Raw genomic sequence first — 72,089 nt, forward strand, 5'->3', positions numbered from 1 at the left:
GAAATATGGGGTGGCCATTTTCTCATGCATGTTGTGGGGTGATGTGGCCTGCTTGCATTTTGAAAGAAATAGTTAGTGGGGGCTAGCTATTTAGATATAGAATATATACCCCCGTAAAAAAACTTCCATGCCAATGAGTTAGGCCCTTAGGAAAGATGTTTTCGTAGCATTAAGCACTGGTGAGGATCGCGTGGCCTTGTGTAAGTTCGGACGTCTGTTACAAAAGCTGTTTCTGTAGTTATTTTTCTGAAACCAGTATATCAATACATATACAATGGGTGTTTTGCAGCGTCTAACATAAAAACAATCCAGGACTTGTTTTTCATAAAACATGGGTTACTTTGATATTGTGAATATGCTTATTTAGCAAACTTTCCTGTCTATTAAAACCAAATACGTAAGAAACCGTGGTCGAAAACTATGGTGTCTAACACCTTCTACAACAATGTTGAACAAGTGATAAACTACTATGCTGCCAAATCCATCCAAAACCAGCAACATTTTTAATGCAGGTCCATGTACTAATATGCAGACACTGCAATCTGTTAAGTTTTTGTCCGTGCATAATTTAAAAATACTTAACTTTGTAGAGATTACAATCTTTTTTAGGTCATTTGATGTGAGATATACTATTGTTAAATTATTCATATGTTATAGACACCAACACAGTCGGATCGTTTGAATTTACGTTTACTTAAACCCATGATTGTTATGAACCTTTTTCTTCCTTTTTACAGCACAATCTGGGTTAAGAGCTCCTGCCCATTCCCTATCGAGATTAGCCTACGGATCATCCGAGACACCATCTGAGGAGATGGGGTTGTCCATCCGTTATGCTTCAATCTTGCTGTGCGTAAGATTACTACCGACGCAGCCGAGAGGAGCGCAGGCACCAACTCTGTTGGAAAGACACATTTTTTCAATTTGGGATTCCATGAGCAAGCACGGGCGCTAAGGCAGACCTGGTTAAGCGAAGAACAGCGCACCAATGCGCTGATTAACAATGTCGTGCGTGAGCCTTTTCCAAGATACCACGTGTTTCACACCCCTACAATTGTAAGTGTTCTCATTTTTATAAATTAGTTTGGTTACTTTGTTTGCCATTTACCTTTGTCTACCAAATGCAGTATCTTCTCCCACTGGCACTCGTGGATTCGTCCTACGGTCTTATTGAATATTCGAACCAGGCTTTATTTCAGTTTGAGGACTTCCATGACACTGAACTTCAGAGGGAAGCCCTTTTAGTGAAGCAAGAATTCAGCTTTGTCTTGCAACAGGAGGCCCCTGATAGGAGCAGCCAACTTGTGGAATGGCTCGACAAGAGAACATTCATCTTCACTATGCATCCATCGGCCGATACATCTTGTACGTCATCGACAAAGAGGCACGTCGTCTGTATATTATGGATCCTATTCAAACATCACAATCGTCGGAGGATAAAAAATTGAGGCATGCACTGAAATTAAAAAGTTTTGCAAGGGATTTCAAAGAAGCACTCGAAATAAAGCTGCCTGGTTGGAATTCTGATATATCTAAATGGCAACGTTTATTTCCGTTCGGTGTTCCTACGAGTATAGACAGGTAATGAATTCATAAAAAAACATTTACTTTTGTTATCACTATATTCTTTATATTATTAATTTAAAGTTTTGCAGGAATGTGTCTGGCTATTTTGTTTTACATTTTGTGCTCTGGAGGAACGGTAAAGAATTGGTCAAGCCGGTTTGCGCGGTGAGTATTGTGCGTTACCCGGCGTGAAATTTTCATACTAACTACATGTATTATTTGTGCAGGATGGGTATGAATTGAGGAAGCATTTTTTATTATACTTGCTAAAACATCGTGGGAATGAAGCTAGAGGAAACTTTCCTGATATTGTGAAAGAATTTCTTAAGGGCATCATCTAGATATTAATAGTTTTGTAATAGATGTTCAGTTGGAACATCGCTCAGTTTGTTATATGGACATGTCGTTAATTTTTCTTTATGTTATCAAATTACATTGCAACAATGGACTTCAGTTATTAAATAATTGTGTTTGTGTTATATTGTTTGTATGTGTGGAATTTAACATGTAACTCTGGTAAACTATTTCAAGAGCCCGTGGCAACGCACGGACACTCTACTAGTGGTTGTAGTATATCTGTATATGTGTATTGATCGAGATAAGTGGTTGGTGTGGCAATGTTCATGCTGCCTCCGAAGAAACAAACGTGAAACTGGTTTGTATTTTTTTAGAACAAGAAACTGATTTGATTTGACCTCTGTTTCTGACCCTATATGCATCAGCACTGACGTACGTAGTCACACGAGCCCTGCCCAGCCAAACTAGCTTAAATCTGGTCCACGTGATTAGCCAACAAAATCGGCAACCTAAATGAGTGCATATATCAACTCCACGTAAGTGTCACCCTTTTCGTCGGTCCTACATTGGTATACAGGGAGTTACTTTCAAGGAAGGATTATTTAGACTAACCTGGTTGAAAGCTGATGATTATTAGTTAAAAAAAGGTGTGGCTAGGTCTTAACCAAGTCTCAGTCAAGTGAAATAACATATAAAGAAGAAGAAAATAGTTAAAAAGAAATTTTTGCACGGACCTTCACGTACAATATTATGAACAGTCGACTGAGATTAGCAATCCGTTAAAAAAACTTCACACCCAGTAAGACTGTCAAAACGAAAATACGTATATGTGACAACACAGTGACAAGCAACGCATATATCGCTCAACTGAAAATTTACTCTCTCTGCGCCTCTCTTGCACTACTGACTGCATGCTATATATATTACAAGAATTCCATTTTCGTAATGTCACTTTTTGACCCCTGCCTCGATCGATCTATCGATCGTTTCCCTCGTGTGTCAGCCTGAGACCGACAGGCAGCGCGCTGAGAACAAATCTCACCTCACCAAAAAGCGGCAAACTTTTTGCTGCCCATGGCGACAGAGACGCAGTGCACTGCACAGGCATTGCACGGCTTGGCTTAGCTTACCTACCTATATAAACACCACAACATAGTGTCATGTACTCTGAAGCTACTGTCTGTCAGTGCAGTTAGTTAACTAGTTATTTAGCACCATCTAGCAATGGGCGACACGACCAGGAACCGGCACGGGAACGACAATGACGACGCGAAGGCGCCATCCTCGTCGCCGGAGACGGTGTACTACGAGGGGTGCCCCGGCTGCGCCATGGAGCGCAAGAAGGAGAACAGCACGGGCACGCCCTATAAGGAGTTCTTCTACGTCGGGGTCACCACCCTCGCCTCCGGTGCGTCACTTCTCTACATCTAGACTAGATAGTGTCGTCGCTCTACCCAAGTACTCTTAGAACGACTTCTTTTATGTTTAATGAGTACTATTAATTTATGTTTGTTGTATATATCTCACGATGCAGACACCAGGATATGTACATAGTATATATTTTAGCCATAGTCATGTTTCTGGCAATTGACAATATCTCATTTTAAAATTGCAGCTCTGCCAATATCAGCACTGTTCCCCTTCTTGTACTTCATGGTACGTATGTTAAACATCTTACTTTGATCAGTTTAATTGGTACCGCCATATCTTCTTCGCATACCCGACTAACTAAACACTTCTTCTTCGGTACAACCCCCCTGAACACATCAACGGACAAGATCTGTCCATACCCCTTCATAATAAAGCGTAGGATGGTCTTTCTAGAAAATACCACGCGGAGATCTGTCACGTTTTGAGTCCATCTTGGGCCAGCCCATTATGAGTATGTACGGTAGCACTGATCGAAAATCCAAAAAAATAGTGAGCCTGCTAGGCATTGAACACAGGACCTCCAGGGATTGTGAAACAGCTGATAACCACCAGAACCACAATAATTACATGATACTTAAGGAGCGCACATGTTTATCACCAGAATGGATGTACTGTAGGTGTTTTTTTAAATTAGAAATACAGTAGCAGATCAAAATTGGTATTGTACAACTGGGCCGGAGATTCTATCTAAAGCGTATTTTATAGCTAAAAAAATAATGTATTTTTCATCTGTTGGAATATTTTTTGAAAACATGAATATTTTTAAAGATACAAAAAAACTTCAAATATTGAACTTCTTTTGGAAACGCGCATTTTCTTCAAATTTCCGATCCTATTTTATGAAAAATACTTTGATTTTGTGAATATTTTTCAAATTTTATGAACAGTTTTTCAGATTTGTCAACATTTTTTGAAACAGAAAACATTTTTTTCGAAAAGATGAATAATTTATAAAATTTGTGTACATTTTGTTGAAAACATGAGCAATTTTTAAATTTCTGAAAATTTAAAAAATGTAAACAGTTTTATAAATTGGTGAGCATTATTCTAAAACACAATCAATTTTTCAAATTTACAAATATTTTTCAAATATACTAACATTTTCAGAAAACATTTCTTATTTTCTAGGGCTTAAGCATTTTTTTGTTGCAATTATTTTCGTTTTTCTTCTCTTTTTGTTAATCCATTTTGCTAATTTTGAACTTTATTCGAACACTCTCCATTGAACATGGTATTCTTTGGAAATATCAAACCTGCCCCCAAATTTTGGAAGCAAGTGGGCATGCCCATGTTAGGCATCCATGCCTGGTCTGAATGACTTGAAATGATCCCAACTTTTTCCACTAGGTGGGCATGCCCTCATAGGCATCCATGCCAGGTTTGAACAATTTCCGACACCGTATGCAAGTTGCAACACATCGAGCCTTTTTTCTGCATTTTCTTATCAAGAAAACTCTAGAAAAAAATACAAAAATTGTCGGAAACCAAAACAACTTGTCATGGTGTCTTGAATTTGTCATACGAGGCAATGAAAAAAATTAGGTCCATTTCAAGGATGTCGAAAAACAACGTGCTCTCTGACATACCCTTCTGGCCAACCTGAACACCTTCCGTTGAACATGGTGTTTTCGTGGACATCCTTGAAATTACCACAACTTTTGCCACTAGGTGGAGATGCCCATGGTAGGCATCCATGGCGGGTTTGAACTATTTCCGACACCATATGCAAGTTGCGACTCATCTAGCCATTTATCGACCTTTTTGACAGAGAAAACTTTAGAAATGCAAATCTTGTCGAAAACCCAAGCAACTTGGATTGGTGTCTTTAATTTGTCATACAAGCCCATTGAAAAGAAATATTAGGGGCATGGATGCCTACTATGGGCATGCCACCTGCTGGCAAATGTTGGGGTCATTTCAAGAATGTCTAGAAAACACCATATTCAACGTAGCGTGTCCGAGTAGTCATCCAGGCCAGGTTTGAAGGAAAAATGTATTTAAATCATAATTTATATAGATACTTAAAACTGTCATTTTAAGTTTCTAACATAACTAACAAATACAAAATGATAGAATTGAAAACAACAAATGCTTTTTTAAAGCATTTAATAAATATTTAAATAAAAATTATTAAAATCATAATTTAAAATAGTTACTTAAAACTGTTATTTTGGCATTTCAATATTTTGAATAGGTTTCGAAAAATAATAATGTTTAAAAAGGAGAAATGAAAATAAAAAAAAGATAGAAAGACGAAAAAAAATAGAAAAGTAAAAAAGAAAATCTTAGGCCTTTCCCAACTAAGCGACGGCATTTGTCCTGTTGGGCGACTATTGGAATTTGTTCGGAATTTAAAAAATGTTCTCATTTAAAAAAAAATCACAAATTGGAAAAATGTTCGGGCAAATTTAGAACACTTTTTTTATATCATTTATTTAGTCTCATTTCTGAAAAATGTTTTGGAATCTAATTTTTTGTCCATGCTCTTAGAAAGTTTTTCGCATTTTTGACATTCTGAACAATTTTTTAAAGACACAAACATTTTTGAAATTAGCTTACAATTTTCGAAAATGCAAATATTTATTAATTTATGAACAAAATTTCGAACAAACCTTTTCAAAGTTTGAACAACATTTTGAAAGCGTGAGCATTTTGAAAAATAAATAAGAAACATAACAGGAAAAAGGAAAATAAATAAATAAAAATAAATTATGGAAAAAAGACCAGTTCACAAAGTGTTTCTAAAATCTTTTTAAAATTTCCAGCCCATCCATTACTTAATGTGTCTAGCTTTATATTGGTCACGAAAGATATCCTGTCGCAGCGGTTCTGGACGCACGTAATGTTTTAAGAGCAACTCCAATGGGCCGACTCAAACGGACGGCGTTTTTGTCCGCTTTTGTCCGTTTGGGTCGGCCATCCGTCCGCCGTCCGCCCTCTTTGAAAAGGTTCGCGCGCGCGGGGGAAAGCGGCCTAGCGCGCGCTGGTTTTGGCGCTCCAGCGCGCGGGAAAGGTTCGCGCGCGCGCCGCGGCCGGCGCTCGCTATAAAGAAGGCGCTCCCTCCATACTCTGTCTGCCGCCCACTCTCGCCGCATCTGCGCCACCATGTCGATCCGCCGTCTGGGCGCTTCGGATTTTCGCAGAGTCCGCGAGCGCCGCTCCGGCTCCTTCTCCGCCGAGATCTGGTTTCGCGAGAAACGTCTCGTCCTCGGCACCTTCGACACCGCAGAGGAGGCGGCCCGCGCGCACGACGCGACGGCGTGGCGCCTCCTGAGGCCTCATCGGGATATGAATTTTCCCGACGTGTCGAGCCAGCGGGCGCAGGAACTGGCGCCTCTCCCGCGGCTTTTCACCGACGAGGATCGTCGTGTCCACCGGAGGCGGCAGCGTCGCGTCGCCATCGCAGAGAAGGACGTGGAAGCCTTGGTGGTGTGGCGCGGAGGCTTCCCACAGGACATCGTCGACGAGCGCCAGTTCTACAAGCAATTGAGATCGGAGAGGGACGCGAGGAGGAGGGAGCGAGCTGCCTATCGGGAGGACAAGCGTTCGCGGAAGCAGGCAGCTCAATTAAAACTGAAGCTACGAGAAACGTCGGGTTGGGACTTTGAAGACGAGCAGCTTGCTGACGCCTACCTTCAGACGTCGGAGGAGGACATTACCGAGTCGGAGTCTGAAAGCGGCGACTAGTGGTCTTTTTCTTTTATCTGTGTACGCTAGAACTATCTATGTATCCATTTTAATCTGAAAAAATGGCCGGCGACGTAGCAGGCGGGCGAGGGTGTGAATCCACTGTGCCACCGACCAGCGGGCCTGGTGAGGAAAGATGGCGAGCGCGCGCGTCCGTCTTGTGTCCGCGCTGACGCAAATCAGGCTAAAAAATGGGCCAGGAATGGGTCGGCAGGCGGATGAAAGCGGACGCGCGTCCGTTTGGGTCGGCGCGTTGGGCCGGCTTTTTCGCGCCGACCGAAACGGACGCCCGCGGACGAAATGGGTCGCCCCATTGGAGTTGCTCGATCGTGGGTTCGATTCCCAGCTCGTCGCTATTTTTGATCGTATGCCATCCCAAATGGGCCGGCCCAAGTAAGCTGCTTTGGGTATACGTTTCTACAAAAGTAGATATAGATTGTGAAAAGTCCATACTATCCTTTATACATATTGCGAGGGGGGTTGTACCGAAGCGGGACTCCTAACTAAATTGCGATCTCAGTTTGCTGAACTTGACTGCTTCTAATATATTTCTTCATACAGAATTTAGCAGATGGCAATCGATATATCTCACATATGCAGATATATCTTGGCATCAACATTTCGCACTCTTGCCACCATAGTTGTAACCATTATTAGTCACCGCGGCAATGACCAATTCACTCTCATAGGTCTCACTCTGAAACATGGAACCTACTCATTAACACTAATTCTCATTATCTATTCGATGCATGGCTTATCGGTAATACTATTGTCGAACATAAAAACTCCATGGGAACATCATAAACATTAAAAAAACACAAAGGATGGGTTTTCTTTAGCTCTCAGTGAAAAAAGTCTGGGCAAACACCAATAAATCGTCACTCATTTTTGTTTATGTGTATGCAAACTAAGTTTGACCTTTCTTGACAATAGATACAAGATATGCATGTGGCAAAGAACGAAGAAGACATTGGTGTGTATGCCGGTCTTCTTGGTAAGAAAGTAAAACTCATTGAATTGACGACATGTAAAAAGTTCCAACATTTTCCTATGGCTCTTCTTTCAAATATACACATATATGTTGATGTCTATGTGCATCACAATGATGCAGAGTACGTTCTAACCTCCTTTCTGAAAAAATGGTATGCTGATCGATGTCCATGTCGTATAGGTGCATCATACATGATCGGCAGATGTTTTGCCTCGCTGTTTTGGGGTGTGGTGGCAGATCGTATTGGGAGAAAACCTATCATTGCATTCTCCATGTTCTCAGTGTAAGCAAACTTTTCTGCTGTAATAAATATGCTCAGTAGCTTCTACATGGCTGCTTTATAAGCTTGGTAATTCTCCTTCAGGGTCATCTTTAACACTCTATTTGGACTGAGTGAAAAGTATTGGATGGCGATTGCCACAAGAATGCTCCTTGGCTCTCTAAATGGCATGCTTGCCCCAATAAAGGTATCCGAGTTTGCCCAATCAGCATCAATTATGTCATAGAAGAACCAAAATCACCCATAGAAAATATTTATGTGTGCATGCATGATGACTAATTGTTGACTTTTGCAGGCTTATTCAGTTGAAGTTTGTCGACCAGAACATCATGCTCTAGGATTATCAGTTGTAAATGAACATAGAACCCTACTGTTTTACATGCATCATCATTGCTATTTACTACTACCTCCGATTCATAATAAGTACCGCAGTTTTGAACCAACCTCATGTCAAAACTGCGACACTTATTTTGAATATGAGGGAGTAGTATTTTTGACAGGGCTATTTACCAATACTTTAGTTACAGTTGCTCTAGTTGACTTTATTCATTGGCTATAGGTAAGCACAGGTTGGGGCATAGGTCTTGTTGTCGGTCCAGCCATTGGAGGCTACTTAGCGCAGGTACCTAATTGTTTAGAATTGCCCATTACCAAAAAGTACTAAATATATTTATATGCTATTCTAACACGTTTATATTCTCATTTGCCTGTCAGCCTGCAAAGCAATATCCAAACCTATTTTCCGAGAAGTCAGTTTTTGGAAGGTATACATGTTGTGTAAATAAGATTTATTTAGTGATAATGTGTCAACTTCACGGAACTAACACTACAGGTATTTTTTCAGGTTTCCGTATTTGCTGCCATGCCTTTTTATTTCATTGATCGCCTTTGCTGTTCTAATCAGCTGCATATGGCTACCGGTATGTCACATCCCCACTAATACTACGCCCTATGATTTTCCTTGTTCTAATAATAACTTTGCCAGTGTAATCTACAATAATTTCTCTTATTTTTCAATTTGGAGACATCCGTGTATAGTTTCCAACTCTTAGAAGGTCCATTCATGTCTTAGTTATAAGGTTTGACACATTTTAAGCCTGAAAATATATCACTACTTACATTACTATCCAGATCTGAGCCAACAACAGATAGGCCACATGTATTTCTTAATCCCATGCAGTCGCCTGTAATTGAAAAGGCAGCATTTGTACTTCTGATCATACTGAAAAACTGAGAACTGCTGAAGTGTTAGATGGTCTAATCGGGGTCTGACATCATGAGGGGCACAAAAACAATTCACACACACACACAGGTTTTCCCACTAGGCATGCATTTCGTTTTATTTTTGTAGAGAAAGAGGATAAAATAAAATGAAGACAAGTCAAAGGGCAAACTATGTGTCAATGTTGAATTCCTCTAGTCCATTTGCAACTGGTCTCTGATAAATTATTGCATGGTTATCCAGATCTATTTACTTAATGAGGGTATAGCATTTATATGTGACTGAAAATATATCATGTTCCCAATATTTGCTACCAGGAGACACTTCATATGCATAAAAACTTAGAAAGGGAAGTAGAAATGTATTGTGATTCAGAAGTTGCTCCCCATAGAGAAGTTCCGCATTCAGAGAAGAAGAGTCTATACAAGAACTGGCCATTGATGTCTTCTATAATTGCATATTGTGTTTTCACCCTTCATGATACGGCATACAGTGAGGTAACTAGTATTCACATTCCCCTTAAAACATAAAAACTAATGAATAAATAAGTAACACATGTTTTGTATCAGATATTTTCCTTGTGGGCGGTTAGTGACAAGAAGTATGGCGGACTAAGCTTTTCATCTAAAGATGTCGGCCAAGTTCTTGCGGCTTCAGGTATAAGTTATAACTCTACCAGTGTACTTTATCTTATTCAACATCTCTTACATATTAACTATTTAATTTATGCAGTTGAGTTCAACTACAACTACTGTTAAATGTGCACCAAAATATTACGATTGCCTCGAGGATGTTCATAATTATGGAACATTCTGCCATGTATCACTTTGAAACTAGATATTATAATCAATGGAAAAGAAAAAAAGATTACTTTTGACCCTAAAACTTTCAAACAATCCAAAGGGAGACCTAAGTTCATAGAACAATTCACTTTTGGACCTACATTGACTTCAATGTGGTTTTCGCTGATGCGGTGTCCATGTAAGCCGGTTATACTGAAGTGGCTGCCACATAGAGACGACAAGCAAGTTCGATAATAGTATGAGGTGAGGGTGAAAGGATGACATAGAGGGGAGAAGAGAGAAGAAAAATTGTTGGTAGGAAATATAGGCCCAAGCCCATTTTCTTTTTAATTTAATTTTCTTATTTTAGAACTTGAATGCGACAGAGCCATATATGGCATGTAGGAAAAAAATGTGCATAAGATCCGTTTTGGTAACTAGAACCACTCGGAAACCAGACAAGGTTTCATAAGTGAACTAGTATTTTGTAACTTCAGGATTTGTTTTCGACTGTTTAAAAGTTGCAGGACCAAAATGCACTTGGGGCAAAGTTAAGGGTCCAAAATGCAGACTTCCTTCTAATGTAAACTAGTTCTACTACTACACGCTACACATTTTGGACCATCCTGTCTTATTGTTGTACTGGTTAAATTCTTGTGGTGTATTATGATTATACAAACATTGAATATTAATATCACATTTGATGTCAGGTGCTGGACTTCTTTTGTATCAAATATTTGTGTATAGACATGTCCACAAATATCTTGGGTCTATCATTTCATCCCGTATTGCAGCTGTGAGTAGTTCAGCTATTTCCTATGGATCTCACATTTATTATACGTATCCTTTTATTCTAACAATTCCACATGCACATTACAGGTTCTATCAATACCACTTCTTGCTACTTACCCATTCATGACACACCTATCAGGGACCAAACTCGGACTAGCTATTTATTGTGCTGCCGTTATGAAGGGTGCTTTTGCTGTAAGTGCCAACAATTCCATCTCATCTCAAACATGACTTTATTTCTTTCAAACATAACACCATACATGTTGTACTCCCTCCGTTCCATAATGTAATGCATATAGATTTTTTTGAAAAGTCAGGCCTCACAAACTTTTACCAAATTTGTGGATAAGATGTAGTTTCATATTTTATATATTCGTTATTGTAGATATAAATAGTTTTCTCTATAAACTTGGTCAAAGTTTGACTTAACAAAAAAATTTTACGCACTACATTATGGAATGGAGGGAGTATTGATTTTGAGCAGTGGGATTATACAGATTGAGAAATTCCATAAGGTTTAGATTATGGTCCAGGATATATATATATAATTGGCCTAATAAAACAAATACCAACATAGAAGTTATTTTCTCGCATTTTTATACAACAATAACATTGTTTCTAACATTACAACTTTGAAATTTTTGATCAGACGACTATCTTAACGGGCACTTGTATTTTGCAAAACAGTGCTGTGGTAAGTATCAAGTCAACTTGTGTGACATTTGTATTCTCAATTGGCTCCGAAGATAGCTAACTCAGTATACTGCAACGGCAGCCACAAAATCAAAGAGGTGCCGCAAATGGAATATCTACGACTGCAATGTCCCTCTTCAAGGCCATTGCTCCAGCAGGAGCAGGTGTTCTGTGAGTATCGTTGTGAACCGTCCAAATATCTTTTGAACATAATCAATGTGGTAACATGTAAAAAACATATAGCATGTGAAACCCACTTAGTCAGAAGCTTATCAAAGAACTAGTTCCTTGATAAGACCGAACACAGTAGTCCACTCTAAAATATATTAACACGTGCGCAATTAATACTAAGAATGATAAAGTCTAGAGCTATTTCTGGTAAAAATAAACAAAGCCCAAAGCTAAATTATAAAAATATGGTCACTAATACGCCTACCAGCACCTTCTTTTATACCATTACTTGGTATTAGGTTCATATGCACGTAATGTATGCATATATATCATCTATAACATAACATTTTGGAAATTTCAAATGTAGGTTCTCATGGGCCCAAAAGCGCCAACATGCTGCTTTCTTTCCAGGTATGTTATTAATTTATTAGTTAGATTTTTATTTCAGCAACATCCGCTATTTGTTAAAAAAAAACTTGCCCGATGCAGTACACGTGCAATTAATCAGTATGGCTATGCGCAATAGCAAAACTAAGTATGATTTATTTTAATTATGCAGGGGATCAAATGATATTTCTGATTTTGAATATAGTCGAAGTAATTGGGCTTGTGCTAACCTTCAAGCCATTCCTGGCAATTCCAAAACAGTATGATTTCAAGTAGCTGCTGGTACCCCCAAAAGAGTGGAAGAATGGATGATGTGAAAAGTTAGAACAATGTTTTAGTTTGCAAAAAAGTGTGCACAAGTCCTATACAATCCTTAATCCATGTACAATATTAAATATAAGGAATACATCACTATCGATCCTTAATGTAATACTTGAACTATGAGATAGTGTGTAAATTTTTCCGATGGAGAGGACTATTTTATTTGTCCTCATGCAACCATTATTTTATTTTCTCCCACTAAACATAAATTACTCACACTGTCCGTCCTAAGTAAATACGTGAAACTGAAATGCTACATACTTATCTTCTTTTACTAACACAGTGGCCCGCCCGATGTGCGGGCTAGAATTTCATTACTTGACTCATCACACCTTGTATTTTTCATTGAAATAATTGGCATTACTTGACTCTTCTTGTGTCCTCCTATTGTGAATTGGAAAATTGATTTTATTATTCCAATATATATATATATATATATATATATATATATATATATATATATATATATATATATATATATATAGCTTTGTCTGTATAACATCAAAAGGAGATCCACATTTTTATTGGATGCTTAATTAAAAAATGTGTCTCCTTTTTCAGATTTTTATTAATAGAATGTTTTTAGTAGTTTTGTTCTTCTGTCTTCAAGAAATAAATAGAACAAATGCAACATAATATACATGTGATATACAATCTCAATTTCACCAATAAACATCTAAATACCTTTTCAATATGTTCGCCACAGTCATCGATTTTGTGTACCATATGCATTTGTAGCGATGTAAGTTACTTTTTGTGTCTTGTTCTCACTTGCTAAAATATATTGTTCCGTATATATTGGATAAACGTACGATACCCATATGCATATGACATTTGGTGCGTGATTAGTTAATTAACTATTTACATGTCTAAATCTGTGGCATATGCTAATATCTAGCTGTCTAGACTGATAATACTTTCTCTGGAATAATTATCGAAACCACCTCCTCTTTAGTTCATAGTAAAACCAATAATTAACTTACAACTTTGGTTGAAAATAATACGGTGTTGGGATCTATGGTAGGGTGCGTCGATTGCAAATTAAAATTTCCTATCCGCAAAACATCCAGGAACATGCTAACAAAGATGGATCACTGATCGTTACCACTAGACACCCAGTGTCGTGCAGTGGAAGAAGAGTTGGAGCAGCGCATCTCCGGAGTCGTCTCTTCCTCGTTTATCTCCCACGTAGCCGATCGGATTCCGCGAACACGTTCGCCGGAGAGGCACAAGTGCACGCCTGTAATGGTATCCACGCGTGCAGGAGAAACGCCGTGCGGCGGACTGCTAGGTTTGATCACACAATAGGTGGCGAGTGGAGGTGGCTAGTTGCAACACAGACAAAGCCCTAGTGACGGCGCTGAAGCGATCAACCAAATGAGTGTGCCGCACCTCCACTATATATAGGCATCCATCGCGGGCTCAACACTTGGGCCCCGCACAGACCCTAAAGCCCACAAGTCTACTCAGTTACGACCGAAGTCTAGCTCGGATCACATCCGACTAGTGTCCTTGAATCCGACCTCGTAGGTTCCTTCCCTTAAGCGCGCGACCCCTTAGGTTCAAGTCGTTTTGATCGTAGGTCGGATCACCTCTGACAAGCTCAGCTGGTAGCGGCCTCTAGCAAGGTGTGCCAACCACCAGGTGGACAATGAAGCCGGTTGGCGAACCTGTACAACATGTCACACTTATGTTTCATTTGTCACACGATATATGTTGTGGGGCTCAAGGCGAGTTTGTCATCCTTGTGCTAGCAGGACCTCTTTCTCATTCCAGTGATGTCGACCATAATCCGGATTATCTCATACTTGTGCATGGCCATGCTTATCTTGGTTGGATCACACGAGGGGTCCAGAGTATATCTCTCCTGGTCGGAGGGGCAAATCCCATCTTGCTCGACCATGTCTCGCAGCATGGGTCTGGACAAGCCCGAAACCTACCTTTGTAACTACCAAGTCACGGAATAGCATTTGGTCGGCCCAAAGCAGGTCTGTCACCATCCCGGGTACATGCACCAACTCAAGTCTTAGGACATAGAACGTATGTTGTACTAGAGACTCACACATGACCTATCACTACTTCTCATAGTTGGGTCTGTCCGACTTGGACCTTATCTCGACTCGGATCCGACTACGTTGAATCCGACTAGATCCTTCTGATTCCATATTATCCGGCTAGCATCCAATGCTCCATGGCCAGTGAGACCAATCCATCCACCCGTGTCATATGCTAGTCTAGTCGGCTGTGCGTCCACACAACCCTTTCGACTAGGGACCTATTAGGACAGTCATCATACAATGCATAGTCCCACAAACAAGTCACGTACTTGCTGATATACATCATTGATAATGTCCAAGGACTATCTTTATTCATAAACGCATGAGAAATATCATCATACATGGTTGCCTCTAGGGCATATCTCCAACATAGGGTGTAGATGGGTAGTTTCATAGTGGTGATGTGTAGCTAAAGGATGCAGATTCCCCAAGTCTAGTAGAAGGGATCAATAGAATAGGTGAACAAAAGCGCAACATAGTATGAAAGAGGAGACTCTTAAAATAACAACGTGTTGCACAGCTATTTAAGGTAAGCACATTCTGGCGTATTTATGTCGCCATTTGGAAAGACATGGACATGAATGTCTCATTCCATCTATGCTGGAAGTCCCATGGTGCCCAACAGTTCCCTGCATGTAATCTAGTGTGAGGGTGCCAAGCAATGAATTAAGGCAAGCTATTGTGTTACCAAAGGATCAATAAAAAAATATAGCTGTTCATGGAAGAACAACAAGCATAATAGTATTTTCAAAGATATATAATAGCAAGATGAAGCAAGAATTTTTAGTATGATCTCTTTTATATTTCCTGCTTGCTTAAAAGGAGCAAATGTAACCCAATATGTTCAACTGGTAATTGAAAGCAGACATCATAGGTTAATTATCAACATAGATTCATGCATGATCGGACATAAGTTGAGCAGATAAACATGATTGCACATTTTCTATTGGAAGTGAACTTAAATCTGTAGCTTGTAACATCCGCCATTAAAACCATGGGCATGGCTCTATGAAGAATATGCTCAAAAACTTATGATTGCCTTGGCCAAAATAAACAAACTACATAGATATGTAACAATGATGTTTTACAATCACTACTTGGCTACCTGCACTCTATGCAATGAGAGAATGACTGTGCAGTACTACATATGTAGAGAAGTGTGGAAGAAACTGAGAATGTGATTCTGAATTAGACTTGCACCTCGTTGTCCGCTCCAAAAATCACCAAAAGCACACCAGATGAAATACCTAGTAGCAATGTTTTGGCGATTAGACCACACTGATTTCATGAACATCCAATTCATTTGGGGTTCAGGGGCTGCATGGAGCACCCCCGGACATCCTTGAAGCACATCCTGAAGGAGAAGTTCGTGGACGCATCGATGGTGTTCTGGAAGGTTAAGCTTCGCCAAGTGCTCAAGAAGAAAAATCTAAAACAATGAGAACCCCAAGAGTTGAAGCATTGCAAGCCCAGATTTGGACCCCGAATTATTGTCAAAAGCTCTTGATGGGTGTGGAGGTGAGGAGGGAGAGATGCTAGGCAGCGGGTCTGCTGCAGCATCGGAGGAGTAGGCAGGAGAGGCATTGCAGACTCGGCGTACGGACGGTGCTAGCGGCATACTTGCCAATTCGGCGTCCTAGGAGACGGGGTTGGGAGGAGGGGGGGAGGGGGGGAGGGGGTGGGTGTCGGCGTGGGTGTGGCAGTGGGCGGTGAGTTTGCTGCAACAGAGAGGAGTTCGGAGCGGACGACGCCGTGGAGAGCTGCAACGGCCGCTGCTAGTTCGGTTCTATTTTTTTCCAAAGGGATCCATTGCTTGGCTAAGTGGATAAGGTGGGACTGGATGGACATGAATAAAGAGAATGAGGGTTTCTTTGTAAATGTGAAGTGGGGTTGCCTCTATCCATCGGATGCAGATCAAACGGTCAAAAACGATGGATGATGATACGTCTCCAACGTATCTATATTTTTTGATTGTTCCATGCTATTATATTATCATTCTTGGATGTTTTACAATCTTTTTATAGTCATTTTATATCATTTTTTAGTACTAACCTATTGACATAGTGCCAAGTGCCAGTTGCTGTTTTCTGCATATTTTTTACATCACAAGTAATCAATACCAAACGGAGTCCAAACGTAGCGAAACTTTTTTTGAATTTTTTTGGACCAGAAGACATCCAGTGGGCCAAAGAAGTATCGAAGAGGGAGCCCGAGGTGAGCACAAGACACTAGGGCGCGCCTGGAGGCCCAGGCGCGCCCTGGTTGGTTGTGCCCACCTCGGTGGCCTCCCGCACTGCCTCTTTGCTCTATAAATACCCCAATATTCCAGAAACCCTAGGAGAGTCGACGAAAATCAATTCCAGCCGCCGCAAGTTCCTGAACCACCAGATCCAATCTAGACACCATCACGGAGGGGTTCATCATGTCCATTGGTGCCTCTTCGATGATGCGTGAGTAGTCTTTGTAGACCTACGGGTCCGTAGTTAGTAGCTAGATGGCTTCCTCTCTCTCTTCTGATTCTCAATACAATGTTCGCTTGGAGATCCATATGATGTAATTCTTTTTGCGGTGTGTTTGTTGGGATTTGATGAACTTTGAGTTTATGACCAGATCTATCTTTTTATCCATGAAAGTTATTTGAGTCCTCTTTGATCTCTTATATGCATAATTGCTTATAGCCTCATATTTCTTCTATGATATTTGAGTTTTGTTTGGCCAACTTGATCTATTTATCTTGCAATGGGAAGAGGTGCTTTGTGATGGATTTGATCTTACGGTGCTTGATCCCACTGACAAAAGGGGAACCGACACGTATGTATCGTTGCTATTAAGGATAACAAGATGGGGTCTATTTCTACATAAATAGATATTGTCTACATCATGTCATCGTTCTTATTGCATTACTCCGTTTCTCCATGAACTTAATACACTAGATGCATGCTGGATAGCGGTCGATGTGTGGAGTAATAGTAGTAGATGCACGCAGGAGCCGGTCTACCAATCTTGGAGGTGATGCCTATATAATGATCATTGCCTGGATATCGTCATGATTATTTGAAGTTCTATCAATTGCCCAACATTTCGTCTACCCACCATTTGCTGTTTTTCTCGAGAGAAGCCACTAGTGAAATCTACGGCCCCCGGGTATCTTCTTTATTATATTTGCCTTTGCGATCTTTTTTATTTGCTTTTATGTTCAGATCTATTAAACCAAAAATACAAAAATACCTTGCTACACTTTATTTTAATTTGCTTTTGTTCGAGATCTATTTATCCAATCTATCCTATTTTTACCCCGTCTACTTGCCAATTTCTGGTGCCGTTGCCCAAAAGGGATTGACAACCCCTTCAATACGTCGGGTTGTAAGTATTTGTTATTTGTGTGCAGGTGCCGTTCATATAGTGTTGCGTGGTTCTCCTACTGGTTCGATAACATTGGTCTCATCATTGAGGGAAATACCTACCATTGATGTGCTGCATCATCCCTTCCTCTTTGGGGAAATACCGACGTAGTTCAAGCAAACATCAAAAGGAATTTCTGGTGCCGTTGCCGGCAGACATCATCAACATCTAACAGGTTCCTAATCACAAATCTCATCGCCTTGCCATTTACATTATTTTCCATTTGCCTCTCGTTTTCCTCTCCCCACTTCACAAAAATTTGCCGTTTTATTCGCCCTCTTTTTCATTCGTTGTTTTCTTGTCAGATCTGTTTTTGTGTGCAATCTTGTTTGCCACTTTTTTCAATATGGATAGTTCTTACGCTATTGCGTACACCCCTGAGAACGAGGTTCTTAACTTTAAACAAAGGGGAGGGGAGAATTAAGATGCTTGGTATAGGATTTGCAATGCTCATAATAGATCTACCCGCAAGTAATCTACAGTTGTTCTTCTTTGCTGTTTTTAGGTGGGCATCATCACTTGGTATAGATTCGTCCTTGATATGATTACCGGTGGAAATTTCTTGATGTGTCCCTCTCTTGATGCTTTTAATGCTATGGGAAATTTAGTGGGTTCACCGCCGCTTATGGTGAATGAAACAACCTTGATTCTTGAGCATGTTATGGAAAGACTAGATGCTATTGAAAAGAAAATGCTCACCGAAGAACATATTGAAAACATGGATAAAAAGATGCATAATTTTGCTACTAAAATTGGGTCAAAAGCGGGAGAAGTTTTTAAGTTGTTAAAAGAAAGGGGACCGTAATTCATGAAAGAATTGAAGAAAGCCCGTCTCAGATTGATAAACTGGAAGAAATCTTTAGTAATCTAAGCACGGATTTTTCCTCCGCTAAAACTATTGAAAAAACTCCCATAAAGATCGGCAAGACTACTCAAGTTACTAAGAACAAGGGTGCAACTTCTAGCAATAACAGTAAAGAAGATCTTAAGATGATTAGTATTCACCCGGATTTTGTTGAAGTTATAAGAGATCCTTTTTGCAAGAATGAATTCCTTAAACTTGTTCCTAGGAGTATTGTCATTGAAAATTTGTATGCTAAATCCTTGAAGAATTCCAAGTGTTTGATTGAAGAGTTGGAAACTAAAGATGACAATACTTAGATCCTTGCTTTATGCCTAGCTAGGGGCATAAAACGATAGTGCTTGTTGGGAGGCAACCCAATGAATAAAATTTATTTTTGTCTTTTGCTTTCTGTCCTTGAGTGTTTGCAAAATTATGCTACTTTTATGATTGTGTTTTTTGTGTTTTAATTAGTGTTTGTGCTAACCAAAGCCTTTAGGATCATGTTGGGTGATAGTTAATTTGATCTTGCTGAAAAACAGAAAATTTCGCTCTCACGAAAATAATTCTCGTTTTTAACAAAAGCGTGATAAAATACAAATTCTTTTTGCAGAAGATTAATATACAAATTTCTCACGTGGTCCTAATTTTTCAGAATTTTTGGAGTTACAGAAGTATTCGAAATATCCAGATTGCTACAGACTGTTCTGTTTTTGACAGATTCTGTTTTCCTTGTGTTGTGTGCTTGGTTTGATGATTCTATGGTTTTCTTTGAAGAGTTTTTGCCATATAAAAGTTGGAATACAGTAGATATAATGCAAAAATAAAATATGAATGGGTTTGCAACAGTACTTATAGTAGTGATTTGTTTTCTTATACTAACGGATCTCATGAAGGTTTTGTTGTGTTTTGTGTGATTGAAGTTTTCAAGTTTTGGGTGATATTACAATGGATGAAGGAATACGGAGTAAGAAGAGCCTAAGCTTGGGGATGCCCATGGCATCCCAAGCTATTATCCAAAAAGAAGCAAGCAACTAAGCTTGGGGATGCCCATGGCATCCCAAGCTATTATCCAAAAAGAAGCAAGCAACTAAGCTTGGGGATGCTGATGACCCACAGGTATAGGGGATCCGTTGTAGCTCTTTTCGATAAGTAAGAGTGTTGAACCCAACGAGGAGCAGAAGGAAATGACATGTAGTTTTCAGTAAGGTAATGTCTGCAAGTTCTGAAATTGTAAGTAGCGGAGTAGCTTGATAGCAAGATAATTTGTAACGAGCAAGTAACGATAGTAGTAAAAAAGTGCAGCAAGGTAGCCCAATCCTTTTGAGCCAAAGGACAGGCCAAAACGGTCTCTTATGATAAGCAAAGCATTCTTGAGGGTACATGGGAATTTCATCTAGTCACTTTCATCATGTTGGTTTGATTTGTGTTCGCTATTTTGATAATCTGATATGTGGGTGGACCGGTGCTTAGGTTCTGTTCTTACTTGAACAAACCTCCTACTTATGATTAACCCTCCCGCAAGCATCCGCAACTACGGGAATAGTATTAAGAATAAATTCTAACCATAGCATTAAACTTTTGGATCCAATCGGTCCCTTACGGAATAGCGCATAAACCGGGGTTTAAGCTTCTGTCACTCTCGCAACCCATCATCTAATTGCTACTCCACAATTCATTCCCTTAGGCCCAAATATGGTGAAGTGTCATGTAGTCCCCGTTCACATGACACCACTAAGGGAATCACAACATACATACTATCAAAATATCGAGCACATATCAAGTTCACATGATTACTTGCAACATGATTTCTCCCGTGACCTCAAGAAAAAAAGTAAATACTCACAAATGATAATCATGCTCAAGATCAGAGGGGTATTAAATAGCATAATGGATCTGAACATATAATCTTCCACCAAATAAACCAAGTAATCAACTACAAGATGTAATCAACACTACTAGTCACCCACAAGCACTAATCTATAGTTCCGGTAACAAGATTGAACACAAGAGATGAACTAGGGTTTGAGATGAGATGGTACTGTTGAAGATGTTGATGGAGATTGCCCTCCCCAAGATGGGAGAGTTGTTGGTGATGATGATGACGATGATTTCCCCCTCCGGGAGGGAAGTTCCCCCGGCGGAATTGCTCTGCCGGAGGGAAAAAGTGCTCCTGCCCAAGTTCTGACTCGAGACGGCGGCGCTCCGTCCCGAAATTCCTCCCCTTATTTTTTCTAGGTCAAAATGACTTATATACCAGAAGATGGGTACTTGAGGTGGGCCTGGGTGAGCACAACCCACCAGGGCGTGTGCCCACCTGGTGGGCCCCCTTTTGTAGTTATTTACTCCAATAATTCTTAAATATTCCATAAAAATCTCCATGAATTTTCAGCTTGTTTGGAGTTGTGCAGAATAGGTGGTCTGACATAGCTTTTCCAGGTCCAGATTTCCAGCTACCGGAATTCTCCCTCTTGGTGTATACCTTGCAAATTATGAGAGAAAAGGTATTAGAATTACTCCAAAAAGCATTATTATGGATAAAAACATTATAAATAACAGTAAGAAAACATGATGCAAAATGGACGTATCAACTCCCGCAATCTTAGACCTCGCTTGTGACCGAAATCGAATAACATGTCCACATGCTTTGAGAGAGAGGTGTCGATAAAAAAAACGGACATAGAAGCATCATGTTGATTATTATAACAGCAACAAATTTAAACATAGGAATTTTATAATAGAACTTTTATGATATACTTCTTATGAATAAGTAAAAGTTCATCACACAATCGAAGTACAAAGCAAAAACTCTATTAGAAACCAACAAACTATGTTCTCAGTCAACTTTGCAACTACAATTCATCATCTTTTCAGGAAGGGTCATGTGTCGGAGCCTTTAGGCAAGTCCACATACTCAACCATCATATAGTCTTCTATGATTGCTAACACTCACCGTGTACACATGAGCAAAACGTTTCAACCAGACACATAGAAAGACATGGGCTTATAGTTTCGCCTCCCAACGTACTCACCTCATGGGTGATGTCAACAATAATAACTTATGCTATCTATATTCAACTGGACATATGTGCCTAGATCTTTCCTCACCACATGATGCTTGCCAAAGGAGAAAAATAAAAGGGAATAGAAGAAAAACTTTGAATCTTTGCATAGAAGTAAATACATAAAAAGTAAAAGATAGGCCCTTCGCAGACGGAAGCAGCGGTCGCCATGCGCTTATTTGTTTTTATGCTCAATCCCTTAGTGCAAAAGAACATCACGTTGTATTGCCCCTTAAGATGACAATCTTTATTATGCAGTCTGTCGCTTTTAAGAACTTTGTCATCGAAGTTCTTTCAACGCTGAATTTTCTCTTACACTAAATGATCTCATATTTTTAGAAGCAATTTTTATTGCCTTTTTGCACCGATGACAACTTACTTGAGGGATCTTGCTCAATCCCTAGGTAGGTATGGTGGACACTTGAAAATAAGATTTGGGTTCAAGGGTTTTTGGATGCACAAGTAGTATCTCTACTTAGCGCGGAATTTTTAGCTAGCAAAGATAGGGGCAAGCACCACATGTTGAAGGATCTATGACAATATGACTTCTATGTGAATATAAACAAACATAAACCATTAAGTTGTCTTCCTTGTCCAACGTCAACAATTTTGGCATATAATATTTTGATGAGGGCTCACAATCACAAAAGATTTCTAGGATAGTATATTTATATGTGAATCTTCTCTTCCCTTATTAATTCTTTCATGAGTTGCATCCTTGACTAATGCTATGTTTGTCAATCTCTAATAAAATTTCCTACTTATACTTTTCCTTATGTGGTGCCATCACCTACCATAGGATTAGTATATGATCTTATTGATTTATTTCCTTTCTTTTATTTATTTCCTTTCTTTCTTATTTCTTTTCTTTATTTGCAACATGAAAGTACAGAAAACTCAAACTAAACTTTATTATATAACTTCCACACGATTAAGGGATCGAACTAAACTTTTATTCATCTAAAGCAAAAAGATCGAACTAAGATAAGTAAAAGCAAAAGGATAGTGGGATGATACGATACCGGGGCACCTCCCCCAAGCTTGGCGAAGCCAAGGGGAGTGCCCATGCCCGTTACTCAATTCTCTTTTAGTGGTGAAGAAGATGGTGGTGGTGATGAAGCGATCCTATCCTTAAGGATCAAGAGATTCTCCAACCGACGGATGATGCTCCGAAGATAGATGATATGCTCTTGATGCAAAATATTTTCGTGAGTGAGATACTTATTTTGTATGTGAACTATTTCAATGACGTGAAAAGCTTTCAATCTCAGCAGGAGCAAGCTGAGTAAGGTAGGGCTTAAGGATATCTTCCTCCTCCTCCTCGGCCAACAGTGCTTGTGCAGCCACCGGGGACGGATCCACGGTAGCTTCCTAGCCCTTGTCTCCCTTGACAACGTCCGTAGGCTCCTCCCTCTTCGTCTTGATCTTCATCAGCCAAGCATCTTCTTCCATGTTGTTGGAGGAGCAGGAAGACATGATGCCTGGCTTGATAAATCTAACTGGAAATAGCAAGAAAGGAGAACAGAGGATTTCTTCGCCAGACGATGGTCAACAGGTTCGGGAAGTATATATAGATTTTTTTTATCTTGGGGGACAAGCATACAGAAGAAAAACGGAGTACGGAAGGTGTCCCAGGTGGGCACAACTGGCGCGCCCTGGTGTCTTGTGCCCACCAGGGGACGCTTCCTGGAAGTTTCTTTATTTCCAAAATTCTTAAATATTCCAAAACTGATAAAAAATATTTTTGCGGATTTTTTGGAGTCCGTTTACTTACCATATCACGTACCTCCTTATTTTCACGATTCTTGAGTGTTTCGGAAGGACTCTTTTATGTGTTCTTCCTATGTCAAAGTTTGGATAATATTACTTTCAACATTAATGGGCGTACCTGAGATATAATTCTCTATTCGTTATCCATTGACAACCTTCGGGTTAGTACCTTCAGAATTATTTATTTTGATGGCTCCAGACCTGTAAACCTCCTCGATAACATAGGGGCATTCCCATTTTGAGATGAGTTTCCCTGCAAAGAATCTAAAACGAGAGTTGTACAAAAGAACATATTCTGCGACTTTAAACTCACGCTTTTGGATTCTTTTGTCATGCCATCTTTTAACTTTTTCTTGAATAATTTTGCATTTTCATAAGCTTGGGTTCTCCATTCATCTAATGAGCTTATATCAAATAACCTCTTTTCACCAGCAAGTTTGAAATAGTAATTGAGTTCTTTAACTGCCCAATATGCTTTATGTTCTAACTCAAAAGGCAAATGACAAGCTTTTCCATAAACCATTTGATAAGGAGACATACCCATAGGATTTTTATATGCTGTTCTATAAGCCCAAAGTGCATCATCTAATTTCTTAGACCAATTCTTCCTGGACCTATTGACAGTATTTTGCAAAATTAATTTTATTTCTCTATTGCTAAGCTCAACTTGACCACTAGACTAAGGATGATAGGGTGATGCAATTCTATGGTTAACATTGTACTTGGCAAGCATCTTACGGAAAGCACCATGAATAAAGTGTGAAACACCATCAGTCATTAAATATCTAGGGACTCCAAACCTTGGGAAAATAACTTCCTTAATCATTTTAATAGAGGTATTGTGATCAGCACTACTAGTTGGAATAGCTTCTACCCATTTAGTACCACACTCAAAAGCAACCAAAATATGTGTATACCCATTAAAGGAAGGAAAAGGTCCCATGTAATCAAATCCCCAAACATCAAATGGTTCAACAGAAAGTGAATAATTCATAGGCATTTCTTGATGCTTACCGATATTACCTATTCTTTGGCATTCATCACAAGATGAGACAAACTTACGGGCATCCTTGAAGAGAGTAGGCCAATAAAATCCAGACTGCAATACCTTATGAGCAGTTCTATCTCCAGCATGATGCCCTCCATAAGCTTCGGAGTGACATTTCCATAGGATTTGTCCCTGTTCATGCTCAGGTACACAACGTCTAATAATACCATCTACTCCTTCCTTATAAAGATGTGCGTCATCCCAAAAGTAACGTCTTAAATCATAGAAGAATTTTTCCTTTTGTTGGTATGTAAAGCTAGGTGGTAAATATTTAGCGACAATGTAATTAGCATAGTTAGCATACCAAGGAGTACATGAGAAACATTTATTGCAGCTAACTGCTCATCAGGAAAACTATCATCAATAGGAAGTGGGTCATCAAGCACATTTTCAAGCCTAGACAAATTATCAGCTACGGGGTTCTCAGCTTCTTTTCTATCAATGATATGTAAATCAAATTCTTGTAGCAAAAGAACCCAATGAATAAGTCTAGGTTTAGCATCTTTCTTTTCCATCAGATATTTAATAGCAGCATGGTCTGTGTGAACAGTTACTTTGGAATCAACAATATAAGGTCTAAATTTATCACAAGCAAACACCACTGCTAAGAATTCTTTTTCAGTAGTAGCATAATTTCCTTGAGCACTGTCTAGAGTTTTACTAGCATAATGAATAACATTCAATTCTTTATCAATTCTTTGTCCTAGAACAGCACCAACAGCATAATCACTAGCATCACACATAATTTCAAAAGGCAAGTTCCAATCAGGTGGTTGAACAATAGGTGCAGAAATTAAGGCTTTCTTGAGTGTTTCAAAGGCTTCTAAAAAATCATCATAAAAAACAAAAGGAATATCCTTCTGCAAAAGATTAGTGAGAGGCCTAGAAATTTTAGAAAAATCCTTGAGAAATCTCCTATAGAAACGAGCATGACCTAGGAAACTACGAATACCTTTTATATCTTTAGGACATGGCATTTTCTCAATTGCATCAACCTTAGCTTTGTCCACTTCAATACCTCTTTCAGAAATTTTATGACCCAAGACAATGGCTTCATTTACCATAAAGTGGCATTTCTCCCAATTCAAGACAAGATTTGTTTGTTCACATCTCTGCAAAACTCGCTCAAGATCGCTTAAAAAATCATCAAAAGACTTCCCATAAAGAGAAAAGTCATCCATGAAAACCTCAACAATCTTCTCACAAAAGTCAGAGAATATAGCAGTCAAACATCTTTGAAAGGTAGTAGGTGCATTACATAAACCAAAAGGCATACGTCTATAAGCATAGGTTCCAAAAGGACAAGTAAAAATGGTCTTTTCTTGACCAGGTTGAGAAACAGGTATTTGTGAAAAGCCAGAATATCCATCAAGGAAGCAAAAGTGTGTGTGCTTAGATAATGTTTCAAGCATTTGATCAATAAAAGGCAAAGGGTAATGATCTTTTCTAGTTGCTTTATTTAATTTTCTAAAATCAATTACCATTCTATAGCCTGTAACAATTCTTTGTGGAATTAGTTCATTCTTATCATTAGGAACAACAGTTATACCTCCTTTCTTAGGGACACAATGAACAGGACTTACCCATCTACTATCAGCTATAGGATAGATTATACCTGCTTCCAGAAGTTTTAATATTTCCGTTCTTACTACCTCTTTCATCTTCGGATTTAACCGACGTTGGTGATCAACAACGGGTTTAGCATCAGGTTCCATATTAATTTTGTGCTGACATAGAGTGGGACTAATGCCCTTTAAATCATCAAGAGTATATCCAATAGCAGCTCGGTGCTTCCTTAGAACATTCAACAATCTTTCTTCTTCATGTTCTGAAAGGTTAGCACTAATAATAATAGGATATATTTTCTTTTCATCAAGATAAGCATATTTCAAAGTGTCTGGCAATTGTTTTAATTCAAACACAGGATCACCTTTAGGTGGAGGAGGACCTCCCAGAGTTTCAATAGGCAAATTGTGTTTAAGTAGAGGACGTTGTTCAAAGAAAATCTTAGCTATTTCATTTCTTTCATGCATACGTAAATCATTTTCATGGTCTAGCAAATGTTGTTCTAAAGGATCAGTAGGTGGCACAAAAATAGAAGCAAGACCAATTAATTCATCCTTACTAGGCAATTCTTTTTCATGAAGATTTCTACTAAACTTGGAAAAATAAAACTCATGAGACTCATCACCAAAGCTAACACCGACAGTTTGTTTCTTACAATCTATCTTAGCATTAACTGTGTTCAAGAAAGGTCTACCAAAGATAATGGGACAGAATTCATCTTGTGGGGAGCCAAGAACAAGAAAATCAGTAGGGTATTTTATTTTCCCACACAAGACTTCAACATCTCTAATAATCCCAAATGGTGATATGGTGTCTCTATTATCAAGTTTAATAGTAACATCCATGTCTTCTAAATCTGCAGGTGCTATGTCTTTCATAATTTCTTGATATAAGGTGTAAGGAATAGCACTCACACTAGCACCCATGTCACATAAGCCATGATAACAGTGATCTCCTATTTTAACTGAGATGACAGGCATGCCCACAAAAGGTCTATGTTTATCCCTTTTATCAGGTTTAGCAATTCTAGCAGCTTCTTCACAGAAGTAAATAACATGCCCATCCATATCTTCTTCCAAGAGATCTTTAACCATAGCAATGCTAGGTTCTACTTTGATTGGTTCATCAGGTTTAGGTGTTCTAATATAGCTTTTGTTAACCACAGTTGAAACTTAAGCATGTTCCTTTATCCTAACAGGAAACGGTTTCTCAATATAAGCACAAGGGACAACTGGATCAACATTATAAAGTATAGTTTCTTCTTTAACTGGTACCAGTTCTTTAATTTCTTCTTTAATAGGTGGGTGATATTTAAACCACTTCTCTTTAGGGAGTTCAACATGAGTAGCAAATGATTCACAAAAGGAGGCTACTATTTCAGAGTCAAGTCCATATTTAGTTCTAAACTTTTGAAAAGCATCAGTATGCATAAAAGATTTAACACAATCATACTTAAGTTTAATACCTGACTCTTTACCTTCACCGAGTTCCCAATCTTCAGAGTTGCATTTAATTCTTTCCAAAAGATCCCACCGGAATTCAATAGTCTTCTTCATAAAAGAACCAGCACAAGAAGTATCAAGCATGGTTTGATCATTACGAGAAAGCCGAGCATAAATTTTTTGGATAATAATTTCTCTTGAGAGCTCATGATTGGGGCATGAATATAACATTGACTTAAGCCTCCACCAAGCTAGAGCGATACTTTCTCCTTCACGAGGCAAAAAATTATATATATAATTCCGATCATGATGAACTAGATGCATAGACTTTTTTTGATGAAACTCCAATTTCAAACGATTCCAATTCCATGATCCAATATCATCACATAGCCTATACCATGCCAATGCTTTTCCCTTCAAAGATAAAGGGAAAACCTTTTTCATAACTTCATCCCAGGGTAAACCTGCAAGCTTAAACAATCCACAAATTTGTTCTACATATTTCAAGTGCATATCAGGATGTTCGGTTCCATCTCCTGCATAAGGATTAGCTAGCAGTTGTTCTATCATACCTGAAGGAATTTCATATTCAATATTTTTAGTAGGTGCATTCGGCTGAGGGGTAGCTAATTGTGGTTCCGGACAAGGTGAAGATACCCCGAACAAACCCCTCAAAGGATTGTTTTCCATAGTAACAAGTGACAATAAATTTCAGCACACTATATAAATGTTTCCTTACCAAATTCCACTTACCAAAAGCGCTTCACTCCCTGGCAACGGCGCCAGAAAATAGCCTTGATGACCCACAAGTATAGGGGGTCAATTGTAGTTCTTTTCAGTAAGTAAGAGTGTCGAACCCAACGAGGAGCAGAAGGAAATGACAAGTAGTTTTCAGTAAGGTAATGTCTGCAAGTGCTGAAATTGTAAGTAGCGGAGTAGTTTGATAGCAAGATTTGTAACGAGCAAGTAACAATAGTAGTAACAAAAGTGCAGTAAGGTAGCCCAATCCTTTTGAGGCAAAGGACAGGTAAAAACGATCTCTTATGATAAGCAAAGCGTTCTTGAGGGTACACGGGAATTTCATCTAGTCACTTTCATCATGTTGGTTCAATTTGTGTTCGCTACTTTGATAACTTGATATGTGGGTGGACCGGTTCTTAGGTGCTGTTCTTACTTGAAAAAACCTCCTACTTATGATTAACCCTCCCACAAGCATCCACAACTACGATAAAAGTATTAAGAATAAATTCTAACCATAGCATTAAACCTTTGGATCCAATCGGTCCCTTACGGAATAGAGCATAAACTGGGGTTTAAGCTTCTGTCACTCTCGCAACCCATCATCTAATTGTTACTCCACAATGCATTCCCTTAGGCCCAAATATTGTGAAGTGTCATGTAGTCCACGTTCACATGACACCACTAAGGGAATCATAACGTACATACTATCAAAATATCGAACACACATCAAGTTCACATGATTACTTGCAACATGATTTCTCCCGTGACCTCAAGAACAAAAGGAACTACTCACAAATGATAATCATGCTCAAGATCAGAGGGGTATTAAATAGCATAATGGATCTGAACATATAATCTTCCACCAAATAAACCATATAGTAATCAACTACAAGATGTAATCAACACTACTAGTCACCCACAAGCACCAATCTATAGTTCCGGTAACAAGATTGAACACAAGAGATGAACTAGGGTTTGAGATGATATGGTGTTGTTGAAGATGTTGATGGAGATTGCCCTCCCCAAGATGGGAGAGTTGTTGGTGATGGTGATGACGATGATTTCCCCCTCCGGGAGGGAAGGTCCCCTGGCGGAATCGCTTTGCCGGAGGGCAAAAGTGCTTCTGCCCAAGTTCCGCCTCGAGACGGAGGCGCTCCGTCCCGAAAGTCATCCCCTTATTTTTTTTAGGTCAAAATGACTTATATACCAGAAGATGGGTACCGGAGGTGGGTCTGGGTGAGCACAACCCACCAGGGCGCGCCCAGGTGGGTTGTGCCCACCTGGTGGGCCCCCTCTGGTAGTTATTTGCTCCAATAATTCTTAAATATTCCATAAAAATCTCTGTGAAGTTTCAGCTTGTTTGGAGTTGTGCAGAATAGGTGGCCTGACGTAGCTTTTGCAGGTCCAGATTTCCAGCTGCCGGAATTCTCCCTCTTGGCGTATACCTTGCAAATTATGAGAGAAAAGGCATTAGAATTACTCCAAAAAGCATTATTATGGATAAAAACATTATAAATAACAGTAAGAAAACATGATGCAAAATGGACGGATCAGATGCCTGAGTGGCATCCCCTCTTTCTTCCAACGACCATCGGTATTTTACTCGAAGCTATATTTTTATTCGTCACATACTATGAGTTTTGCTTGGAGCGTCTTGTATGATATACGTCTTTGCTTGTTTTGCTTTTTGTTTTAAGTCTTGAATCCTTGCTGGATACACTTATTTGAGAGAGCCAAAATTATGCCATGACTTGTTAGAATTGCTCTCTACGCCTGACTTAAATCTTTATGAGCCATGGAATTGCTCTAGTGCTTCACTTATATCTTTTTGAGCACGGTGTGCTTTGGTATTTCTGAAGAAGTGCTCACTTGCTTCGCTTAGATTTATTTGACAGTTATTAATTTTTTAAGAAATTCTCTCTTGCTTCACTTAAATTAATTTGACAGAAAGAAATATTATGCTCATGATCTTCACTCATATTTGTTTGAGCTTATCAAAAGCGACATATGAAAATTAGTCCCAAAGTGATAGATATCCAAGGAGGATATAATAAAAACTTTCATGAAGGTCATTTGATAAAATAAACTTGATTCTTTGTAATAATTTTGAGATATGATGATGTGATATGCGAGTCATGTTGATGAGTAATTATGCTTTAGTAAGAATATTGGTGTTAAGGTTTGTGATTCCCTATGCAAGCACGAATGTCAATAATTATGCAATGAAATTACATCCTACTTGTGGTGCATTATTCGGTGTTAATTATGCTTAATGCTTGCTTATGAGATTTTTCCTTTCTTGGTTGGTCGCTTCTCAATCTTTTTGCTAGCCCTCCTTTTGCACTAAGTATGATCACTACTTGTGTATCCAAAATCCTTTAAACCAGTTTTGCCACATGAGTCCACCATACCTACCTATATGTGGTATTCTTTTGCCGTTCTAAGCAAATTTGTATGTGCCATCTCTAATTTTCAAAATAAATTTCTCTTTTGTGTGCTCGTACCGCTCATGAAACGGTAGGGGGTGGCTAATATATTTCCATGCTAGATATGTTATTCTCACGATGAGTGTTTATTCACATGTCATTGCACGAGAGTAAGGCAAAGGTATTAGGGATGCCCAGTCCCGAAATGAAAAATGAATTTACTTTATGTTGTCAAATAATAATTTCTTGGAAAGTGTTGTTATGGAAGGCATCCGTGGATACGGCTAGCCATGAAAGTGAAAGTATGGTTGAAAAGGAATAAACTTTAATTTCTGTTTGGGAACTGCCTATGATATATCTAGCATGGAAAGTATTGGGAACTACTCGATCGTTCTCGTTGACAGGAAAAGCATGCCTCCCAAAATGTTTTTATCTCTATCTTTTTCGCTTTGAGCTCTGGCACCTCTACAAATCCCTACTTCCCTCCGTGAAGGGCCTTTCTTTTACTTTATGTAATTTTTATTTTATTTGAATCTCCATCTTCTCTTATAAAGCACCAACTAAGGGGCACTATGATCGTACATGAGCATTGGGTGTAGCTAATATGCGAGTGTGTTTCATGAATGGATCAATGATTGAACATAATGGGCTAGGGATAACTATTTTAGCGTTCATATTTTGAAAGACATAGTTGCTTATTGATATGCTTGAGTATTGAAATTCTCATGTCAAAACTAGACTATTGCTTTGAACCATATAAAAGTCCACATGTCCATGCTACAAAGAAAAGAATATGTGATGACATGTTAGGCAGCATTCCACATCAAAAATTCTATTTTTATCATTTACCTACTCGAGGACAAGCAGGAATTAAGCTTGGGGGTGCTGATACGTATCCAACGTATTTATAATTTTTGATTGTTCCATGTTGTTATATTATCATTCTTGGATGTTTTACAATCTTTTTATAGTCATTTTATATCATTTTTTGGTACTAATCTATTGACATAGTGCCAAGTGCCAGTTGTTGTTTTCTGCATGTTTTTTACATCGCAGGAAATCAATGCCAAACGGAGTCCAAACGCAACGAAACGTTTTGTGGATTTTTTTGGACCAAAAGACATCCAGTGGGCCAAAGAAGTACCGAAGAGGGAGCCCGAGGTGAGCATAAGACACCAGAGCGCGCCTGGAGGCCTAGGCGCGCCCTGGTGGGTTGTGCCCACCTCGGTGGCCTCCCGCACCACCTCTTTGCTCTAAAAATACCCCAATATTCCAGAAACCATAGGGGAGTCGACGAAAATCAATTCCAGCCGCCGCAAGTTCCAGAACCACCAGATCCAATCTAGACACCATCACAGAGGGGTTCATCATGTTCATTGGTGCCTCTCTCATAATGCGTGAGTAGTCATTTGTAGACCTACGGGTCCGTAGATAGTAGCTAGATGGCTTCCTCTCTCTCTCTTTTGATTCTGAATACAATGGTCTCTTGGAGATCCATATGATGTAATTCTTTTTGCGGTCTGTTTGTTGGGATCCGATGAACTTTGTGTTTATGATCTGATCTATCTTTTTATCCATGAAAGTTATTTGAGTCCTCTTTGATCTCTTATATGCATGATTGCTTATAGCCTCGTATTTCTTCTCCGATATTTGGTTTTTTTGGCCAACTTGACCTATTTATCTTGCAATGGGAAGAGGTGCTTTATGATGGGTTCGATCTTACGGTGCTTGATTCCTGTGACAGAAGGGGAACCGACACGTATGTATCGTTGCTATTAAGGATAACATGATGGGGTCTATTTCTACATAAATAGATCTTGTCTACATCATGTCATCGTTCTTATTGCATTACTCCGTTTCTCCATGAACTTAATACTCTAGATGCATGCTGGATAGCAGTCGATGTGTGGAGTAATAGTAGTAGATGCAGGTAGGAGTCGGTCTACAAATCTTGGAGGTGATGCCTATATAATGATCATTGCCTGGATATCCTCAGGATTGTTTGAAGTTTTATCAATTGCCCAACAGTAATTCGTTTACCCACCATTTGCTATTTTTCTCGAGAGAAGCCACTAGTGAAACCTACGGCCCCCGGGTCTTTTCTTTATTATATTTGCCTTTGCGATCTATTTTATTCACTTTATTTTAATTTGCTTTTGTTTGAGATCTATTTATCCAATCTATCATATTTTTACCCCGTCTATACTTGCCAATTTCTGGCGCCGTTGCCCGAAAGGGATTGACAACCCCTTTAATACGTCGGGTTGCGAGTATATGTTATTTGTGTGCAGGTGCTGTCCACGTAGTGTGGCGTGGTTCTCCTACTGGTTCGATAACCTTGGTCTCATCACTGAGAGAAATACCTACCATTGCTCTGCTGCATCATCCCTTCCTCTTTGGGGAAATACCGACGTAGTTCAAGCAAACATCAGATGACAGGCACACAATTATCATCAACTATGTTTTTATAGGAGTTTTTTTTGAAAAGGAGGCTTACCCCTAGCCTGTGTATCTGAATGATGCATGCAGACATCTTATTAAAAAGTCTCAAAGTCGCAAAAAGTCATAAAAGTATTACAGCTCGCAGGCGAAGCAAAAAGGAAAAGGAAAGTAAATGCTCAATATCACAACCAGTATGACAACATAAAGGACAAGCTCCCTAGACTCATATCCTGTTATGCGACCGCCATCCAAACCAGTTGAATATAGCCCGTGCTACCATCTCCCACTGGTTGCACCCAGTAACCAATGGCTCCCTGGAGTCCGTAGGAGTGAGTAAGGACCATGTACGGATCCATGCTGTAGCTCTGAATATGACCTGCAAAAAAGTTAAATTATGTTGTTTGTTAAAAATCACATCGTTCCTGCAATTCCATATAGCCCAAACAAGCGCACATATTCCAATCCGAACACGAGACGTAGTAATATGATCAACCCCGGCTAACCACGTACCAAATAAAAATTCAATGCTAGCTGGAGGGGTGATGTTAAAGGCGATATGAATCGTTCTCCAAAGTAATTTCGCGAGAGGGCAATCTATGAATAGGTGTTGTATTGTTTCATCATGATCACAAAAACAACATCGTGAACAGCCTACCCATCGTCGCTTTATTAAATTATCTTTGGTGAGGATCACTTGTTTCTGGACAAACCACATAATTTTTTTAATACGCAATGGAACCTTAACCTTCCAAATATGTATCGATCTCGGGATTGGGCCATAATTAATTAGATCCATGTAAAAGGATTTTATCGTAAACACTCCGTTTCTAGCCAATTTCCAGTGCATCGAATTGGGTTGGTCGGAAAATTGAACATCTATCAATCTCCGTACCAAGTGCATCCAGGCATTCCAACGCTCCCCAACTAACGATCATCTAAACTAAATATTCAAGTGTATCGATTGAAATACTGTGCCTACGTAGACCTCCTTATGTTGCACAATATTATACAGGGTGTGGTATTGTATGGCTAATGGCGTCTCCCCTAACCATGTATCCTCCCAAAATCTTGTTGACATCCCATTGCCAACCAAGAATTTGACCCTACGAAAGAACAAATCTTTCGTTTGCATGAGACCCTTCCAGAATGTGAGTCAGTTGGTCTTGCGGTGACATGAGCTAGCATTTTCATTTCTAAGTACTTGTTGCATTGAATTTGTGCCCACATACCACCCGTCTCTGCTGCTAACCTATAAAGCCACTTACTCATAAGACATTTATTCTTAATTTCCAGGTTCTCAATACCAAGATCCCCCTGGTCCTTGGGTCGGCAAATTATATTCCATCGTGCGAGGCGGTATTTCTTCTTAAAATCATCTGACTGCCAGAATAAATGAGATCGAAGGAAATCAAGCCTCTTCCGCACCCCCTTTGGAACCTCGAAGAAAGATAACAGGAACATCAACATACTAGTAAGTACTTAGTTAATAAGCACTAGCCGACCTCCATACGACATTAGCTTGCCCTTCCAGCAGCTAAGCTTCTTTTCAATTCAATCTTCGATGCACTTCCATTCTTTATTAGAGAGTTTACGGTGATGAATCGGTATGCCCAAATAACTAAAGGGAAAAGAACCTAATTCACAATCAAATAACTGTCTAGATGCGCCTTGCTCATCTTTTGCCTTACCAAAGCAGAACAACTCGCTCTTGTGAAAGTTGATTTTTAATCCAGACAATTGTTCGAAGAGACATAGTATGAGTTTCATATTCTGAGCTTTTGCAATGTCATGTTCCATGAAAAGAATAGTGTCGTCAGCATACTGTAAAATGGAAACTCCCCCATCGACCAGATGAGGGACAAGGCCATCCACTTGGCCATTTTCCTTGGCCCTGCCGATAAGAATGTTCAACATATCCACCACTATATTAAATAAGAGAGGAGAGATCGAATCCCCTTCTCTCAATCCCTTATGGGTCTGAAAATAGTGACCGATATCATCATTAACCTTGATTCCGACACTACCTTTTTGAACTAGAGAACCCACTTGGTTCCACCAAGCCTCATTGAAACCTTTCATGCGCATTGCTTGCTGCAAGAAAGCCACTTAACTTTATCATATGCCTTCTCAAAATCCACTTTGAAGATAACCCCATCTAGTTTCGTCGAATGAATTTCATGTAGCGTTTCATGAAGGACGACAACCCCTTCTAGAATATGCCTCCCAGGCATGAAAGCTGTCTGACGTGGTTGCACCACCGAATGGGCGATCCGTGTCAATCTATTGGTACCCACTTTCGTGAATATTTTGAAACTCACGTTGAGAAGACATATTGGCCTGAATTGCTCAATCCGAACTGCCTCTTCTTTCTTTGGCAACAATGTAATCATGCCAAAGTTAAGATGAAAGAGTTCTAAGTGACCGTTAAGAAAGTTTTGAAACATAGGCATAAGATCGTCCCTAGTAATATGCCAACATTTCCGATAGAATTCCACAGGAAACCCGTCTAGTCCCGGTGCTTTATTCGGTTTCATTTGTGATATTGCATCTAGAACCTCTTTCTCAGTAAACGGGTGAAGATAGAATATCATTCTCCAATGATAGACTCATTAAGGGAAAGAAAGCTCTCTGCCGGAGACCTGAAAAGTTGTTTAATATTAATTAGAGATATATGCTTTTAGGTTTGCATGACCCACTACAGTCCCTTCGTCCTGTTCAAGCTGGATTATTTTCTTCTTCCTATGTTTGCCATTCGCAACCATATGGAAGAATTGTGTATTGTCACCCCCTTGGACAACCTTGATAACCTTAGCACGCAATGCCCATTTGAGCTCCTCTTCTCTAAGAAGAGCTCCTAAGCATTGCTCAGCTTCGGATTCGTGGTCTACTCCGCCACATCAAGGAGTTTTACTGCTGCTTTTAACTGAGTGAGTCGTTCTTTTTCTTGTTTGTAGATCCCACTCTCGTTTCTGGCCCAACCCCGTAAGAATTGCCTGAGATGTCTAATCTTGTTTTGCCACCTCTCTACACTTGTTTGTCCACTAACAGGCTTCGCCCATTCTCATGCTATGATATCCAAGAAATTCTCTTTCTCGAACCAACCTAGTTTGAAAGAGAAAGTGTTCTTGTTACCAATATGTGTTGCATCTCCCGAGTCAACTAGCAATGGTGTGTGGTCAAAGATTGCCCTCTGCATTGCATGCACCGACACTAATGGGTACTTTTTCTCCCATTCCACACTAGCGAGAACCCTATCCAAGTTCTCATAAGTTGGAGTGGGCAACGTATTGGCCCAGGTATACTACCTACCTGTGAGTTCAATCTCCCTCAAACTAAGACTCTCGATAATCATGTTAAACATCATGGACCATCGTCCATCAAAGTTTCATGTAAAAATCAAGATATTCCTTGTAATATTACCCAAGTAAACATTCTATGGAGTATGGAAATGGTAATCACCAAACAAGAATGGCGAAAAGTAGTATTTGGCAAAACATGTAAGCTCAAGAAAATACCACGAGTGAAGAAGGTCTGCACAGATCATCCATGCATAGAAATACCAACTAGAAGAGGACGCGCACCTTGCTGCGCCGTTTTTCTTTGTGATTGTAAAACCAGTTCTGTATTTCTCTTTTGTTATGTATTGTTAGTAGATGGAACAGGCATGTGAGTTTCATCCCGCATCTTGTCTCGGAGTAGGGGATGTCTTTCATATGCAGCAAGAGTAAGAGTGAAGGAAATCAATATAATTTAGCGAACATTGCATGACAGATAGAAAATATCACATATGGACCAAACAGAAATATGGAACCCAAGAATTAAAGAATATAATATTCTACTAATTCAGTATATGCTGATGTGTTTTATTTGGATCATATAGAATAAATATGCATGTAAGTGGTGAATAGAAAGCATTTTTCTCTAGAAAAACATCTGATTCGCATAATGGTAGAGTGGGGTGATTTCACTTCCTCACAACAATGTAATTTCAATGAAGAGAAGCCAAGTGAACAAAAAACTTATTGAGTAATATGGTTCAAATCCTTACCGGGCTTAGTCGCATAAATTAGACCACGATCAACTGAGAAAAATAATGATAACATAAAACCAGGTTAGGGCATGCCACATATTCCAAAGATCGGGGTTTTAATACTTCAAATATTTTGAATGTTTGGAAGTCCCATATCAATCCTCAACCTTACACTTGAATGCGCTAAATATTGTATGTTTTAAGTAAATTTATATCATCTATACTCTTTTTCTCTCCCTGTATTGCCGCAAATGTATCAAAACAGAAATTGTGCATTAAAATTTTAATCCACCAGAATTAAAAAATTCAGGTCCATGCACATGTTGTTATGGAGAACAAATGATTATATATTAACATACCGAATAATGGTTTATGAAACGCACACCTACAAAAAGCTAACATGTTAAGTATTTGTCTATTCATGACTGCAACTTTTAGCCTGTCTATAAAATTGCTCAAACAAAACCACCTCACAAGTTTATCCACTGTATGATTGAATCAATGTAGCCATAGGAACATGATATCAAGGCTTATATATGGTAGTATGGACACAAGCCATCAGACATGACATTCAAGTCTTTGTTGGCGATTAGAAGTCTTTGATGAATAATTGACTACTTACTATGAAACAATTTTTAAACATCTACACAAGAATGGAAAACTACATCATCAACTTACTAATAAGTTGTGGTGCACACCAATAGCATATGCCACTAAATATCTTTGCATAAATGGACAACGCTCAGAACCTGCACCAAGTTACGATATGCTAATAGACAGAGCATTGTTTCCATTGATTTAACATCCAGAGACCAAGTATGTTCACCCTAAATAAAAACTTCAACAGTGAATAGATATCATAGACCAACCAATGGGTTTACTATGCAGAAAAGACAAATGATGAAGAAGAGACCATGCCGTAATCATGTAGAAATGGACGCCGCCTCAAAGAGAAAAGACAAATTGGTGAGCTTTTCCCTTCATAATGTATACTGTTGGGCCCATGAGAGAAATAAGTCGAAATAAAAAAGAGAGAAACACTCACTATCTAATTCCTCTGTTCTTTCTCTCTCTCTCTCTCTCTCTACTGCCTGCAAACACGCACATTCAACTATCCAAATTTGTACAAAGCAACAAACAATCTTGTAGTTGTTCAATGAAAATGGATTCCACATGCGCAGGCGGCCACGTATCCTGTTTCCCCCCATCAATTAAGCTCTAAAATGCCCTAATTACTGAAGCTTAGGTATCACTTTTCACCAAGAATGAAGGGAGAAGATCTAAAAAGCTTTCACTAAACCTGGAGCAGTTCGAGCTAACCTAACTTGGGTATGATGGTGCCGGTCCCGATGGCGATACATCTTAGTGAGGTCGTCGTAGTACTCCATGACCTTGTCGGAGAGACGGATTAGCTCCTTGAAAGGGGTGGTCATCAAGTGTGCGCATGTGAAAGGTTTTTTGAGATAGCTTATGGTTGGAGGGGGGCTGGCGAGAGAGGTGGCTTGGCCGCTGTGGGCGACGGCATCCACGTGACGCGGTGCTACAGGAACGACAGCGTCGGGGACGATCGGCATGGGAGTGGCGAGAGAGAGGAAGAGGGCATATGTGAGGTGGGGCGTTCGGTTGGAAGCGGCGGCGTCTAGGCAGGGAAATTAGAATCGTGGGCTCGGACTGGGAGAAAGAAATTGAGTCCACCTAGTACCCCACGTGCCACGAGCGATGGCTCATCTACCCCCAATTTACGACACGTTACCTAGAATGGATTACAGAGGACAGGAAAGTATGGTCTTAGGCGGTAAATACACCCTTCTCTCTGAATGACATGCTGGTCCCATGCGTTGCCGACATCTAGATTCAACCAGGGAGCTTCATTCTTTGGGAGCTTAGTAACTCTAAGGATTCTGATGCCTATTAACAACCTTTTTCATCAAACACATTAACGTACGCGACATGGGCAATCGCTCGTCGCATCCACGTCGGACTAGCTAGGCAACAAAAAGAACCATAGAAGAGACAAAAAGAGCGGAAGGGTTCGCTCAGCCTCAGCCCCGTCCCTCATCCCCCGATTCCTCTCCTTCTCCCTTGTCTGCAGCTGGCGCCCCCACCCTTCTCTCCTTCCCTCACCATCTCCCCACCACCGCCCCCGCCCCTTTCCTGCTGCTCCGCCTCCACCTCTTTCTCCATCAAACCCACCGCGTGCCGTCGCCCGTGCCCTCTTCATCTCCTGTCCCGAGCTCCACCTCCTCCATCCTCATATCCCCCGATCTTCTTGATTTGGATCTCGGGAGCACACGGGAGGGAGCCAAGGTGCCTGGGAGAGGGGCGATGAGGAGTCTCGGCCCTTGGATCCTTCCGTCTCACGGGGCCATGCCTCGCATCTGCGTCGCCCTGCCGCCGGCATGGAGGCCCTGTCTCAGGGAGCCGCCGCAATGTCGGGGGCGCCGGCAAGGTCTCTGGGGTTTGTGCAGTGGGCTTGACCTCGTTTCATGGCGATGCATATGAAGGCCTTTTTCCGACTCCAGGCTGGCCGCAGCCATGGCATTGACGACAACCTGATCAAGCCCGACTCCTCCGACGATGGGCTGATCGACATCACACACCAAAGCACCGGCATCACCGTCTCTAGGTTGTTCCCTTTTCTTCTCTTTGTCCTTGCTGCCACGGCCACTGGGTCATCAGGTTTGAATAGTCTTTCAACATATGAGTGATTGAGTGATACAAGTAGCTAGCTTAGATTTTGTTTTCAATCTGATTGCCTAAGCTGAACATGTGGTTATCTTACATCTTGGTATGTCCATAGGATACGTTCATTGATGTTTACCTTTTCCAGAATATCTTGATTATAAAACATGTTTGATGCAATTTTGGAGCTGAATGGTTGTTCAATCAAATTTGTTCGTATAGTTCATGGTGTACCACATCTACAAGCTGCATCTTGTGTAGATTTGTGAAGGAAATATGCCCTGGAGGCAATAATAAAGTTGTTATTTAGATTTCCTTATATCATGATAAATGTTCATTTTTCATGCTAGAATTGTATTAACCGGAAACTTGGTACATGTGTGAATACATAGACAAAACAAAGTGTCCCTAGTATGCCTCTACTAGACAAGCTCGTTAATCAAAGATGGTTGCGTTTCCTGACCATAGACACGTGTTGTCATTTGATGAACGGGATCACATCATTAGGAGAATGATGTGATGGACAAGACCCATCCATTAGCTTAGCATAATGATCGTTAAGTTTTATTGCTATTGCTTTCTTCATGACTTATACATATTCCTCTGACTACCGGGGAACACCTTGTGTGCTATCAAACGTCACAATGTAACTGGGTGATTATAAAGATGCTCTACGGGTGTCTCTGCAGGTGTTTGTTGGGTTGGCATAGACCAAGATTAGGATTTGTCACTCCGAGTATCGGAGAGCTATCTCTGGGCCCTCTCGGTAATGCACATCACTATAAGCCTCGCAAGCAATATGACTAATGAGTTAGTTACGGGATGATACATTACGGAACGAGTAAAGAGACTTGCCAGTAACGAGATTGAACTAGGTATGAGAATACCGACGATCGAATCTCGGGCAAGTAACATACCGATGACAAAGGGAATAACGTATGTTGTTATTGCGGTTTGACCGATAAAGATCTTCATAGAATATGTAGGAACCAATATGAGCATCCAGGTTCCGCTGTTGGTTATTGATCGGAGATGTGTCTCGATCATGTCTACATAGCTCTCGAACCCGTAGGGTCCACACGCTTAACGTTCGATGACGATTTGTATTATGAGTTATGTGTTTTGGTGACCGAAGATTGTTCAGAGTCCCGGATGAGATCACAGACATGATGAGGAGTCTCGAAATAGTCGAGAGGTAAAGATTGATATATTGGACAAAGGTATTCGGACACCGGAATGATTTCGGGATTTTTCGGATATTTATCGGGGTTCCGAGGGGTTACGGGAACCCCCCGGGGAAGTAATGGGCCTTCATGGGCCATAGGGGAGAAAGAGAGGGGAGCCTGCAGGGTGGCGCCCCCCCAAGGGAGTCCGAATTGGACAAAGGGGAGGGGGCGCGGCCCCCTTTCCTCTTTCCCTCTCCCTCTCCCTTTCCTTCCCTCTTTCCCCTCCATGAGAAAGGAAAAAGGGGGGGGGGGGGCGAATCCTACTAGGAGTGGAGTCCTAGTAGGACTCCCCCCTTGGCGCGCCCCTTGGTGGCCAGCCTCCTCCTCCCCTCCTTTATATACGGGGGCAGGGGGGCACCCCAAAGCACAACAGTTATTCTCTTAGCCGTGTGCGGTGCCCCCCTCCATAGTTTACTCCTCCGGTCACAGCGTCGTAGTGCTTAGGTGAAGCCCTGCGCGGATCACAATCACCATCACCGTCACCACGCCGTCGTGCTGACGAAACTCTCCCTCGACCCTCTGCTGGATCAAGAGTTCGAGGGACGTCATCGAGCTGAACGTGTGCTGAACTCAGTTGGATCGTGAAGATGTCCGACGACGTCAACCGCGTTATTCTAATGCTTCCGCTTTCGGTCTACGAGGGTACATGGACACACTCTCCCCCTCTCGTTTCTACGCATCTCTTAGATAGATCTTGCGTGAGCGTAGGATTTTTTTTTGAAATTGCATGCTACGTTCCCCAACAGTGGCATCCGAGCCAGGTCTATGCATAGATGATATGCACAAGTAGAACACAAAGAGTTGTGGGTGATAATAGTCATACTGCTTACCACCAACATCTTATTTTGATTCGGCGGTATCGTTGGATGAAGAGGCCCGGACCAACCTTACATGACCACGTTCTTGAGACTGGTTCCACCGACAGACATGCAACTTGTTTTACATAAAGGTGGCTGGCGGGTGTCTGTTTCTCCAACTTTAGTTGAGTCGAATTTGACCACGGCTGGTCCTTGTTGAAAGTTAAAACAACACACTTGACAAAAAATCGTTGTGGTTTTGATGCGTAGGTCAGAACGGTTCTTGCTAGAAGCCCATAGCAGCCACGTAAAACTTGCAACAACAAAGTAGAGGACGTGTAACTTGTTTTTGCAGGGCATGTTGTGATGTGATATGGTCAAGACATGATGTGATATAAGTTATTGTATGAGATGATCATGTTTTGTAAAAGTTATCGGCAACTGGCAGGAGCCTTATGGTTGTCGCTTTATTGTATGAAGTGCAATCGCCATGTAAATGCTTTACTTTATCACTATGCGGTAGTGATAGTTGTAGAAGCAATAGTTGACGAGACAACAACAATGCTACGATGGAGATCAAGGTGTCAAGCCGGTGACGATGGAGATCCTGACAGTGCTTTGGAGATGGAGATCAAAGGCACAAGATGATGATGGCCATATCATGTCACATATTATGATTGCATGTGATGTTTATCTTTTATGCATCTTATTTTGCTTAGTACGGCGGTAGCACAATAAGATGATCCCTCACTAAATTTCAAGGTATAAGTGTTCTCCCTGAGTATGCACTGTTGCTACAATTCGTCGTGCCGAGACACCACGTGATGATCGGGTGTGATAAACTCTACGTTCACATACAACGGGTGTAAGACAGTTTTGCACGTGCAGAATACTCGGGTTAAACTTGACGAGGCTAGCATGTATAGACATGGCCTCGGAACACTGGAGACCGAAAGGTCAAATGTGAATCATATAGTAGATATGATCAATATAGAGATGTTCACCATTGATGACTACTCCATCTCACGTGATGATGAGACATGGTTTAGTTTATTTGGATCACGTATCATTCAGATGACTTGAGGGATGTCTATCTAAGTGTGAGTTCTTAAGTAATATGATTAATTGAACTTAATTTATCATGAACTTAGTCCTGATAGTATTTGCATATCTATGTTGTAGATCAATAGCTTGCGATGTAGTTGCCCGTTTATTTTTTATATGTTCCTAGAGAAAAATAAATTGAAAGATGATAGTAGCAATGATGCGGACTGGGTCCGTGATCTGAGGATTATCCCCATTGGTGCACAGAAGAATTATGTTCTTGATGCACCGCTAGGTGACGGACCTATTGCAGGAGCAGATGCAGATGTTATGAACGTTTGGCAAGCTAGGTATGATGACTACTTGATAGTTTAGTGCGCCATGCTTTATGGCCTAGAACCGGGATTTCAAAAACATTTTGAACGCCACGGAGCATATAAGATGTTCCAAGAGCTAGATGAAATTGGTATTTCAGACTCATGCCCGAGTCGAGAGGTATGAGACCTCTGACAAGTACTTTGCCTACAAAGATGGAGGAGAATAGCTCAACCAGCGAGCATGTGCCCAGAATGTCTAAGTACTTCAATCGCTTGAATCAAGTGGGAGTTAATCTTCTAGATAAGATAGTGATTGACAGAGTTCTCTAGTCACTATCACCAAGTTACTGGAACTTCGTGATGAAGTATAATATGCAAGGGATGACGAAAACGATTCCCGAGCTCTTCGCGATGCTAAAATCGGCGAAGGTAGAAATCAAGAAAGAGCATCAAGTGTTGATGGTTAACAAGACCACTAGTTTCAAGAAAAGGAGCAAAGGAAAAGAAAGGGAAATTCAAGAAAGAATAGCAAGCAAGTTGCCACTCCCGTGAAGAAACCCAAAGCTAGACCTAAGCCTGAAACTGAGTGCTTCTACTACAAAGGGAATGGTCACTGGAAGCGGAACTACCCCAAATACTTAGCGGATAAGAAGGATGGCAAAGTGAACAAAGGTATATTTGATATACATGTTATTGATGTGTACTTTACTAGTGTTCATAGTAACCCCAGGGTATTTGATACCAGTTCAGTTGCTAAGGTTAGTAACTCGAAACAGGAATTGCAGAATGAACAGAGACTAGTTAAGGGCGAGGTGACGATGTGTGTTGGAAGTGATTCCAAGGTTGATAAGAACACCATCGCACACTCCCTCTACCTTCAAGATTAGTGTTGGACCAAAATAAATGTTATTTGGTGTTTGCGTTGAGCATGAATATGATTGGATCATGTTTATTGCGATACGGTTATTCATTTAAGTCAGAGAATAATTGTGTTCTGTTTACATGAATAAAACCTTCTATGGTCATACACCCAATGTAAATGGTTTATTGAATCTCGATCGCAGTTATACACATATTCATAATATAGATGCCAAAAGATGCAAAGTTGATAATGATAGTGCAACATATATGTGGCACTGCTGTTTAGGTCATATTGGTGTAAAGCGCATGAAGAAACTCCATACGGATGGATTTTTGGAATCACTTGATTATGAATCATTTGATACTTGCGAACCATGCCTCATGGGCAAGATGACTAAAACTCTGTTCTCCGGAACAATGTAGCGAGCCACTGACTTATTGGAAATAATACATACTGATGTATGCGGTCCGATGAGTGTTGAGGCTCACGGCGGGTATCAATATTTTCTAACCTTCACAGATGATTTGAGCAGATATGGGTATATCTACTTGAAGAAACACAAGTCTGAAATATTTGAAAAGTTCAAAGAATTTCAGAGTGAACTGGAAAATCATCGTAACGAGAAAATAAAGTTTCTACGATCTGATCACAAAGAATATTTGAGTTACGAGTTTGGCCTTCATTTAAAACAATGTGGAATAGTTTCACAACTCACGCCACCTGGAACACCACAGTCGAACGTCGTAACCGTACTTTATTAGATATGGTGCGATCTATGATGTCTCTTACCGACTTACCACTATCATTTTGGGGTTATGCATTAGAGACAGCTGCATTCACGTTAAAATAGGGCACCGTCTAAATCCGTTGAGACGACACCGTATGAACTGTGGTTTGGCAAGAAACCTAAGCTGTTGTTTCTTAAAGTTTGGGGTTGCGATGCTTATGTAAAAAAGCTTCAGCCTGATAAGCTCGAACCCAAACCGGAGAAGTGCGTCTTCATAGGACACCCAAAAGAAACTGTTGGGTACACCTTCTATCACAGATCCGAAGGCAAGATATTTGTTGCTAAGAATGGATCCTTTCTAGAGAAGGAGTTTCTCTCGAAAGAAGTGAGTGGGAGGAAAGTAGAACTTGATGAGGTAATTGTACCTTCACTCGAACTGGAAAGTAGTTCATCACAGAAAACAGTTCCTGTGATGCCTACACAAATTAGTGAGGAAGCTAATGATGATGATCATGAAACTTCACATCAAGTTACTACCGAATCTCATAGGTCAACCAGAGTACGTTCCGCACCAGAGTGGTACGGTAATCCTGTTCTGGAAGTCATGTTACTAGACCATGACGAACCTACGAACTATGAGGAAGCATTGATGAGCCCAGATTCCGATAAATGGTTTGAGGCCATGAAATCTGAGATAGGATCCATGTATGAGAACAAAGTATGGACTTTGATTGACTTGCCCGATGATCGGCGAGCCATTGAGAATAAATGGATCTTCAAGAGGAAGACGGACGTTGATAGTAGTGTTACTATCTACAAAGCTCGAATTGTCGCAAAAGGTTTTCAACAAGTTCAAGGTGTTGACTAAGGTGAGATTTTCTCACTCGTATCGATGCTTAAAGTCTGTCCGAATCATGTTAGCAATTGCCGCATTTTATGAAATCTGACAAATGGATGTCAAAACTGCATTCCTTAATGGATTTATTAAAGAAGAGTTGTATATGATGCAACCAGACGGTTTTCTCAATCCTAAAGGTGCTAACAAAGTGTGCAAGCTCCCGCGATCCATCTATGGACTGGTGCAAGCATCTCGGAGTTGGAATATATGCTTCGATGAGTTGATCAAAGCATATAGTTTTATACAGACTTGCGGTGAAGCATGTATTTACAAGAAAGTGAGTGGGAGCACTACAATCTTTCTGATTAGTATATGTGAATGACATATTGTTGATCGGAAATGATGTAGAATTTTCCGGAAAGCATAAAGGAGTGTTTGAAAGGAGTTTTTCAAAGAAAGACCTCGGTGAAGCTACTTACATATTGGGCATCAATATCTATAAAGATAGATCAAGACGCTTGATAAGGCTTTCGATGAGTACATACCTTGATAAGATTTTGAAGGAGTTCAAAATGGATTAGTCAAAGAAGGAGTTCTTGCCTGAGTTGTAAGGTATGAAGTTGAGTACGACTTAAAACCCGACCACGGCAGAAGATAGAGAGAGAATGAAAGTCATTCCCTATGCCTCAGTCATAGGTTATATAAATATGCCATGCTGTATACCAGACCTATTGTGTACCTTGCCATGAGTTTGGCAAAGGGGTACAATAGTGATCCAGGAGTAGATCACTGGACAGCGGTCAAAATTATCCTTAGAGGACTAAGGAAATATTTCTCGGTTATGGAGGTGATAAAGAGTTCATCGTATAGAGTTAGGTCGATGCAAGCTTTAACACCGATCTGGATGACTCTGAGTCTCAATCTAGATACATATTGAAAGTGGGAGCAATTAGCTAGAGTAGCTCCATGCAGAGCTTTGTAGACATAGAAATTTGCAAAATACATACGGATCTGAATGTGGCAGACCCGTTGACTAAACTTCTCTCACAAGCAAAACATGATCACACCTTAGTACTCTTTGGGTGTTAATCACATGGCGATGTGAACTAGATTATTGACTCTAGTAAACCCTTTGGGTGTTGGTCACATGGCAATGTGAACTATGGGTGTTAATCACATGGTGATGTGAACTATTGGTGTTAAATCACATGGCGATGTGAACTAGATTATTGACTCTAGTGCAAGTGGGAGACTGAAGGAAATATGCCCTAGAGGCAATAATAAAGTTGTTATTTATATTTCCTTATATCATGATAAATGTTTATTATTCATGCTAGAATTGTATTAACCGGAAACTTGATACATGTGAAAATACATAGACAAAACAAAGTGTCCCTAGTATGCCTCTACTAGACTAGCTCGTTAATCAAAGATGGTTAAGTTTCCTGACCATAGACATGTGTTGTCATTTGATGAACGGGATCACATCATTAGGAGAATAATGTGATGGACAAGACCCATCCGTTAGCTTAGCATAATGATCGTTAAGTTTAATTTCTATTGCTTTCTTCATGACTTATACATATTCCTCTGACTATGCGATTATGCAACTCCCGAATACTGGGGGAACACCTTGTGTGCTATCAAACATCACAACATAACTGTGTGATTATAAAGATGCTCTACAGGTGTCTCCGAAGGTGTTTGTTGGGTTGGCATGGATCAAGATTAGGATTTGTCACTCCGAGTATCGGAGAGGTATCTTGGGCCCTCTCGGTAATGCACATCACTATAAGCCTTGCAAGCAATGTGACTAATGAGTTAGGTCACGGGATGATACATTACGGAACGAGTAAAGAGACTTGCCGGTAACGAGATTGAACTAGGTATGAGGATACCGACAATCGAATCTCGGGCAAGTAACATACCGATGACAAAGGGAATAACATATGTTGTTATTGCGGTTTGACCGATAAAGATCTTCGTAGAATATGTAGGAACCAATATGAGCATCCAGGTTCCGCTGTTGGTTATTGATCGGAGATGTGTCTCGATCATGTCTACATAGCTCTCGAACCCGTAGGGTCCGCACGCTTAACGTTCGATGACGATTTGTATTATGAGTTATGTGTTTTGGTGACCGAAGATTGTTCGGAGTCCCGGATGAGATCACAGACATGACGGGGAGTCTCGAAATAGTCGAGAGGTAAAGATTGATATATTGTACGAAGGTATTCGGACACGGAATGGTTTCGGGAGGTTTCGGATATTTATCGGGGTACCGTGGGGTTACCAGAACCCCCGGGGAAGTAATGGGCCTTCATGGGCCATAGGGGAGAAAGAGAGGGGAGCCCGCAGGGTGGCGCCCCCCCCCCCCCCAAGGGAGTCCGAATTGGACAAAGGGGAGGGGGCGCGGCCCCCTTTCCTCTTTCCCTCTCCTTCCCTCTTTCCCCTCCACGAGAAAGGAAAAAATGGGGGGGGGGGGGCGAATCCTACTAGGAGTGGAGTCCTAGTAGTACTCCCCCCTTTGCGCGCCCCTTGGTGGCCGGCCTCCTCCTCCCCTCCTTTATATACGGTGGCAGCGGGGCACCCCAAAGCACAACAATTATTCTCTTAGCCGTGTGCGGTGCCCCACTCCACAGTTTACTCCTCTGGTCATAGCGTTGTAGTGCTTAGGCGAAGCCCTGCGCGGATCACATCATCATCACCGTCACCACGCGGTCATGCTGACGAAACTCTCCCTCGACCCTCTGCTGGATCAAGAGTTCGAGGGACGTCATCGAGCTGAACGTGTGCTGAACTCGGAGGTGCCGTATGTTCGGTACTAGATCGGTTGGATCGTGAAGATGTTCGACCACATCAACCGCGTTATTCTAACATTTCCGCATTCGGTCTACGAGGGTACGTGGACACACTCTCCCCCTCTCATTGTTATGCATCTCCTAGATAGATCTTGAGTGAGCGTAGGAATTTTTTTGAAATTGCATGCTACGTTCCCCAACAATTTGGTGTGTGTGTGTGTGTGTGTACTTGGTGTTTCACTTCCCCAGTCAGAGTTCTGTTCTTACTAGATGAAGCTACAATGGTTAACCTATAGGATGCTGGTTCTACCATTCTAGCCTTCTAGGTTTCTTATACTGAACAGGGTTACTGTTCTTAGTCATATGATTTTATACCCTATGTGTGCTAATTTAGGCCTGTAGGTATTGGAATTTTACTATTGTTTCCTTTGTAATATTGGTAAATGCTCTTGTTGGCTTGGTTGTATAATTGGATAAGAACTATAGTAGGATCTACACTTGATTTTCGTGTGTTGCTAAATATCTAACTTGGTCATATACTCAGGATCGCCGCCTTCTTCCTCCAGGCTGGCAGTCACCCGCAGGCTAATGTGACGAGGTGACCAGATACACGAGGGGTGGGAGAAGGACCGCAGGAGGACGTGATGACATGCGCTGTTTTAGATCCACCTGACTCATTCCAAGTTCTCTCAAGGTCCTCTTCTTATGGAAAATTTTCTTTCGATGAGCAGCCTAACCAAATAATTACAATTATTCCTTTTAGTTAGATTTAGTATTAGCTTAATTATTTTCTTCTGTGACAATGAACAAACTGACTATAATTTTATTTTGCTTTAGATTAGTATTGTAGAGTTAGGAAGACTTGCAAGAATTTGTATAATGGTTTTGAACTCTTCTCAAACTGAAAAGATCACATACTGAAGCAAATAATTTATGTAGTGTTATGTAGGAGTTTGGATTATTCTTAAGACTTCTTTTAGGATCTTGAATTACTCTGAGCAATTCATCTTTCCTTTCTCCTCCTCCAGCCCCTCCCTTTAGCTATCGTTGTAGCTTTTATGTGCAAGAGGTTTGATCATGGGCATATGCACAACAATTTCACATTTCATTGGCGCGCTCGCATCAGAAATGAACTTGGAACGATTTATTTTCTAAGGTAGTTTTATTCGTTATTGTATGCACGAGCATCATTCCTAAATATTGTTTATCATTCGTACCCTCTTTTTGGTCCATGACGACGGTGATGTTCCTATTGAAACACAGGTCTGGAATTTATTATTTCCTGGATTAGTAGACATTAGCGTATTTCTCATTTTTTTTGCCTGGTCTACCATTTTGCTATGCTCAAGATTGCCTGCAAGGTTTTCACTCACTATGAGAAGCTACTCACACACACATGCATGACGCATGATAAATGCATTCCTTATATTTCTTTTCGATGTGATAGCTTTGAGCCTTTGACTTCCGTCTTTCTGATTCATCTTCCCTTCTACAGTGTGAGTCTGGTTTCATGGAAATGTGCACTCCACAAGTGTGTTTTTGAGGAGACTGGATCGAGCTCACTCAGAGGGTCAGTATTGTTCAGGTTGGCTTCACTATTTTTCCGCTCGACTTGTATGTTGCCTTTTATCTGTATAATGAACCTAGAATATAGTTATGTATTTTTTTAATACTTAATTTTTCAAAGTGATGACCAATACTGTGAATCTTGATGGATACTATATTTATTTGGTCATATACTGCAACCCATATTATTGGTTTTTTGTTCAGATATAGTTTGAACAAGTGAATCAAGAGTTGTTTGTGTTGCAGCAGATACTTCTATTTTTCTATTGACTAAATTTAATGCCCCTTTGTGATCATGCAAGATATTCCTCACTAGAACTTCAGTACAACCCTTCATTTTATTTTAACTTGGCAAGACAAGTTATTTTAATTATCTTAAAGTTGCCTCCTAGGTGATTACTCAATGCATGTTGGAACAAGCTTTATCATGACCCATGGAGTACTATGAACTAATCTGGCTTCTGTCCATATTTTTTCAGACAATTGGTGAGAGTCATGTCTAATTCCATCAAATATATAGCCGACAAGTATCATCGGCTATATGGAGACACTTCACTGAAGATACATGTCACTTGAGGTTTGTATGGGTACAGATTACAATATCTTCACTTTAGGACCAGTCCATGAGTTCTGTACCCACACTACTAACCCATTATACCAAGCCAATGGGCATCGAGCACACGCGCGTGGGGTGGATGTTCTACATGAGCGACGGACACCCGTCGACGCGACCGTGCTGCCCCCTACAGACGGGCAGCCTCCTGCCACAGAGCAATGGCAATGCATAACAACCACGATCTGTGTTGTGCTCTCAACACCATCAATCGCATTCAAACACAAGGTGAAACCGTCTTTCTCTCACCGTACATCGTCTGTGAGAGTCACCTCTCAACACCGTCCATCGCATATATAAAACCCATCGCGCATACTATGTGCAGCCATATGCCTTGTGTCATGTATAGTATAATTCACACTGTTGTGCTTTACTTTTGAACCAGTTAGTATATATGTAATGCAGCACCTAGCAAATTTATCGCTGGATTATGATCTGCTTTGTTAGATCTATGGTCCCCTGTAATGGATTTCAGTTACTATGACATTGGTATTTATATATGAATCCGCCCTCATTTCCATGTATATATGTCACAATGCTGAGCACAAAGGCCTGAGCAATGTGTGTGTCCTGCCTGGCACCGCCCAGACATATTTTCTTGTGACTCTGGAGTTTAGGTCGGCATCATTATGAGAGTCCTCTCGATAATGTATAGCTAGAAATATATCTGGAAATTTCTTCATATGAGTGTACCCAAACTATAGTAACTCTGAATGCTAACATACATAGGTATTGCCCAGGGTTTAATATTAACCTGGAACTTTGTTCAGTCTTATGAAAGCTTTACAGACGGCCTTCGAAGAATTGAAAATCCTATTAACATGTATATTCTCATGGATAGTACAAGATCAACACTGGCTGCCGCAATTTGTGGAGCTGCAGCTGCATCTTTAGCTCCGGTATCATCAACTGCCTATGGTGTACATTATGCACTTCTTGGTATAAGGAACAAGTGAGTTTTCACCCATTGTCAAATATCACTGAAGTTGTGTATATATGTAGGGTTATTCACATGTCATCTGTGTTTTGTTTGGTCTCTAATCAACTAGCTGTTGATTACTTTGCTATTAGTATTATATAAGTCATAGTTCAATTACTCACTTTTTTAAATATCAATACTCAGTTTTAATCACATGTCCATCAGTACCAAACACCTGCGTCTGCCAGCTAAGATTTAATCAACACATAACGACATGTGTTTTGTATCTTATTTCCGACATCAATATTTGCATTTATGATCAAAATAAACCCTGTGGTATATTTAGAACTGTTACCCTACAAGCTAACTCGCATCTTGTATGTATCTTATATTAGGTATTTTGTGTCTTATTTCCGACATCAATATTTGCATTTATGCTCAAAATAAACCTTGTGGTATATTTAGAACTGTTACCCTACAAGCTAACTTGCATCTTGTATGTATCTTCTATTAGGTATCGTAATAAAGACAATTCGAACTGCATTCCCTAGGATGGTCCATGGTAGCTCTTTTAGGCATCGTATCTTTTAATTGTGCATCATTTTCCTTTGGTAAATTGAGTGTGTTGTCGACCAGAGACCACTTCCTTTCTGTGTATAGGTGCGGTTGTTTGATATTCTGCCCTTTCTTCTTGCTTGCTAGTCCCTCCGTCCTAAATTACTTGTTGCTCAAATGGGTGTATCTAGCACCAAGTTAGTGCTAGATACATCCATTAATAATTCGGGATGGAGGGAGTATTTAATTATTTCCTTGAGCAAGTGGATGGCTATTTCTGCTACTGCAGGTTTCTTATGGCTATAATTGTTTGTATGGCCTTCCCAGGAGATACAGTTCTGAATACCCTTGCTTCCCTGTGGATCTATTATTGCAAAAACTAACGATATACAGTGAGCTACCACACACCATCATTTGGTCTCTTTATCGATTGAGTTGGCAAATTTGATGTAAAACGTCGTCCATGCCACATGTAATATGCCTCTATGCGCTGGAGTTTTCTCCATGTCATCGTACATACTAGGCATCAATGCAACCTTAGTTAGTACACTGGCATCGGTGATTCTTTCTCCTTAAATCTTTGCTTTGGGCTCTCAAAGTTTGTATTAAATTATATATTATATTCAGAGAATAAGGTATTACACAAGCAAGGCAGATTGGAAAACTCTTGGTTTATTTCTCAGATGTCCAAGACTGTATTTCGTACTATGAAAACCCTTATATAATTAAGGTATATTTACACTTGATGATTCATATACAACTATATTGCCAGAATAAGATCTTCAGGATTGACGTTGTTAGAAAAGTAGCCTATCGATGGATGGAAACGAGCTAGCCAGTATACTTATGTTGGATTCATGTTAAAGCTTAATCAAATAACTGAGTAATTTGATGAGTGACAACTACAATGTAAGTAGTAGTTGCATGGATAGTCCATCAGGCAAATGGGTCAAACTTTCTATCATTATCATGTTCTTTTGCTTGAAAGCTTTTGATTTGTGAAGCACCAGTCGAAATGTAATCAAGCTCCCCCTTGCATATACAAGATTAACAAAATAAAACATGACCTATTCAATTTGTGTTTTTTATTCATATCATAATCACTTCGCGAATTGATTTTGCCTACTAACATCTTATGATGTTGACGACACGACTTGCCCAATCAAACAAGTCAATGCGAGTAACCAAGCTGAGATTAAGAACGCAACCAGCCGCCCTAATGTGCATAGACAAGATTGAGACGCACAAGACCGCCTCAAGAGGCGCGCCATGGGCGCGCCTCAACCACTAGTGAAAATAAAGCTACGACATTCCTTTGTCTTTCAGGTCATCTAGAAGATGCCAAGCCTAGTACAACCTTGACATCATGAAAATTAATAAGTATGTAAACGCATATATAAGAGTTTACGAAAACATAAAAAATATATAAATAATACTGTTGAATTTGTCTTTGAAAAAAGTTTCTAACGGTACTGTTTTTACTGCATATAACTCATATATTTGTAGTTAAACATATGATCAAATTTGATCCAAAATATGTGGAAAACTAATAAGCCAGATGGAGGAAGTAGTTGAGTTCGGTTAGGAATAGTGGCTGTGATCATGCTAGCGGGGTGATTAGTTCTTAAAAAATATCGTGTGTGTGAGGCATGGCATGTGGGCGGCAAGAAGTTTGCCTGTGGCATGTGGGCAGCAAGAAGTTTGCCTCTTATGCGCTGTGTAGCCTGCATTATGCTCTAACGAAACAAGTGCGCAACTGGATACTGCAACTTAATTATTTCCTCTGTAAAGAAATGTAGGACATTTATTTTATCACTATTTTATAGCGATCTAAAACGTCTTATATTTATTTGCAGAGGGAGTACTTAACAAACCGTTTTTAGAACAACCAACAGACCAATTAATTTTCCTCTCTTAAAAAAACAGAGCAATTAATTAATGAAGAGAGATGCTGATTTCCATGCACCGGAAGCCTGTCCTCTGTCTTCAAGTTATAAAGGCAAACTTTGCCATAGTTTAAAACCCTGGAGGTCTATTTAGAATCAAATGAGTCATCTATCCTGATGTATGATTGGGGGTGGATAAGTTAGTGCCTCCTTGTTCTGGAGTAACAACCCTGTCTTGGCATGGAAAGCAAGCATGATAAACGACGGTATGCAAGCATTATTGAACACTATATATAAGAATGATGATAACTCCCCCCACAACAGCGTCGTGCTCCTCTTCCTCTGCTTTGGGCATCTCATCTTCCCTCCCTCCGCTGATTTTGCCATGGAGAACATCCTCCACGCAACCCCAGCCTCTAGGATAGCTTCGTCTTCACATGCGACAAGCTCCCAAGAGCCACCAAGGCTGCCGTCTCCCTGGTCCTGTTAGACAAACTAGGGTTTGGAACAATGCTCGATACCCTAAGCGGGTACGGCTGTCATGTATATATAGGAGAGAACGTACAGGTACATGTATTGTGTTAAAACACGTATATCTACAATATACCTAGTCTAACACCCTCCCTCAATCTTAACTATGTCCTACTCAGGAGGTTAAGATTGCGTCGGCATCCTTCAAAAGAAGGTCAGGGCAAAGGTTTAGTGAAAATGTCAGCAAGCTGATCCTTAGAAGAAACAAACTTGATCTGAAGTAGCTTCTGTGCAACACGTTCTCTCACAAAATGATAGTCAACTTCGATGTGTTTCGTTCGGGCATGAAATACCGGATTGGATGAAAGATATGTAGCACCGATGTTATCACACCAAAGAACAGGCGACTGGGCTTGAGAGACCTTCAACTCTCGAAGCAATGACTGCACCCATGGCATTAGCAACTGCTTTGTACTCAGCTTCAGTGCTACTCCGAGACACGGTAGCTTGCTTGCGAGCTTGCCGGGCGATCAAGTTAGGACCAAGAAACACAGCATGTCCCCCCGTGGATCGCCTATCATCAGGACTACCAACCCAATCAGCATCAGAGAAGGCTGAGATCAAACCAGAAGCCGCAGGCTGCAGATGTAGACCATATGAAACAGTTTGTCGAACATAGCGCAGAATGCGCTTAACCGCCGTCCAATGAGGACCACGCGGTGCATGAAGATACTGACACACACGGTTAACCGCAGATGATATATCCGGTCGAGTGACAAGCAAGTATTGCAGTCCACCAACGATGCTGCGGTACTCAGTGGCATCCTCAGAGGAGAGCAAGTCCCCATCAAAAGCTGACAATTTGTCTGTGGAGGACATAGGAGTCGTAGCAGTTTTACACTACATCATACCCGCACGTCGTAACAGATCCTGAGAGTACTTCTGCTGAGTGAGAGTCAAGCCACTGTCAGAATGAAGAACCTCCAGGCCCAAAAAATAGTGCAGTCTCCCAAGATCCTTAACAGCAAAAATAGCCCCTAGAGAAGCCACAAGCCGATCTGCAGCAGTGACGGACGAACTGACAAGTATGATGTCATCAACATAGACCAGAATGTACATAGTCACGTGTCTGCTATAGACGGTATAAACCCATGTGCACGAAGAGCAACGCCAAGATGTGCATGCCACGCACGAGGAGCCTGCTTCAAACCATAGAGAGCCTTGTCGAGGCGACACAGATGATGTGGCTGAGCAGGGTCAACAAAACCTGGTGGCTGGCGCATATATACCTCTTCTTCCAGAACTCCATGAAGAAAGGCATTCTGGACATCGAGCTGACGAAGCGACCATCCTCGAGTAGTAACAGCCAGCGAAAGAAGAACACGAATAGTCGTGGGTTTGATAACAGGACTAAATGTATCTTCATAATCAAGGCCATACCTTTGTTTAAACCCCTTGGCAACCAATCTTGCCTTGTACCTCTCAATGGATCCGTCGGCATGTTTCTTCACCTTGAACACCCATTTAGAGTCAATAATATTGACACCAGAGGGAGGTGGAACCAGGCGCCAGGTATTATTCTTTCGAAGAGCATGGATCTCCTGTTCCATAGCAGCGCGCCAGTGTGGAATGCCAAGCGCTGCCTGAAAATGGCGCGGTTCCACCGTAGGATCAGCCTCAGCACGAGCAACACAGGCCGCAAGCCATGCGACGGTATCATCCGTGCGCTGGAGAGGCTTGAAGATGCCACTCTTGCTGCGCGTATGAGGGCGAAGTGTGACAGGCGGCGGAGGTGTCGGAGAAGCCGCCGCAGCAGAAGAGCCAACGTCGAGGAGTGGCGCGGAAGACACACCAGCGGGCGAGTCCATGGACTCTGCCGAGGGGGAGTCCACGGGCGCTGCTGGGCCTGGGGTGGCCAGCGAAAACAGGCCGGGCGAGGGTGACATCACTGCAGTAGCAGCCGGACTAGGCGAGGCTGCAGCCTCACCCGATGCATGGGCATGGGGCATGCACGTAGCCTCACCCGATGCATGTGCATGGGGCACGCATGTACGAGCAGCCGGCTCACCCGATGCATGTGCATGGGGCATGCACGTACGGGCAGCCGGGCTAGGTGAGGCGGCCGCTCCAGCCGATCCAGGTGCATGGGGCACGCACGTGCTGTCGACGTCGAGCTCCCCGTCGGGCGACCCAACCGGCGTAACGGCTGCAGTTGGTGCAGCGGCAACCACGTCATCATGAAGAAGCTCAAGGCGAGCGCCCCGTCCAGTTCCTGCACCGTGGTTAGGCAACAACAGAGGAGAATATGCAGCATCTACAAATTGATCAGGCAAAACTGGAAAGGAGTGCAGCTCGGTAGCGGTAGTATCAGTGGATGGTGAGAGCGTGGAAAAGGGGAAAACAGCCTCATCAAACACAACATCACGGGAAATGTAAACACGATTTGTCGGAATGTGAAGACACTTGTAACCTTTGTGAAGAGGACTGTACCCGGGAAACACACACTTCTTAGAGCGAAACTCGAGTTTGTGCTTATTGTACGGACGGAGATGCGGCCAACACGCACAACCGAACACTTTGAGGAAGGAGTAATCTGGAGTTTCATGAAACAACACTTCTAGAGAAGACTTCATGTGAAGAAGTCGTGTGGGAATCCTGTTTATCAAGAAACAAGCAGTAACAAAAGCATCGCTCCAGAACCGAAACGGGACAGAGGCATGTGCTAGAAGTGTTAGACCAGTTTCAACTATGTGACGGTGCTTGCGCTCAGCTGCACCGTTCTGCTGATGTGTATGAGGACAAGACACATGGTGTGAGATGCCAAGCTTCTGAAAGAAGGTGTTAAGATTACGATATTCACCCCCCCCCCCAATCAGACTAAACATGAATAACTTTGTGTTTAAGCAACCGCTCAACATGTGCTTCAAATTGCATAAAGACATGAAATACATCAGATTTGCGCTTAATAAGATAAATCCAAGTAAAGCGACTGAAAGCATCGATGAAACTGACATAATAGTTGTGACCACTGACAGAAGTTTGGGCATAGCCCCATACATCCGAAAACACAAGTTCGAGAGGAGCCTTGACAACACGACTCGATACAGAAAAAGGCAACTGATGACTCTTGCCTTGTTGACACGCATCACACACTAGAAACTCCTTATTACTTGACTCAACAGGAAGATGATGACGATGAAGGACATGGCGCACAATGGGAGTGGCCGGATGACCAAGACGAGAATGCCACTGTGAAGACGACACCCGAACCCCACTGAAAACTTGAGATACTCGTGGAGACACTCGTGGCACATCAAGCGCATATAAGCCGTCGCGAGCTCGACCACTAAGTAGAACGTCCCTCGTGTCCCGGTCCTTAACAAAAAAATAGAAAGGGTGAAACTCAACAAACACATTGTTGTCAAGAGTTAATTTAGGGACCGAGAGTAAACTACGTGTGACTGAAGGAACACGAAGGACATCAAGAAGACGCAAGGTTTTAGTGGTACGCGAAAGAAGAGATGCCTGACCAACATGTGAGATGGGCATACCTGATCCATTGGCAGTGCGGACCTGATCATGACCGGTGTAGGGCTGGCGAGTGGTCAGCTTGTCAAGCTGGCTCGTCAAATGGTCCGTGGCGCCTGTGTCCATGTACCAGGCAGGGTCCACAGAATATGAAGGAGTGAACCCAGGCTCTTGCGTAGCGAGAGCGGCCTGCTTCTCGTTACCCTTCCCATTGTTCCCAATGCCAAGGAAATCACGTTTGAAGCGACGATGGCATCGAGACGCCAAGTGCCCCTCAATGCCGCAGAGCTGACACTCAACGCCACCACCACATGCCTCGCAGTGAAGGCGTTTGCGGCCAGCCAGTGGAGGAGCTGAAACGGGCGGACGGGGCTGGTTGCCCGTGGACGGCGACGGTTTCTGCTTGGCACCACGGGCACCCCCGCGGTGAGCAGCGTTTGCAGAAGGGCCCTCCGTGTAGACTCCGACAGAGCGGCGAGCAGCGAGCCTCTGTTCCGTGTTGAGGAGGCACGCGTAGAGGTCACGAGGCGGCATCGGCGTGTCACGTCCATTGATGTTTTCAACAAGAGAGTCATAGTCCTCATCAAGCCCATTGAGAATGAACGAAGTAAACTCCTCATCACGGAGAGGTTTCCCAATAGATGACAGTGTATCAGCCAAACTTTTGACCTTGTTGAAGAAGGCCGTGACGGAGAGATCATTTTTCTTGATCTCACCCAGCTGGTTACGAATGGCAGAAGAACGTGCCAGCGACTGCGAGGAGAAGCTGGAGTCGAGCGTGGCCCATGCATCCCTCGACGTCGCAGCAAAGACCACCATGCCGGCAACGGAGGGAGTGAGCGAGGACTGAATGGCACCCAGAATAGCTTGATCCTGAGCGATCCACCGACGATGAGCAGGGTTGGACACCATGACGGAGCCACCAGCAGCCGAGGGCACCGGAATCATGGCCGGGGGACACGGCAGCGTACCGTCGACATACCCCTCAAGGTAATGACTACGCATCAGCGGCAACACCTGAGTGCGCCACAGGAGGTAGTTATCAGCAGAGAGCTTCACCGTCACCAGATGAGTGAAGTGGAACGGTCCTGGTTCAGCCACCGGTGCGGAGAGTTGCGAGTCGTACGTCGGAGGAGCACTGTATGAAGTCAGTGCATCGGCCGATGGAGGCGCACGGTAGTGTTGGTGATGACCGTAGGGCGCCGTCGGAGGTACGTCGTAGGGCTGCAGCGATGCGACGTGCGGCACAGGGACAGTATAGGGAGCGCCATACGGCGCCTCGTAGGGCACCGCGGAGGACGAAGCATACGGCGCCTGCGGGACGTACGTCGATGGCGACGGCATGACGTACGGCGCTGGATATGCGCTGCCGTAGGGCACCTGCGAACCTGAAGCCGGCGGCGCAGCATGCGACTGGATCCCACCGTAGGGCAACTGCGCCGGGACGCCATACTGCAACGGCGCGGCGTACGCAGCATCCCGGGGCAGCTGGGATGCCAGCGATGGATCCCGATTTGGCTGGGACGCATCACGGGCAGAGCCGTATGGCACCTGGACATGCCCCGCAGGATCGTAGGAGTTCGGCGCATCATCACGGGAAAACGACGCATCACGGGCGACGGAAGGATGGATCGCGGGCGATGGGGGCGCTGGCGGGCGCGATCCCGCCACAGCCGGACGGGCCCAGGCGAGCGGCGTAGACGCCATGAACGGCGAGTCCGTCGCCAGGTTTGACAGAGGCGGCACGGCGGCGGAGGTCAACGCAGCGGCGGCAGAGGAGGCGGAAGCACGGCGCGGATCGAACGCGTCGTCTGATACCATGTTAGACAAATTAGGGTTTGGAACAATGCTCGACACCCTAAGCGGGTACGGCTGTCATGTATATATAGGAGAGAACATACAGGTACATGTATTGTGTTACAACACGTATATCTACAATATACCTAATCTAACAGTCCCTGCCTATCATTGACCTCTCAGGCGGTCATGACGTTGGATCCTCAAAGCCAGCAAGGAGCTCGGCTCCTTCCAGGCTAGCACCGGCCAACCAATCAATTTTCATCTTAATGCATGTTAAATTCATTCTAGCTAAGTCTTTTTTGGCTAAGCATGTTGTCAGCCAGAGCGGCTCCAAACAGGTGATGCGGGACATGGAGGATATGTGCGAGCAGTTCTTCCAGTTGCCGGCGGTGGACAAGACATCGTTGTACTCGGAGGAGTGGCGCAAGCCAAACCGTCTCTTCTCCGGCGCTATGTTATCATGGATTTTGCCATGTATGTAGCCATTTTTATGTGCATATGTCTTGAAATCCACACAAGTCCATTGTAGATAGGCCATTTTGTGAAGGTTTTTTTCAGACTTGTTGTATTGCAAGTTTGGTATTTTTCCCACAAACTAGTGCATATAAGACGGCTCAGTGCAAAGGCATTTGAATTTTTTAGCCTTTTTTCATTTTGTTTGTTTTTCTCAACTGGGGTCAAACTTGCCGTGTTGACCATTCATACAAATGGTTTGGAATTGCTACTTGCCTTGTCTGAAGTTCATCCACCATCAATATTGTAGCATAAAATGATTTTTAAGGACTAAACTTATTTCTGCGGCCTACTTTTGTTACTTTCACTATTAGGAAAATTCTTATACACGGCATTTTAGCAATAGCGCTGGACAAATTCATTCGCTACTGCTACTTAGTAGTAGCGCGAGTAAATAAACCACGCTACTGTTATCATTTTAGCAGTAGCGCATACTAGCAAAACGCGCTGCTGCTAAGTTTGAACTAGGCGCACATGGCTAGCCCCACTTAGCAGTAGCGTGTACCCATACCCAGCGCTACTGCTATGCTGCGTAGCAGTAGCGCCTTTCACGAACCCGCGCTACTACTAACCCTTACTTATCCTCCTCACGCGGCCGACCCTTTCACTCACTCTCCCTCTCGGTCACTCTTCCCCGCACGCCCCGTCGTCCGCCGCCGTCGCCGCGCTGCTCCTCCACCGAGGTACTCTCTCCATCCCTCCTCTTCCCTCCCCCCTCTTCCTCCCACCGCGCCCTCCTCCCTCCTCCTCCGGCCGCCCCCTCCTCCCTCCTCCTCCGTCCGCCCCCTCGTCCCTCCTCCCTCCTTCGCCGGCAGCCCTCCTCCCACCGCCTCCTCCGGCCGCCCCCTACCCCTCCTCTCTCCTCCCTCCTCCCACCCCTCCTCCCTCCCTCATCCTCCCTCCTCCGATCCCACCGACCTCCTCCCCCTCCTCCTCTCTCCTCCCTCCTCCTCCTCCCTCCTCCCACCCCCTCCTCCCTCCATCTCTATTTTTTCTGTTTTTTACTGTATTTTTTTACTATTGTATAATGTAGTTTTTTTTACTGTTTTTAGTAAGTGTTTAATAGAATTAGTAAGAAAATTTATAGAACTAGTTGAACTAGTTTATTTTTATTTATAGTCTGTGCTTAGTTGAACTAGTTGAATTAATAGAACTAGTCTAATTAAAATTTTAGTATAGAACTAGTTTATTTTTAGTAAGAAAATTAATAGAACTAATTTATTTTTAGGTGTATTTAACAGTATTCTAGGTTGATTCGTTTTGAAGTGGACATGTCATATTTTGAACATGTCACATTTGTTGTGATTTTTTTAGTTAAAGCAATTATTCCCGCATCGACGTCTACGATGCCTATCCCGCATCCTCGTCGTCGACTCAGCGGAGGACACCTGCTTGATCAGAGGGGCCATGTCCGGGAATGGGCTCCGCCGGGCTGGTACTGGGAGGTGCTACCTTCTGGGGGCGCAGCTTGGTGAGGAGCCAGCCCGTCGTTGACCTGAACTTTCTTTGGTGGCGGTCGCGTGGGCCAGTGACGGTGCGGAGGCTTGAGGACCCCGCGGAGGTGGTACGTCACCGTGTCAGCGAGGAGGACGAGCATGTCCGTCGCTACATGGTTGCGTTGGAGGGCAGGTTCTCCAATACCTGGCAGGTTCTTCAAGATCTCACTGGAGCTATGATCCTGTGATGGTTCCTTCTCTTTGGGTGTCCACTGCCCGCGCCGATACCCTTCGTTCGCTAGGGTTTTAGCTGTATTATTGATGTTATATGTATGATACTATTCTAGATGTATTAGCGATAATATTCGATGATGTACGGACGCAAGAGATGATTTAGTTTTGCTTATTGAATGCATGCTAATTTGAATACTTATTTATTTTATGATTTGGTTTTGCTTATTGAATGCTCAAATTGGAGAAGTACTCCTATTTTGAATGCTCAAGTTAGAGAAGTACTCCTATTTTGATAGCTTATAGGGTTTTTGTTTTTGCAGAAATCAAGGAGCCCCTCCATCATCCCCGCCGTCGTCCCCGTCACCGACCCCCTCCGACCTCGAGGTGAGACCAGCCAAATCTCTATGTCAATATGAGTCCTACAAGATATTTTGCAATGTTTTTGTTCATATTTTTAACCATTGAAATGCAATGGCCATCAAGTTTGAATGCTCATATGATGTAGATATAAACATTTATATCTTGTGTTGCTCAAATAGGATCTGTGCTTGCTCAAGTGGCCGGCCATGTTTGCAGGTTACACCTCCGAGTGACCTATGTTTTGCCGGAGTGTTGATTAATTTCCGTTCCGGCAAATTTCAGGCGCTCGATATGTCCTTTTTTAGAAAAGGTCATACCGGATTTTTTCGTGAATTTTGGCATGACTTGTGCCAGAATATGTAGGAAATATCGAGTGGCCTGGATTTTATAGAAAGATAATTAAAAGACATTTCGGGTTGACTTTAAGTCTGTCGAGACTCCATACATGACAGTTAACAAATTTGTGAGGGAGAAAGTATGCACCATATATGAGAGAAGAAGAATCCCGACTGTTGTCGTGGGGGTCGTTTTTCCTTCTTCTCCTTGTGTTAGACCGTTGTTATGCACTAGGGGAAGGAGGAATAACGACCATCACCGACGGTCGAAAAATCAGTGAGGGAGTGTGTCCACCATATATGAGAGAGGACGAAGAATCCCGACTGTTGTCGTGGGGGTCGTTTCTCCTTCTTCTCCTTGTGCTAGACCTTTGTTATGCACTAGGGGAAGGAGGAGTAACGACCATCACCGACGGTCGCAAATGTCAGAGAGGAATCAGTGAGGGAGAGTCTCCACCATATATGAGAGGACGAAGAATCCCGACTGTTGTCGTGGGGGTCGCTTCTCCTTCGTTCCCGTGTGTAGGACATTTTGGTGTAATGCACTCGGGGACGAAGGTAGGAGCGACCATCACCGACGGTCGAATATATACACCACGTGAGTTGAGAGTTTTCAAGAAAAGACTCGACAGACCGATAGTCAACCCATGAATGATCTAATTTAGTTTTTGTAGTACATTTAATTGTACAAGTTTAATCTTTGAATTATGAACATAGGAAATGTCGTCATCGGACGACCAAAGTTTCCCGGCGGAGTGCGACTGGTGCAACGACGACCGAGGTCTGTGCGACAGGCCTCACCTGGACGAAGGTCGGCGCTTCAGCGTTAAGCTCCATGAGACCTTCGATGTTGAAATGGTACGCAACGACGACAAGTGTTTTTTTCGTACTTAAGCACGACTTCAACTACTTCAACGTGTAATTTTCGTCTTTTACAATTCGACTACCTTATCCCATGCCATGCAAGACGCTATGTCTTTGAGAGGATGGATTTTCAAGATCATGAAAATATGGAAACAAAGAAAATTCACCTAAGGACACATCATGGTATGTATTTTGAAGTAAATCTGTACAATTCTGAGAGCGTAACCCCTTTTGGTTGCTCGAATTGGGAAGCACTTCGCAAGATGTATTATTTTCATGAGGGTATGCTTGTCACCATGGATCTTGGTGATCCTGACATCGCCCAAGACAATATGTACATTTGGGTCCTTGTTGACACGCTTCCAATTCTACCACTATGTGAGTTTCTCAAACATAGTTATTAAGTAATTTATATTGTTTATTTCAAAATAGTTGACAGCTTATTTCCATTGACAACTTATTTTCATTCTTTAAAGATCTGCGAAAGATGGTAGACAGAAGCTACTACACCGATGGCTCAGAATTAACTTATCAGCAGAAAAATCATCTGATCTCATTTATTACTGATCTTGAGAATTACAATATCTATTATCAAACTCCTCCACATTATGGTCAATACGTGCCACTAGTGCACGTGTTGAACTACGGTAACATCCATGGAGATGCCATGGTAAGATTTTTTACTATTACGACATCCGTGCATCTTTTGCATAAATTCTTCTAAAATTGAACTACATTGCTAACATCAAAGTTATTACTATGTTTTTCAACAGAAAATCCCGAAGGATTGTGTGCCTCATCTGATATTTCAGAAAGGTTGCCTTGATGTTTTGAACATACGGCTAGGTCATCCTACGAATCACTGATGTCCATATCGGATTTCTAAAACCGATGAAGACATGACAATCAAAGATTGGAAAAAATGTATGGTCAATCGTAGGGAGCTACTTGGAAGCAACATTGTGCGAAGGGTAAGAATTGGAGACAGGATAATCTCCACTCTCCATAATGGAGAGTCAGGGCCTATCTTGTTTTATGCTATTTTACCTAAGAGAAGGTAGTAGGTCCTATGAGAGAGAAATAGGTCCTAAGTACAATGTGTTATTATGTGGTACAATGTGTTAGAGTTGATGATGATGAGGAGGAGTTGTGATTATGACTAGTGACCAACATGCTATATGATGTCTCATTGATGAAAATGATGATCATGAGGAGGTGTTATATGACAATGATGTATTATGCTGATAAGTTGTCAATGATATGATGATGATATTTATTATATCATTGGGTGAAAGAACCGCGGATTAGTTTCAAGTGGATGTCCATCTACTTGAAATAGTCCACGGTTCTTTCACCCAGTGATGTAATAACTCATTATGATGTAAAAACAATCTCTAAATTGTTGTTGTATGAAAACTTGTATAAAGGTGTATGAATATAACATGAAATAAAAAAGAAATATAATACGGAATAATAGTAGTAGCGTGGGCTGCGAGAGATGCTATTAGTAATTACCAGTAGCGCCCTTTCCAGGAAGCGCTACTACTAAGTGGATATAGCAGTAGCGCGGGTAAACCCATGCTACTGCTAACCTTTAGCTGTAGCGCCTTACTAGTAGCGCTGCCACCCGCGCTACTGATAGGCCAAAAACCCGCGCTACTACTAGGCTTTTCCCTAGTAGTGTTTTCTTGTCCCAAGTTCATTCACCCATCCAATATTCTGTACTAAACTAATTTGGTTGACTAAAGTGCATCCGCCACACCAAATGGCTTGAACAAAACTATTAACAACCCAATGATATACTACATATAGTGAGTAAACGGTTGGTTTATGCTTTGCTTCGTTTAGTGCATAAAATGGTGAGGACTGTTTCAAAAGTCACATACACATACTTGGTCGGTTGGCTCTTGCGCCTCTCTTTGAGCGTGTGGTCTCGGGTTTGAGTACTCTTCTTGGCTTAATAAGCCACCTCTTTTTATCGGTTTCCGCAGCCGCTGATAAAGGTGTCCCACAAGCCAGTAATTGTGCCCACCACCTACGACCGTGAAGGTACTAACAAAGGTATCCCATGCGCCAGTAACTGCGACCACCACGTACGACCGCGCAGCCGCTGACAGAGGTGTCCCACAAGTCAGAATATGCGCCCACCATCTATGATCGTGCAGCCGCTTACAGAGGTGTCCCACAAGTCAGAATATGCACCCACCTTCTACGAGCGCGCAACCGCTGACAGAGGTGTCCCAGAAGTCCGTATATGTGCGCACCATCTACGAGCGGGCAACCGCTGACAGGGGTGTCCCACGAGTCAGAAAGCACGCCCAGTAACGGTGAAAGACATTGATCCTACGGCAAACCCCCGTTTGGGCTCTTGTGAGGATGGGCCATGCGGTGGAGGGGTAAAGTGAGGACTGACTTAGAGCATGGGCAAAACCAAGGAGGACTAAGAGAGGAGGGGAATAGAAATAGAAATCTCTTCTTTTATTATTTTTTAATTGCTAAGATTGAAACAAGGAAGCAAAGCAAAACTCAAACTAAGCAAGAACTCAAAATAGATAAAACTAAAACTTTTATTTTTCTAAATCACGAAATAACTAAGGATCGAACTAAGATGGATAATGATAATAAAAGTGATGGTGATACGATACCGGGGCACCTCCCCCAAGCTTCGCACAAGCCAAGGGGAGTGCCCATACCCGTGTACTCAAGTCTCATTCTTTGGTGATGGTGGTGCGGATGAGGTAGTAGGCTTGTCCTCCGGCTTCCATGGCATAGGCTCCCCATGATAAAAAGATGAACATGTCTCCGGAATCGTGAAATTTGCAGCTAAACTCATACCTTTAAACCTGGCCTCATACTCGAAATTCTGTGTTTGCAAGTAATCAATCCTGTCATTGAGCATGAAGATGGCGTTTCCAATGTCCTTGTTGTCCATCTTGTGCTCATGCGTGAATTCCGTGATCATTGAGTGGTTAGCGTCGAGTCCATGCTCCACCATCCCCTGGCACTTGAACATCTCCAATCCCATCGCCTCCAGCCTGGCCTTCTCGCTTCTGGTCTTCTTACGTCCCAGATGTGAAGCACCCTCTCATGCATCTCGATCTCCTGAGGGTATTTCATCACCTGCGGAAGGTAAGGGTTGATGACCTTCTGATACGTCTCCAACGTATCTATATTTTATGAAGTATTCATGCCATGTTTACAATAATTTTATATGGTTTTGGTATGATTTGCATGGAACTAACCCGGACTGACGCTGTTTTCAGCAGAACTACCATAGTGTTGTTTTTTGTGCAGAAATGAAAGTTCTCCAAATGAGCTAAAACTTTTTGATGATTTTTTTGGAACAAAAGAAACCCCCGAAGCTTTGTGGAAGGACCAGAAGGTGAAGGAGTAGGGCACAAGACACTGGGGCACGCCTGGGACCTTGTCCGTGCCCCGGTGGGCTGTGCTCACCTCGAGGCCCATCTTAGCGTGAAACCGACGCCAAAAAATCGTATAAATGGAGAAACCATCAGAAATAACCCTAGATCAGAAGTTCCGCCGTCGCAAGCCTCTGTAGCCACGAAAAACCAATCTAGACCCCGTTCCGGCACTCTGCCGGAGGGAGAAATCATCGCCGGTGGCCATCTTCATCATCCCGGCGGCCACCATGATGAGGAGGGAGTAGTCCACCCTCGGGGCTGAGGGTTTGTACCAGTAGCTATGTGTTTAATCTCTCTCTATCTCTCTCATGTTCTTGAGATGTTACGATCTTGATGTATCACGGGCTTTGTTAATATAGTCAGATCATATGGTGTTTTCCCCTCACTATCTTGTTGTGAATTGAGTTTTTCCTTTGAGATTTCGTTTTATCGGATTGAATACTTTTATGGAGTTGAGAGAACTTGATGTTGTCTGCTATGAATACCCGTGGTGACAATGGGGTATCATATTGATTCACTTGATATGTGTTTTGGCACTCAACTCGCAGATTCCCGAGGTGACATTGGGGTAGTCTATGCGTAGGGGATGATGCATGTTCTCGTCTTTTGTTTCTCCGGTAGAAATCTTGGAGCACACTTTGAGGTTCTTTGTGTCGGATTGAGTATTATGAATCCGATTTTGCTTTGGTGTTATTTTATATGAACTCTTGATAGATCGATCGGAAAGAATAACTTAGAGTTATTTTAGTACGAACTCTTGATAGATCGATCGGAAAGAATAACATGGTGTTATTTTAGTACGAACTCTTGATAGATCGATCGGAAAGAATAACGTGGTGTTATTTTAGTACGAACTCTTGGATAGATCGATCGGAAAGAATAGCTACAAACAATTTCTTCTTATGTTCTCCGCTAGATAGGAACTTTGCAGTGATTCTTCATCGCACGTTGAGGGATGGTTATATGATCCAATTATATTAGCATTGTTTAGAGATTGCACTAGCGAAAGTACGGACCCTAGGCCTCATTTTCAAGAATTGCAATACCGTTTGTGCTCCGTTTTATCAATTGCTTCCTTGCTGTTTTTTATTATTCCTATTACAAAAATCAATATATACTATCATTACTACGCTTTTATCACCATCTCTTCACTGAACTAGTGCACCTATTCAAATTTCCATTATATTTGGTGTGTTGGGGACACAAGAGACTTTTTATTATTTGGTTACAGGGTTGTTTGAGAGAGACCATCTTCATCCTACACCTCCCATGGATTGATAAACCTTAGGTCATCCACTTGAGGAAAAATTGCTACTGTCCTACAAAACTCTGCGCTTGGAGGTCCAACACGAGTCTACAAGAATAAACTTGCGTAGTAGACATCACCTTCTCATAGAACTTGTCCTTGGATGAGGTTGGAGGCGCCATGGCGATCTAGATCTGTCAGAAAAACAGCTCGAAACAAGAACAGAGGAGAATCTTGCGATACGGTGGTCAAAACATCAGGGGTATATATAATGAATTTTTTTGCGCATGACAAGAAATATGGAAGAAAAACGGTGTCGCGAAATTCCACGAGGGGGCCACAAGCCTGGGAGGCGCGCCCTGGGGGGTAGAGCGCGCCCCTCGAGCTTGCCGCTCTCAAGCACACTTTTGAGACTGTTTATTATTTTCCTAATTTTTTAAATATCCCAAAACGGACAGAAAATACTTTTATGAAACTTTTTGAGTCGGTTTACTTACCGTACCACATACCTACTCCTTTTCAGGGTTCTGGAGCGTTCCAGAAGGTTGCCTCTATATGCTCTTCCGGTGTCATAGTTTGAATAAGGCGGCCGCTAGGCGCCATCCGGATGTAGGAAATCAAAACAACATCCACCTTCTAGACCATACGATCCAGACTTCATTGTCGATCGATCGATGGAAATTAACATATTTTGGTTTGTCTTTTCTTCCTCTTTGCAGAACGACGCACACACATTCTCACATGCGTAGCAAACTTCGATGGCATCAAAGAAAGCTGACAGCACCAGCTCGCAGCACTCCGCCGTCGTAGCAACTCCGGTGGCCTGAGCACCGGCTCGCAGCACGACAGAGCCATCGCAGCAACGCCGGAGCAACCCGAGCCACCGTTGCAGCGTCCTCGTCACAACATCGTCGAAGCAGCCTCGAGCCATCGTTGCAGCACGACAGTGCCACTGTAGCACCAATCGTTGTGAGCATCGTCGGCCGGCACCACTTGCAGTAGCGGCTCACAACAACGCCACCGCTATAGCAAACTCCAGCGGACTTGCGGCAAGCCCGCCACGTACTGTCGCAGCAATTAAGTCTCCGTTGCAGCCGAGATGTCATCGTCGTAGCATGGCTGGAGCAGCCAGACCGCCGTCGCAGCAGGTCGACGCAGCATGGCTAGAGCAGCCGGACCGCCGTCGTGGCAGGTCATCGCGGCATGGCTAGAGCAGCCGCACCACCGTCGTAGTAGGTCGCCGCAGCAGGGAGCCATCGCAGCAGGTCGCCGCAGCATCGCTGGAGCAACCGGACCATCGTCGCAACATGCCTCGTAGCACCTCTCCGACGAGATCTTGCTCGACAGAGGACAAGAGAGATAGAAGAAAGGGAGGATGATGAAGCGACGACGTGCTGATTTTGGGGGAAAACCCGGGGTTGGAGAGAACCTGCGAAGAGATAAGGGGAGAAAGAGGAGGAAGCAGGGCACGGCTGACGCGAGGATGTCTACATCCGGATGAATATATGCAATCCCGATAAAAAAGAAGCAACAACGATGCCTGGTGCATAGAACAAAACAAGCTTAGCTTTTTTTAAAGACAAACAAGCTTAGCTTGACAACAGGTAAAACAGAAGCAATATAGAGCCTAGCCCGACAAAAAGAAAGAAAACCCATTTCCCCTCAAGAAAGAAAGAAAGAAAGAAAACCCATCAAACCAGGCGCTCCTCTACATGGGCCGCAGGCCACACGCTGCATTGCAACGCTAAGCTGCACTACCGTGGATCAGATGAGCCGTCAAAAAATAGACAAGAAAAAAAGCCGATAGCATGTGCGCGCCGACAAAAAACCATAACTTGCCACATGCCTCGTACAATGCTCCTGAGCCAATAACACGAATCATGACGCGAGTTTGATCCAGTGACTGTGCTCGTGAATGCGACCAAATTATATCCCAAGTTGCTGAGTTGTAGCAATCCCGAAAATATGCGAAATGCCAACCATGGAAGGTAATAAATCACGCGACGCACGCGAATGCCTCGGTAACCGTCCGAAGCAATACACGGAATATTGGCGCAGGAAAGAGGTTACACTCAGCTCTGAAACTCGTTTGCTAGAACACAAAAGAACTCTATCCTATTCAAACACACCTGCTCATCACATTGGCTAGCGCCTCAAGCCTCCGCCTGGGAGACCTAGGATTGAATCCCAGTTCCTCCTTTTTGTTCTAGGTGGCAAAAATTGTAAATTTTGGTTTTAGGTACAAGCCAAAGTTTCAAAAAATGTACATGCCAGAATTACAAAATTTTGAACTTTTGACAGGGATTTTTTTTGTAATGTTCATAATTTAAGCTGTTTTGTACACATGGCAAATTTTAGAAAAACTATCTCTTTACCCCACGGTAAATTCATAACATTTTTGTCTTCCAGACTGGATAATTTTTTGTATTTTTGTAATGCTCCCATGGCAAGCTTTCGGAAATTTAATCACTTATTCATGGCAAATTTGGAAATGCGCATGGCAATTTTATTTTTAGTGGCATGGCAATTTTATTATTTTTGTCATGGCAATTTTCCTGTGTCTGACTTTTATGTTTTGGAAAACAAAAATATTAAATATGGCAAATTCCTTGTACGTCTTTTCTAATTAATATGCAAAACTTGCCATGTATGATCTTCTTTTTCTGCATTTTGGACCACGCTATTGTTTTTGTTGGTTTCTTATTTTTGAGATTTACTACGTCCTTTTTGCCATATAGGTATTTTTGGTAGGCTACCATGGCAATTCTAGTATGTGTTTTGTTGTTTTATTTGGCAATATTTTAGCATGTGCTTTTTATAAATAGTTGGCTATTTCATGCTATATATCATGGCAAATATATCTTTTAAGGCCAACCATTTTTCATTTTTACTATATTTTTTGTTTGGACTGCTTGGGTTTCATTTTGGGTCCATCAAATGACCAAAGCACTCGCGTTCAGGGTTTTCATCCAGTGAACAATACATTCGCTCGGGGAGTATATGGGGTAATTAAAGAAGGGAAAATACTACACGCACGGAACGAAACAACGGACTTTTATGGATTCCCCCGCGTGCCCTCCACTAATTTCCCCCTGTTTTTCACTGGGTGGGCCTGCCTCATTAAGCCAAATCTCAGCCAATCAATGCTAAGCAGCCCGTTAAACCTCCGTAAATCGCCGTTAAAGAAGATACCAGTCATTTTCAATTTGTGAAGTTTGGCAATCACCATATCACTTGGCAAACACAAAACAGTTAACTAAGTTAATTCATTGCAATCTGAGTTGCAACTGTCATGTTAAACATCACCACCTTGCTAAAACGCACAAAAGTAACATTGGGTGGACGTCTAGGTTCGAAGTGCTATGTACAACTGAATTCGCAGCTAATTACCATCAACTCTGCTTTGAGTTTGCCTCTGGAGATCGACCGTTTCAGTCCATCGATCAATAGTAGAGCAGATGGGCGTAGGGGGACAGGCAATGCTGGTCCTGCCACGGGCTGCGCAGCTGCGTCAGGAACGGGTCCTGGAGCCAGTCGAACACTCCATGGTTGGTCGCCGCCGGGAGCTGCAGGGGCAGGTCCAGCACACCCTGGCTCGCC

At 42.0% G+C, this 72,089-nt stretch overlaps 2 protein-coding genes across 2 annotated transcripts in view; one reads left to right on the forward strand and one right to left on the reverse strand.

Annotated features, from left to right (window-relative positions):
• Nucleotides 1-3,040: 3,040 nt before the first annotated feature.
• LOC123100488 (protein ZINC INDUCED FACILITATOR-LIKE 1) lies at nucleotides 3,041-12,804 on the forward strand. The gene is made up of 17 exons (XM_044522416.1): nucleotides 3,041-3,271; nucleotides 3,479-3,519; nucleotides 7,915-7,975; nucleotides 8,153-8,255; nucleotides 8,337-8,439; nucleotides 8,548-8,601; nucleotides 8,812-8,874; nucleotides 8,967-9,016; nucleotides 9,097-9,172; nucleotides 9,792-9,971; nucleotides 10,044-10,131; nucleotides 10,967-11,052; nucleotides 11,136-11,243; nucleotides 11,698-11,742; nucleotides 11,824-11,912; nucleotides 12,280-12,323; nucleotides 12,472-12,804. Exons 1-17 carry the CDS (start codon nucleotides 3,088-3,090, stop codon nucleotides 12,573-12,575), a joined length of 1,479 nt encoding a protein of 492 aa, XP_044378351.1. The 5' UTR covers nucleotides 3,041-3,087; the 3' UTR covers nucleotides 12,576-12,804.
• A 58,978-nt stretch (nucleotides 12,805-71,782) lies between these two features.
• Nucleotides 71,783-72,089, reverse strand: part of LOC123100489 (NAC domain-containing protein 22) — a 1,415-nt gene continuing 1,108 nt past the window's right edge. Inside the window, exon 2 of the mRNA XM_044522417.1 lies at nucleotides 71,783-72,089. This exon is cut by the window's right edge and continues 703 nt beyond it. Within this exon, the coding sequence (XP_044378352.1) occupies nucleotides 71,933-72,089 (157 nt within the window). The 3' untranslated portion in view covers nucleotides 71,783-71,932.

Source organism: Triticum aestivum, chromosome 4D (genome assembly GCF_018294505.1).
Source record: "Triticum aestivum cultivar Chinese Spring chromosome 4D, IWGSC CS RefSeq v2.1, whole genome shotgun sequence".
Classification (NCBI taxonomy): domain Eukaryota; kingdom Viridiplantae; phylum Streptophyta; class Magnoliopsida; order Poales; family Poaceae; genus Triticum; species Triticum aestivum.

What these genes read in the sequence shown, in the direction of transcription:
- LOC123100488 (XM_044522416.1), top strand. Translation starts at nt 3,088, where the DNA reads ATGGGCGACACGACCAGGAACCGGCACGGGAACGACAATGACGACGCG. An exon ending in TCCCCTTCTTGTACTTCATG is followed by an intron (nt 3,520 to 7,914) that starts GTACGTATGTTA and finishes TCTTGACAATAG; the next exon opens with ATACAAGATATGCATGTGGC. An exon ending in GAGAAGTCAGTTTTTGGAAG is followed by an intron (nt 9,017 to 9,096) that starts GTATACATGTTG and finishes GTATTTTTTCAG; the next exon opens with GTTTCCGTATTTGCTGCCAT.